This window comes from Pelmatolapia mariae, linkage group LG17, assembly GCF_036321145.2.
Source record: "Pelmatolapia mariae isolate MD_Pm_ZW linkage group LG17, Pm_UMD_F_2, whole genome shotgun sequence".
Classification (NCBI taxonomy): Eukaryota; Metazoa; Chordata; class Actinopteri; order Cichliformes; family Cichlidae; genus Pelmatolapia; species Pelmatolapia mariae.
This window is the reverse complement of record NC_086242.1, coordinates 23,108,251-23,180,339: the sequence shown is the minus strand read 5'-3', so window position 1 is coordinate 23,180,339 and position 72,089 is coordinate 23,108,251. Positions and strand designations below refer to the sequence as shown.

At 39.3% G+C, this 72,089-nt stretch overlaps 4 protein-coding genes, 1 long non-coding RNA gene and 2 pseudogenes across 5 annotated transcripts; 2 read left to right on the top strand and 5 right to left on the bottom strand.

The window, feature by feature from the left end:
• Positions 1–172, bottom strand: part of LOC134615960 (NACHT, LRR and PYD domains-containing protein 3-like) — a 14,076-nt pseudogene extending 13,904 nt beyond the window's left edge.
• Positions 173–7,921: 7,749 nt separating this feature from the next.
• Positions 7,922–23,104, bottom strand: LOC134615959 (NLR family CARD domain-containing protein 3-like; annotated as a pseudogene).
• Positions 23,105–26,528: 3,424 nt separating this feature from the next.
• On the bottom strand, positions 26,529–28,965 carry LOC134615676 (histone H1-like). The gene is made up of 2 exons (XM_063460263.1): positions 28,733–28,965; positions 26,529–26,610 (listed from the first exon to the last, which is right to left on the bottom strand). Exons 1-2 carry the CDS (start codon positions 28,958–28,960, stop codon positions 26,548–26,550), a joined length of 291 nt encoding a protein of 96 aa, XP_063316333.1. The 5' UTR covers positions 28,961–28,965; the 3' UTR covers positions 26,529–26,547.
• A 4,166-nt stretch (positions 28,966–33,131) lies between these two features.
• LOC134615661 (histone H1-like) lies at positions 33,132–35,379 on the top strand. Its single transcript, XM_063460243.1, has 2 exons — positions 33,132–33,785; positions 35,089–35,379. Exons 1-2 carry the CDS (start codon positions 33,153–33,155, stop codon positions 35,377–35,379), a joined length of 924 nt encoding a protein of 307 aa, XP_063316313.1. The 5' UTR covers positions 33,132–33,152.
• Positions 35,380–36,208: 829 nt separating this feature from the next.
• LOC134615673 (histone H4) lies at positions 36,209–36,823 on the bottom strand. The gene has a single exon (XM_063460261.1). It carries the CDS (start codon positions 36,821–36,823, stop codon positions 36,512–36,514), a length of 312 nt encoding a protein of 103 aa, XP_063316331.1. The 3' UTR covers positions 36,209–36,511.
• A 222-nt stretch (positions 36,824–37,045) lies between these two features.
• On the top strand, positions 37,046–37,960 carry LOC134615679 (uncharacterized). The gene is made up of 3 exons (XR_010091316.1): positions 37,046–37,138; positions 37,330–37,442; positions 37,773–37,960. It is a non-coding gene; the product is annotated as an uncharacterized LOC134615679 (long non-coding RNA).
• An 8,292-nt stretch (positions 37,961–46,252) lies between these two features.
• Positions 46,253–47,866, bottom strand: LOC134615958 (uncharacterized). The gene is made up of 4 exons (XM_063460643.1): positions 47,534–47,866; positions 47,244–47,411; positions 46,914–47,009; positions 46,253–46,465 (listed from the first exon to the last, which is right to left on the bottom strand). Exons 1-4 carry the CDS (start codon positions 47,864–47,866, stop codon positions 46,253–46,255), a joined length of 810 nt encoding a protein of 269 aa, XP_063316713.1.
• Positions 47,867–72,089: the final 24,223 nt, after the last annotated feature.

Genomic DNA, 72,089 nt, shown 5'->3' with positions numbered 1-72,089 from the left:
CAAAATCAACTTTAGTTCATTTTACAACAGAAACGGTCTCTTACTTTGTCCTTGATGGTCCAGGTTCATGACCAGAGACTGGAGGATAATCCCTGGAGTGATCTCTCTTCAGAGACAGACAGTTTGATCTTGGAGACTCGGCTCGGTCCTCCTCTGACCCCAAACCACTCATCTTCAGTCAGCCTGAGAACGAAACCAGCAAACTGACTGTGAGAGCAAAACAAGAATCATGACAATGACGTTAATGCAAGAGCCAAACTGGCAGAACAGGAAATGCAGTGGTCCCTCGTTTATGCGGGAGTTACGTTCCAAAAATAAAACGCGATAGGTAAAATCCGCGAAGTAGCCAACTTTTTTACAATTATTATAGATGTTTTAAGGCTTTAAAATCCCCTCACCACACACTTTATACACTTTTCTCAGACAGACATGAACATTTTTACATTTCTCTCTTGTTTAAACACCCTCAAAGTTAAAAAAAAAAACTTCGTAGAAATAAAGGCCAGTATTACAGAATTAAACCAAAGGCAAGTTGCCTTTGACGGTGCAAAACGTTTCGTCGACACTGTTTTGTTTGTCGGGGAGAAAACCTACAAAAATACAGTACAGCACTTCAGAGTCACACTGCTAGCGATCGAAGATTTGTGTAAATTTGACAAGCTGAACGCATCTTGTACTGTACAGCAGACAAGGCACGAGATTGATTGACACTGGTGTACAGCCAATCAGGGCGCAGAACACAATGCGCCGTAAAAACAAAAACAAAACAAAAAAACCAACATGCAAAATTGCGCAAAAATAAATAAATAAATAAATCTGCGAAACAGCGAAACTAAAAGTGAGGGCGAGGGACAACTGTACAACTGCATGTAATAAAAGACCCTCCATCTCAGAAATTCAGTCCATAGAGAACCTGTTAATTCAGCACAAGAAAAATGTTTGACTGACTATCAACCAAACACTTACTTTCTGCCACCATATATTGTTTTGTATGACGTCACAAACTCGGGTATCAAAATGTGCCAAAACAACTTTTGGAGTTTTTGTTCCAACCTGTCAGAAACAGTCATGTTACTTTTTCCAGCCAAAAACGAACTTTTCTGATTATTCTGACGATACTTACATGCACATTAACACTCACCTTGTTTTCCTCCTTCTGCTCTGTGACTGTAAAATGGAGTCTGAATTCACTTTATGCTTCCTCCGCACCTGAGAAGAGTAGCCCCTCCTCTCTCCAGTCACAGAAAGTTGCATGACCTCATTCCAGGTGTCTTAGACAGTAATCAGAATCTTTCTGAATACTGTACTCATATAGGACACAATTAAAATCCCCATTAACAAGTCTGACATTACCAGTTCATGCAGAAACCAATCAACAAGGAACAGCGTGAACCATCATCAATGGAGAATGTTTACCATGATTCAGAGCAGGGCCTGCTTTTTAATCCAGTAGAGCAAGGAATATGAATGCATGTCAGTGCAAACTGTGTCGTTTATCTTAAATAGCAGGAGGAGAGCAAAGAGTCATTTAATCAGCTTGGTCCATTTTATCATTGTCACCATAGACATAAAGTTTATTTTAAAATATATATAATCAAAGGTTTTTATACTTTCAGTCATAACCATTTACTCAACTTTCCCCCCAGTTTATGTTTGACATTTAAATCAAATTATTCAATTAAATTCAAATGAAGATGGAAACCTGGAAAAACAGATCAGACAGCTCCACCCTCAAGTCAGTTGATCAAATAAAATAAAGAAACATTTAATGCTAATTGAATTAAATGAAATGGAAGTGAACATCTAATGTACTGATGGGTTATAAAAACCTCATTTTTAAATTTTAGGATTAGAAAATGAGGTTTTGAATTCTAAAATTCTAAATGAATCTTTGATTTTTATTTGAATTCTTTAATTTTCCCCAATCTAACATCTATAATTTGATCTAATATCAGTCTTCGCTGGAGGGTCTTTTACAGCCACAGGGGAGATGTTTTACCGAGTTACTGTTAGTAGTCTCGTAGAGTTCAGCCAAGGAAACTGTTTCACATGGATGTGAAAAAAATGCAGCGCAGCTTTCCAAGTCTTTAATAAATGGGTAAGTTTGAAAATGTCTCAATTTTTATAGAACTGTCTATATGCTGGTTAGGTAGATTTTAGATATTTCCATATAGTTTTGAAAGGAATAGCCATTTTAAATAAGGGATTGTAAGGATTTGCATTCACAGTGTGATCAATGATCCATCATTTGTCAGTGTGTTTTGTGCCTAAATTTTTATACGTATCAATGTGATGTAAACAGTGAAATGCAGTAAAGCTTAAGGGGAACTGACTGGCGAAAGCTACATTACTATCCACAAAGTCTCCTGGTTACAATGATGGAGACAAGATTCGATTCTGTGCTGATAATATGTGATGTAATCGCTGTTTCCATCCTTATAAATGATGACTGAATGACTGTAAAAGCTCTCACTTTCAACTACAAAAAATAGCAAACAAATGTCTAACTGGGATTTCAGCGTTTGTAAAAATGTAAACTTCCACATATTAATTTGATACCCAATGAGCTTTGACAACAACTTTTGTGAATGAGAAAATTAATTGGGGTATTACACAACTGTTACAGGTGAAGCAGGAGGGGAGATGTCAGAGGGAAACTTAAGCTGTGTCCCAAAAGTAGGCTGCATCCTTTGGAGGACCCGGCCTTCGCGGTCTATGTGGGCCGGGTCCTTCGAAGTCCGAGAAGGCCGGAAGTGCGAGGCTGTGAAATGGGACGGTCTAGCCTTCAGATTTGCTTCACCGCTGTGTCGGTGGAGTTTAATAAACTCAGCCGTCTGCTCCTTGCTGTCTAAAATATAACAGGACACTGCCGTAAATCCGACTGTCTCACACTTCTGTTTAATCATTTTCTGTTTGACGTTTATTCAGCTGTGTGAAAATTCCGGAGGAACCCACCCGATGGATTAATAAAGTTTTATTTAATCTAATAATCTAATAACTTTGATCTCAGCCAAACCGATTTACTCCAGAACAAATAAAACACCGAAAAAAGCCAAACAATTACATTTTTAAGTTATCTGAGTGACTTATATATCATGTTTAACCTGAGTAGCAAAAGACAGTGGGGTCTGAAAACGATGAAGCCGGGAGTCCGCTGCTCTCGCCGGCTCGAGTGACCATTGAACCCCCCGGCTAGCTATCGAGCGGGTGGGTAACAGACGTCTCTGAAAACGTCGGCGCACTTTTGCAAATATGCGATGTCTTGATAAACCAAGCAGATATTTGAAGTTTACACAGCTACTTTCTCTGAAAATGTGTTAAAAGTTTATTTTGTGACCCAGAAATAGTAATAAGAGTAATTTTAAAACTTAGTAGCGGCCACCATTGTTGGCAGCTGAAATTTGGCTGGGCCGCACTATGAATTCTGGGATAAGGTGGGCCACGAAGGACACACCCGACCCATCCTTCAAATTCGGGGAAATGAAGGACGCATTTGTCGACTGCATTTGAAGTAGTCGACGAATTGGGACAGCCTTCGTCGCCTGGCTGTGACGTAGTGATGGTAAATTCGATTCTTTTTACTGAATCGAGTTTTAATGAGTCACTCACCAAAGTGAATCGGGTTTTTTGAGTCACTGAGTCAGTTGACCAGAGAGTGCAAAAAATGTACATTTTCACTCAGACTTAATTTGTTTCTCTTTTCATGTATATCCTACTGCTAAGATGAGTGATTGTAAAAGAAAAAAACTATTTTATAGAGCAAAAAAGAGCAAAAAAATTTCTAAAAGGAACATTTATTTTATTTATTTTTATTTTATATTATCAGTATTTTCCTTAAATGTGTCAAATATATATTTTCTCATCTAAATGTCCACTGAGCTGTGAGCCAGGGGGCGGTAATGCTCCTTAACATTGGTTGCCAACCAAGAAGAAGAAGAAGAAGCTGAGAGCCAGGACGGAGGGGGTGAGTGAGTCCTGAGTGATGTGCTGGTGGTGTGCATCCTGCCCAGAATGTGCCCCAAGACCTCCACAGGATTTTGTCCCTTTGAACTGCGCTGGGGGGTGTTAAAGCTAATTAAATCCAACTGTAAGGAAGGTCCAAGCATGAGTAAACATGAGATTCACTATCCACTGGACTTGAGAGCAAAACTACACATGCTGGGTCAGGTGTCAGGGAAAAATTTACTCCAGTTCCATAAGCATCAGTTGTACAACTGGGGGCAAGACTTAGACAATTTACACCGGGAGGACTCATAATATTTCTGTGTTCCAGCAAAGTTACTCGCCAAGTGGCAAGGACCTTTCATGCTCACACGGCGAGTGTGGGACGTATACTATGAAGTGATGCATTCAGGCAGGTGTGAAGCCACACAAATGCACAGAGAGAGGTGGAATCTCTCAGTCTGGTGAACCTGGTTAAAGAGAGAGATGAGTTGAGATCTGGTCCAGTGGATGAAACAGTTCCTGGTGGCTGGGTAAAAGAGGGTCTCTGTGGGGAACCCCTGTTCCACTCTTCTAACTTCTCCCTTCCAACTCCAAACACACCTCCAAAAAGACCAGTGCCTTGCTAAATAAACTGAGGGTAAAGGTACTTGACTGGTCAAGCATGTCTCCAGGCTTAAACCCTATTTGAGGATGCCCCAGCATCTGTGGAGCATACTCAAATGGAAGGTGGAGGAGCCCAAGGTCTCTAACATCTACCAGCTCCATTATGTCATTATGGAGGAGTGGAAGAGGATTGCAGTGGCACCCTGTGAAGCTCTAGTGAACTCCATGCCCAACAGAGATGAGGCAGTGTTGGAAAATAATGGTTGCCACACAAAATATTGACACTTTGGGCACAGTTTGGACATTTTCACCTAGGGGTGTACTTTTGTTGCCAGGGGTTTAGACGTTAATGGCTGTGTGTTGAGTTATTTTGAGGTGACAGCAAATTTACACTGTTATACAAGCTGTACACTGACTACTTTACATTGTATCTATGTGTCATATCTTCAGTGTTGTCCCGTGAAAAGATATAATAAAATATTTACACAAATGTGAGGGGTGTACTCACTTTTGTGAGATACTGTATGTATAAAAACAAAGCTGACACTTGTGAGACTTCATCAAAGGTGTAAGTATCACGGCAGATGCATTTAGTGTCAAAGTAGCAAAGGACAAAACAGAAAAAGATGAAGGAGATTTTCCTGTTCTGGCTTTTTATAGCAGATAATCACCTTAAAAATATTCCTCAGTAGTTAAAAAAACTGAAGAAAACAATGAATCAGCATATGAACATTACCTGATGCTGCTGAAGTGAAGCAGAGCAAAGTTACAGAGGTTTTATTAGAGACATAGCAAAGCGTTTTGCAATTTGGCAGAAGTTTAAATTGCTTCAGTACTGAACAGCAGAAATGAGGCTTTCTTTCTTGGAGGTCATTTAAAAAAATAACAGCGTCTGACAACACTGAACACAATGGTAGACTGGTGCAGAACAAGCATGAAAGCACAATAAGCAAGTGAAAAATGCAGAAAATAGAAATTTTTGAAGTAAAAGAAAAAGTGGGAATACTTAACGATGTTTTTCAAAGATGAAGTGTAATTTTGATCTTACTTGCTGCTGGTTCAGGGAATTTTGGTCCGAAACCTGCAGCTTCAGAATCTGTGAGATGTTGGCTTTCAGCACCTGTCGGCATGTCCACATATACATACATATTTGTGCGGAATACGTTTACCTGCTCTCATTTGCTGGGTGTGTGGTTGATGGAAGCAGGCTGGCAGTGAAAAGAGTGTAGCAGGAGGCCTCACAACAGAACTGCACTGGGAAGCAAAAGCAAGAGCTGCAGAAGCAGCATGTGTGACACAAAACACTGAGAATAAAGTCTGTCTGAATGAATAACAGGTGACAATGTGCGTGCTAGGTCCTTTAGTAACAGCAAGCGTTACAAGCCTAAAGAAAGCTCCAGGTGATTCAGGGGAGAAGGGCAACTGCTGCTTAAGCAAAAACCCTTAGTGATTCCTTATGTGTCAGGAGTATTGAAAAAACTGAGACACATTTTCTCAAAACACTGCGTCTTTATGTATCATGTGATGTGTGCAGCAGGAGAGGAGGACCCAATGTGCAGACTCCAGGAGGCGAAACGTGCATTCCAAAAACAGCTTTATTGCTGAGACCCAGTTTAACTAAACTGAAAATACAAAGAACTAAACTGGCAGGCATGGCTGGCACACAGTGTAAAGTGAGAACAAACATGAGGGTAGATCGCAATGCCAAGCAAAGGAACACTAAATACGAGAGGTAAACTAGGGAATTAGGACCAGGAGGGAAACACAGCTGGCCATAATCAGGCGAGAATGGGTAAAAAGCAAAACAGAACATGATGCACGCAGACAGGAAACTACCAATGTAAAACAGGAAGTGACAGGAACACACACGGAGACCAGACCCATACAGATGAGAGACAAGAATACAGAAGGGAACTGTAACCAAACTAAGAACTAAACAATAGTACCTAATAAATAAATTAGAAGTACGAGAAAACTAGACTACAAAACAAAGACACAGAACATAAAGAAACCAAAAAACACAAAACTCTGGGTCAACAACCCAGGCCTCCTAACGCTATGGCTTTTAAAGACCAAAACACACTGCTTCAACAATTGGTCCACCCCAAGGATCGGATCCTCTGGCACAAACAGATTAATATAGTGTACGTTGTTAAGTGCCAGGAGGATTGTCATGAGTTATACATCGGGGAAACCAAACAACCTCTGGTACAACACAGAAGAGTTAACTCATCAGGCCAGGACTCAGCAGGACATAACAGACACAGGGCTCACAAAAGGGAAATAAGATTAACTGAAGTAAGGGCTGAGGGCATGAATAACAAAAAGGAGCCAGAAATTCCTGACTTTAGTGCAGTGCTAGGTAACACTGTCAGTAGTGGAGTCAGTGTGGAGACAATGCGTCTACATATCAAACCCTCTAAATCCTATTTTGTGCAACTTTACACCTAAGTATATAAGTGTTGAGTTTGTTCTTTTATTTTTACTGAAATTCTAATTATATATTTCATTAAAAAATCTAATTATTGGCACAATATTACTCACTTATTTTAAGAAGAATTAGCAACTCTTTATAAACAAAATGATCCTGAGCAGTCTTTTGAAAAAATAATGTTTGTGTAGAACTATAGCTATAGAAGTATGGCTTCTTGCTGCAACAATACATAGTTTAAAAAAGTAGATAAACACTTCACTTGTCGGAGCCCATTTAAATCTTCAAGAGGGTCAAATTGTGCATTTTTGAGAAGAATTCAGAAATTACTGCGAAGTTTCTTTTTTGTTTGCTAACAGCCTGAGGGCCCAATTACATGAAGCACATGGTACGTGTGACAAAACTGACATTAAATTGACATTGCATGCACTGTTCTAAGTTGCTGTTCCTGCTGTTTGTGCACCTCTAAATTTATGTCTTGGCGTATTGTGCTGCTGCCGTCGCAGCTGGATTTGAGACATGAGTATACAATTGTACTGGTTTTTACCAACATTTTAATTATACACCAGTAAAGAAGCTCATACAGAGAGGGATCTTGCAAAAGTTTGACAACTGAGACTTTGGGGAAAAAACTGAAAAAAATCTCAGATAGGTGAGGTGAGTGGGCAGGGTGGGCTATGGGGGGATGGTGTTTGTTAACAGTCCAAATGGCCCAGAGGAAAAAGCTGTTGTTAAGTCTGGAGGTGTGGGACCTGATTGACCTTGGGCGCTAATTAGAGGAGAGCTGGTCAAACAGGTGGTGGGTGGGGTGCATGGGGTCACCTGTGATACCCCTGGATTTCTTGACACAGGAAGATCTGATGATGCCCTCCACGGGTGGCAGAGGGCAGCCAGTGATTTTTTTGGCCGGTGTTATTTACCCTCTATGCAGCCTGCCTGTTCTCAGTGCCAAACACCCAGGCAGGAGGAGGGCACGCTCTCCACTGAGGAGCAGTAGAAGGCCAACAGCAGCTTCTGCTCCAGGTTATTCTTCCTTAGGACACAGAGGAAATGCAACCGCTGCTGGGCCTACTTTTCCACGGCGATGGTGTTGTGAGTCCAGGTGAGATAAGCGGAGATGTGAGTGCCCAGATGATGATGTCACTGATGGCATGCAAAGTGACCTGTGTGGCTTTAATTGTAAGTAGTAGTAAAGAGAACACCTATCATTGGTTAATGTGATTAACCAATGAGGAGTGGCTGCTGGCACTTCAGAGAAACCTGTCAGTCAAAGACAATGAAGCAAGAAGAACATGATGATTTTAGAATTATTCTTTATTTTCCTGCTGCAGTCTCACATCAACCTCTGAGGTATGAAGTCAACTTTAACTGCAGTTCTTTGTCATTCCACAAAGTGGAGCTACAACAGAAAACAACACATAACCTCCGACTTTGCACTTTTTCACAGTCATTGAAACACTATGTTTTTTTACTCTAAATATGACTCTAAATATTGTTGTATCATAAACAGAAATAATCTGCATAGTCTTTCTGTCTTCAGAATATGTGCATGAATAAAAAGATTAAATACAATTCAGAACATCTCTACACATAAGCTGCTGCTTCTTCAGCCTCTCTGGATCACCAGGACACAGCCCATGCTCTTTCAGCACATACTATCCTGTTTACCATCATTCCCACCTGGAGAGAAAGGATGAAAGAATAGAAGTCACAGCTGAGTTTTTACAGAAATTCTCTTCAGTGGCTGTCAAGAAGTGATTCAATATGAAGAGCAGAAGGAACTTAAGCCATTTTTCAGGGCATTGGTTGAGAAGCTGTGTAGTGTGTAGCGGTAGTGGTCGGGCCACCCATAGCGGCAACGACTGCAATCAAGCATTTGTGATAACTGGCAGCGAGTCTTTCACAGCACTGTATACGAGTTCCTGCGGAGGCTCGCTCACCTTTGCAGAATTGTTGTAATTCAGCAACACTAGAGGGTTTTTGAGCATGAACCGTCTTTTTAAGGTCATGTCACAGCATCTCAATTGGATTCAGGTCAGATATTTGACTAGACCCCTCCAAAGTCTTCATTTTGTTTTTCTTAAGTCATTCAGGTGGACTTGCTGGTGTGTTTTCGCTCATTGTTCTTCTGCAGAACCCAAATACACTTTAGTTTGAAGTCAGAAACAAGTGGCCGGACCTGGACCTGGATGACTTGCTGTGGTAAATGGAACCATGAATTCTCCTTCAGGATGTTTTGGTAGACAGCAAAATTCATGGTTCCATTTACTACAGCAAGTCTTCCAGGTCCTGAGGCAGCAAAAGAGCCTCAGACCATCACACCACCACCATATTTTACTGTGCGTAATGATGTTCCTTTTCTGAAATACTGTGTTTGTTTTATGCCAGATTCTAACATTCCAAAACGTTCAGCTTTTGTCTCACAGAATATTTTCACAGATGCCTTGAGGGTCATCAAGGTGTGAGAGGAGCCTTTGTGATCTTTTTGATCAGCTGTGATTTTCTCCTTGAACTCTCCCATGGATGCCATTTTTGCTCAGTCACTTTCTTATTGTTGAATCATGACTCTGACCTTAACTGAGACATGTGAAGCCTATGGTTCTTTAATGTTTTATGGATTCTCCTGTCCTCCTGGATGAGTCTTTCATGTGCTCTTAGGATAATTTTGGGAAGGCCGTTAACCCCTGTTTTCTCCATTTATGTACAATGTTTCTCACTGTGGTTCACTGGAGTCCCAAACTCTTAGAAATAGTTTGGTAGCCCTTTCCAGACTGATAGATGTCAGTGACTGTATTGGTCAGGTGTTTCTTTAGATTGTGGCATGTTGTGTTTCGTTTTGAGATCTTTTAGGCTGTTTCACTTTGTCATACAGGCTCTATTTTAGTGATTTCTTGATTCAAAAGGTGTTCCAGTAAACAGGCCTGAGTGTATTTAGTGAAACTGAACTCAGCTTTCCAAAAAATGTGGTTAATCAAAGTTAATTCATGATTTAACAAGAGAGGTGGTTACTTTTTCACACAGGACCAGGTAGATTTAGTTAGCTTTTCTCCCTTAATTAATGAAATTATCATTTAAAAAATGTCAAGGTACTAGGTCACAGACCCAGTGTTTTGTGTTTATTGGTTAACTTATATTCTTGGATTATTGTCATTCATCGTTCTCTGCTTGTGTTTAATTCTTAGTCCTCAGTTTTTAGGTTCCTGTTTCTTTGCATTCCCTGTGTTCCACATTTCATGTCTTGTCTCCATGTTCCCTCTGTCTCCCCTGTCAGTCATGTCTCTGTCTCAGTGTCAAGTCTGCGTCTTTGTGAATGTCTCATGTTTCCTGTTTTACTCTTACGGTCCCATGTCCTGTATTCAGTGTTTTGAGTTTTGCTTCTCCCTTTGTCTCGTCATGTTTGATTGCTCCAGCTGTGCTCTGTGTGTCACTCCCTCGTTACTCCCTGTGTATTTAAGCCCTGTGTTTTCCTTTGCCCTTTGTTGCATTGTACACCCTCACTGCTGTGTGTTTCCCTTGTGCTCCTGTTTAGATTCCTAGCTTTTCAGTTCCAGGTTTGTTTTTTGTGTGATCTAGCTTAAGTTCTAGTTTTTCAGTGTTTCAGTCCTTAGTTCCCAAGTTCATGGTTTTTGTTTGTTTTTTGTGAGTTTACGTTATGGTGGATTTCCCAACAATAAAGCTGCTTTTTCAAGTTAACCTCCCATGTTGTGAGTCCTGCGTTTGGGTCCTACATCCTTCCCACCACAGCACCAAACTCTGACAAAAACTGTATTTTGTAGTTACCCGGGTTATCTTTCTCTGATATCAAAATCTGTTTGATGATTTCAAACATGTAACATTTAGTATTGAGATTTAATTAAACTTCTTCACTTTTCAAAACAATTTTAAAAAAACCATGATTGCCTCATTGCAGATTAACTAAAAGAGGGTTCAGCAATTCCTGATACAGCCCTACCTACAAGCTTAAGTCAGTCACTGATGTTTTAAACCTAATATTAAAAGTAAAGAGTGTTTTTGAAAACAAACTGGGAGTTGGTTCCACAGTAGAGGGTCCTGATAGCTGAAGGCTTTCTCTCCCATTCTCCCATTTTGCAATTCTAGCAACCAAAAGTGAGTCTGCAACCTCAGAGCAAGGTGCTGTTATGATAATGATGTACTATGAGTTCCTTAAAATCTGATAGGTCCAAGTTATTCAAGATTTTATATGTGAGGAGAAGGATTTTAAATTAAATTTTGAATTTAAAAAGGAACCAATGAACAGACACTAATATGGAAGAAATATGGGCTCTCACCCTAGAACCTGTCAGTAATCTTAGAAGTAAAAAAGGCATTAACTAAATTTTCAGCATCACTCATTGCTGTGTTTCAAATTTTAAAGGTATTGCAGAAATGAACGAAGGCACTAATACATATTTGCTATATGTGCTCACTGAAGTACAGATTCTGGTGAAAAATTACTCCAAGATTCCTTGTAGTGTTATTGGACGCTAAGGTAATACCATCTAAAGTAAGTATCTGGTAAGATATTATGTTTCTAAATTTATGCCAGAGTATAATTGCCTAAGTTTTGTTAGGATTTACAAATAGGAAAATAGAGGTCATTCAAGTATTCAAGTCCCAACCCAAACACATAATCACAACAAGCTTCTGGATGATCCAATTGACTGCCTGTCACCATTCTCCTCTCTCAGCTTCATTAAGAAAAGCAGCCACCAGGAAGGATGCAGGTTAACAGGAAACACTGAATCTTTGCTCTCATTCCAAATTCATTTAATACAGGACTTCTGAAAGCAACACAGATTGATTCCAACCTTCTACTGACCTCAGGTCCTCCAGTCTGCAATTTGGACTCTTCACAAGAGTAGACAGATGGTTCACATCTGAAACCTCCAGGTTGTTTCCTCTCAGGTCTAAATATTTCAGATAGGATGGGTTGGACTTTAGTGTAGAGAACAGAGCAGTACAGCTGGTTGTTGATAAATTGCAGTCCTCCAATCTGAAATGACAATAATTCATAGATAAAATAACTAATAATTCAATCAAGTGTCTTCAGCTTGTAAATGTGCAACTTGCCATCACACTGTCCTAATTAATAAGCTTTTTTTAATCTTCTGTTACTGTGGACCATCATGATGTCTGCTATTCCCGTCAGTGGCCTCATTTAATAATATTTGGTTGGAAATGTTGGAAATGTTTTAACCTGCTGAAAAATTTTGTTACCATGCAAAATTACTGTTGGATCATTGAAACCTGTGTATTGGCCTGTTTTGTTCTTGCCACATTTGTATATTGGGAAATCAGAATTGTTTGATTTCATTCAATTCAATTTTATTCATTTTTTTCCTTTGAAGAGTGGTCATTCCTTTAGTGATTGTATGGAGGCATGTGACACACGACACAGGAGCTCTGGTTTTACATTCCAACTTTTTTCACCTCCAAACATGAACTGAGCATATTGCGCCCAAAAACAGCAGAACCCTTCCTCTCAGCTTGGGTGTGAGTGGAGCCCTCTAGTGGGTCGCCACACATGCACCACAGGAGAATCCTGCAGAACGTGTGCAGGCTTAAGGCGGTCCACTGAAACTACCTCCTGCCGGCCCCCAAAATCCAAAGCAAAATGCTTGGGACCTGGTGCAATAACCCAAAACGGGCCGTCATAAAGCGGACGCAAGGGGGGTTGATGGGCGTCATGCCGAACAAAAACGAAAGGAGAAAATTCCAACGACCGCGGAACAAAAACATCTGGCAGGCAGTAGTGCACGGGGCCAGGGACAGAAAAGGGGCCTCCAGGGGAGCGGAGAGCCAGCACTGAGACATCAAAACACGGGAGGGGGCTCTCAGGCAAAAATTCCCTGGGGACGCGGAGGGGTTGCCCAAGGACTAGTTCAGCAGGAGAAACCCCGAGGTCCTCCTTAACCGCGCTGCTGAACCCCAACAAAACCCAAGGCAGACGTGCGACCCAGTTACCACTCGTTAAGGAAGCACGGAGCGCGGCCTTGAGCAACCGGTGAAACCGCGCGCACATCCCGTTAGCCTGTGGGTGGTATGCTGTGGTGCGGTGGACCTTGACCCCCAGGCCGTCAAGCCATGGCGGACCAAAGTTCCGACACGAGGTAATGTCAGCGGGGGGACCAAAACGCAAAACGCACGTGGACATGAATGCCCTGGCCACTACCTCAGCCGTCGTGGAAGCCAGGGGAACCGCCTCCGTCCACCTGGTGGTGCGATCCACCACAGTCAAAAGGTGTGTGAAACCCTGCGACTGTGGGTGCCGCTGTGTAGCGGTTCCTGCCATCAGCACCAGCTCGTCCGCTCCAGAGAAGGCTGCTGGGGGTGCCGCCGGCGGATCCACGGCCAGTTTGTGCACTCCGAACGTGCGAGAGACCAGCAGGATGCGATTTGCCTCTTTAGCCAGGGAGCGGTACTCCTGCGCCTCTAGAAAAGGGGAGTTGGCGAGGCCGGTTCTCACAGCGACAGGCAGTTGTCTGAGAAAGAGATGGACGAAAAGGAATCCCCCGTTGTCCGAACCGAGCAAGGACAACATGTTTTCCATGAGATCAAGAGCTGTGCCTCCACCCAGCCCGGAGAGGGAGAGAAGTTTCTCGGCTCGCTCCGCACTGGAGAGGGTGTATCGCCGCAGTAGTAGGTCCTTAAGGGCGACGTATTTCCCTTGCACAGGCGGGTTTCGGAGGAGCGCCATCGCATGGCGGGTGGCTAGCAGGTCGAGCGATGCCACCCCATGATGAAATTTTGTGTCGTCAGCCAAGATGCTGTGGAGAGCAAACTGAGCCTCCACGTGGACGAACCATGACGAGGGGTCATGGAGCCAGAAGTCTGGCAACTGGAGCGCCACAGCAAACGTAGCCGCAGCAGGAGGCAGAGGGCCGGCGGTAGCTGGCGCGTCCAGGGCGAACTCCATGGTTCGCTGCATGTTCAAGGTAGGGTCACCAATATGGAGGCATGTGACACACGACACAGGAGCTCTGGTTTTACACTCCAACTTTATTCACCTCCAAACTTGAACTGAGCATATTGCGCCCAAACACAGCAGAACCCTTCCTCTCAGCTTGGGTGTAAGTGGAGCCCTCTAGTGGGTCGCCACAATTGCATTTTATTTTCTTTACATTCCTTTTATTTTTCATTTGATGGCATATGGTGTTTTGGAAAACAGTAAACAATGACCAAAGGGAATAAAAATAATAATTGTAATCATTGTTGTTATTATTAGTAACAGTAGTGATAGGCTCGTTCATTTTAAAGACTCATGTTTAAATTGAAAAAGCAGTAAGGCTGTCATTTGTTCATATGCAAGGTCAGAGGGACTATTTTCCTAAAGAACAAACCAATTAAACTTTGAAAATATTGATAAATTACAGATTTGTGCATGAAACATTCGTATCCATGTTTGTTCACTTTGTGGCAGGGAGATTTAGGTCCCAATATGCAAGACTCCAGAGACAACAAGCAAACTCAAAAGACAGGTCAATTGCTGGAACTCATAGAAAACCAAAACTAGAGACTAAAGGGACCCAACAGAAAACAGGAATACACAGCATGTGGGAGAATGAAACAAGGATCTGAGGAAAACTAGGTGTTTAAATAAACACAAGACATAGTTAGCGAGAAAGGACACAGCTGGGGAAAATAAGACACAGGTGAACAGAATCTAAATGATGAGACAAGGGGAAGCAAAACTGAACACAAAGCACATGAGATGAGGGACTCACAAAATAAGACAAGAAATAAGAAAACACAGGAACAGAAAGAGAAAGACAGAAAGGGAAAACAAATATGGAGACAAAACTGACTTCACACAGAAGATGCTAAGGACAAAACACAAAGATAAAACTAGGAGAGATTACACATGAAAGGAAACTATTATAATCATACAAGGAAATAAGAGCTAGAAACATGGAAAACAAAATTCAGAAGGAGTGGAAAATAATACTATACCCAAAAGACTAAACGATATACTCCTAGAATAGAAACAACTTCATATTAATCATAAATTATAAGAGAATGCTAACAGGCAACTGACCTCAGAGTCTCCAGTTTACAGTGTGGACTCTCCAAAAAACCACAAATGTGTTTCACTCCTAAATCCTGCACATCATTTTTGCTCAGGTCCAGATTTCTCAGATGGGATGGGTTGGACTTTAGAGCAGAGACCAGAGCAGCACATGCAGTCTCTGTCAACCTGCAGCACTTCAGTCTGAATAAAGAATAACAAAATTTCCTTAATCACAAGACTTTGCAATAATTTGAGACAAATCACTTTTAGCACTAGGTAAAAGAACCAGCAATAATAACAGAGTTACTGGGGGATGTGAAAGCTTTTAAAGTCGTATCTGGCTTCAATCAGTGCCTCTTGTCACCAAAAAGCACTGATTGGGTGCCTCTCACTGCAGTAGAATAAATGCATGTGTTCATAGCAGAAACTAGATATGCTCCAGGAGAAGGAGTTGGGACTCCCAGTGGTTGAGATCTGGCTAGTGGCTGCGCATTATGTGTGGCAATACCTGCAGCAGCTATATGATTGTTTTGAAAGTCTGAGGACCAGCAGTATCAATATCTATAATCCTTTTTTCTAAGATCTACACGGTTAATGTGCACAGAGGCCGACTCTCTCCAAAATACAAAAGCTGTGGGTCTCTCTCTCTGTGTTATTAATAATAATTCTATAACCAGTACATGCAGTAGCAGCAGGATATAATTCACTACAAAAATAAAACAGACGAAATAAAAGTTTTCTCAGTAAAGGTCAATGTAAGTAGCTCATTCAACACAGTTCTACTATAAAACTACAGAAGAATAGTAGCAGTAAAAGTTTTACCAATATATATCTAATAAAATTGTTACTTGTGTTTAGTTCCTCTACAGCGAAGGATTCAAGTACAGCAAAATATAAAGATTTAGCAAAGGTAAGAACAGTTTTAACTGACCAAAACATGTCAGTGATGCTTTAGAAATGCATTAAACAAGTTAGCGTCTACCTAAACACGACTGCACACTGTGACAAAGTGTTCTCCTTCTTTGGACTATTGCTTAACCTTAAAGGGCACTGAAACACTACACATATATAGGCTAGTTTACACCATTGAGCCCTGCTCTCAAAAGCTGACATAGATGTTACACTGTCTGTGAAGCTGGATTTAAGAGTGCTTAAAGTTAAAGTGCTCGAAACATATTTAGCGCCATCTTCAGTCAGTACAGAATGTTACATCACTGGGTTGGTTGGTTGGTTGAGGCTAACAGACTTAGACTAATTTATGTTATAATGGGATTATTTAATAGTTCCAGCAACTTTAATATCCTAGAAAGAAAAGTCTAACTGAACAGACCTCAAAGTCTCCAGTCTACAGTGTGGACTCTCAGACCAGCAAGCAATGGTTTCACTGCTGAATACTGCAAAGAGTTGTTTCCACTCAAAATATGCAGGGGGGTGAAGCTCAGGTCCAGCTCTGTCAGATGGGAGGGGTTGGACATCAGAGCTGAGCCCAAAATTTCAAAGTGAGTCTCTGAGAGCCAAGCTTTACAAAGTCTGTGATGTAGAGGAGAAAACACGTTATTATAAAGAAGACACTTTAGATTACTCCCTAAATTTAATAAGAAGCAGTTTCTGTTTGGCATTTTGCTTATGACACCAGCGGTTCAGCTAACCTGATCTGACTGACATTAAACTATAGTTAGCCAGATGTTTCTTGGGCAGCCTCTCTTTTGCTTGCCTTGGGGGTTCCACCTGAGAGCCTGCTTTATGATGTTGGTTGGAGGTTTGCGTAGAGTGTGCCCTACCCAGCCAAGCCAGAGATTTCCCATTCATTCATAATCTGCATATGAATGGGATAAGCACTCACCCACTGCTTCAGCTTCAAATCCACAATTGAAACATTTAGAATCTGTTGTCGCGTGGTATAGGAATAAAACTAATAACTCAGCAGTATCAGACCTGAACTTCATTAAATATAAACATAATGAAATATTTGGAAGTGGATGACATATGACTGTGCTTACTTCCTTAAATAATGCTTCCCAGCATTATTTTTAACTTCTGAAAAATTTGTTCAGCACAAACACAATTAATAATTTAGTAGGGCTGAATATTTTTCAACATAATGTAATCAGAAAGATGTTGTTAGATCATGAACTACTGATCTCACATGATCAGTAGTTCATGTGAGATCAGTAGATAGATGCTGGTTTTAACAAGTTTTATAAAAATATTGCTCTTGAGCTGATTTTACTGAATAACTTCACTGATTTCATTTATATTACTGAGACCAAATAACTGTGACACTCAGTAGCGGCTTCAAAAATTTTAAGCTACTGACAAAATGAAATAATTAGAATAATCTCTCATTAGAAATAAACATTTTCACAGTTTTTGAATCAGCTCCAGATGTGTGAGAAGATAAAACTGAAATGTAATGTATGGAAAGTAAGAAGAAAAGTATAAAAGTATAAGAATAACATTGGGAATATTGTAGTGAGAATATCTGATAAACTATACTACTAATGTAAACTGATTTACAATCACATCTGGACTCACAGAGCCTTTCTGCAGTTTCTCACAGCTGGAACCAGTCTTAAATGTCCCTCCTTTGTTGTGTTGTACTTCTCCAGGTCCAACTCATCCAGAACCTCATCTGACATCTGCAGCATGTAGGCCAGAGCTGAGCAGTGAATCTCAGAGAGGTTCTCTGATCTGTTCTCAGACCTCAGGAACTTTTGGATTTCTTGATATACTAAGACATCATTCATCTCTATCAGACAGTGGAAGATGTTGATGCTTCTGTCAGGAGAGACATTAAGTATGTTCATCTTCTTCAAGTTAATGATGATTAGCTCAATGTGTTCTGGAATATTGTCTGTCTGACCCATTAGACCTTTTAAAAGTTGTTGGTTGGACTCCAAACACAGGCCATGAAGGAAGCGAACAAACAGGTCCAGGTGGCCAGTTTCACTTTTAAGAGATTTCTCCATGATTCTATTCAAAAAGACATCCAAAGATGAGATGTCTTTTTCCAGGAAGTCCTGCAGCACCTCTGTCTTTTTGTTGTTGTAACAGTGGAACATGTAGACAGCAGCCAGAAACTCCTGAATGCTCAGATGAACAAAGCAAAAGACTGGTTTCTGGAGGATCACACACTCTCTTTTGAAGATCTCTGTACAAACTCCTGAGTACACTGAGGCCTCTGTGACATTCAGACCACACTGCTCCAGGTCTTCTTGGTAGAACATGATGTTTCCTTTCTCCATTTGTTCAAAGGCCAGCCTCCCCAGCTTCAGGAGAACTTCCCTGTCAGCCTCCATCAGCTCCTGTAGACTTGTCTCATGTCCATCGAGGTACTTGTTCTTCTTCCTCTTTGTCTGGACCAGCAGGAAATGTGAGTACATGTCAGTCAGGGTCTTGGGCAGCTCTCCTCTCTGCTCTGTAGTCAACATGTGCTCCAGAACCGTAGCAGTGATCCAGCAGAAGACTGGGATTCTACACATGATGTGGAGGCTCCTGGATGTTTTCATGTGGGAGATGATTCTGCTGGACAGCTCTTCATCACTGAATCTCCTCCTGAAGTACTCCTCCTTCTGGGCGTCAGTGAAGCCTCGTACTTCTGTCATCCTGTTAATATATGCAGGAGGGATCTGACTGGCTGCTGCAGGTCGGGAAGTTATCCAGATGAGAGCAGAGGGAAGCAGATTCCCCTCTATGAGATTTGTCAGCAGGAAACTGACTGATGACTTCTGTGTGACATCAGACACAAGCTTTCTGTTGATGAAATCAAATGAAAGTCTGCTTTCATCCAGGCCATCAAAGATGAACAAAAGTTTACAGACAGCGAGCTTCTCTGCTGTGACCTTCTGTAATGTTGGATGGAAAACATGGAGCAGCTCTAGAAGACTGTACTGCTCATCTCTGATCAGGTTCAGCTCCCTGAATGAAAGTAGAATCGCCACACTGATGTCTTGGTTTTCCAAACCCTCTGCCCAGTCCAGAGTGAACTTCTGCACTAAGAAGGTTTTTCCAGTGCCAGCTACGCCATTTGTCAGAACCACTCTAATTGGTCTCTGTTGGTCAGATACGGCTTCAAAAATGTCTTGGCACCTGATTGGAGTGTCATCAAGAGTCTTCTTTTTGGAAGCTATCTCCAGCTGCCTCTCCTCGTGTTGGTTATGAATCTCTTCACACTGTCCTTCTGTGATGTAGAGCTCAGTGTAGATGTTGTTGAGAAGAATTCCATTTCGTTTTTCATCAGTTCCTTCACTCACATGTTCATATCTCCTCTTCAAACTGATCTTATGTTCATCTAAAACCTCCTGCAAACCTGCAATTGCTGGAAAAAAGAAAAAACTGTGAAACTAAAGAGAATAAAAATATCTCTAATACTTAAACAAATCAACAAGAAATCCAGTTTTCAGAAATTAGTCCAACAGCACACAGAGGTTCAGTCTTACTTTGTTCACAGCTACTCTGACTGGTAGTCTGGAGTCGAGCTCTGATACTGGATTTTTATCCACAATGGGGACAGGGGGAGTCTCCTGATGAAGCAGCCTGGTCCCAGTATGAGGTGAAGCACTGTCTGCAGAACCAGTGTCCACAGCTGGTAGAGACTGGATCCTTCAGGACATCCTGACACAAAACACAGCAGCACAGCTGCTCCTCCACACAAGCATGACTCCCCTTCTCTCTGTGAATGACAATGAAAAATTATTCTGACCAATACAAACCACTGTCATGAAAGAAATACTAAGGTTTAAAATCAGCACTGGCTTCTAGAAAAATATCTCTGGCATGTTTGTAGTTCTGAGCACCTAGTAGTCTCTCCTTCAGCATCTTTTATTTCTGGTCTTTTTTGACTCCAAACAAAATTACTTTGTTGTATTTTATTTTCTTGAAATCATTTTTGTACCAAAAAAAAGAAATTCCAGAATCTGAGAGGGCTTAACATCTTAAAGATTTTAAACTGTAACCAGTAACACCACTGTTTCATGGGTGTATTCATTGAAAATTTCTGTCAGGGTTAATGATGTGGCAGGCAGGATGTGGACCCAAGTGTAGGACTCAAGACACACATGAGGATAAACTCAAACAGGCTGTTTTATTTGCTGTAAACATCCAAGCGACGAAAATACAAAACATAACCTAAATGGGAAACAAAAACTAGGGAGCTAGAAAAACAATAAACAGAGAAATTTGGAGCCGGTTAACTAGAATGATTAACACGGGAGTGAAACAGAGCAACATGAGGGTACAATACAACAACGAACAGAGCAAAACACAGGGCTTAAATACACAAGGTCGAAATGAGGGAATGGGAAACAGGAGGGAAACACAGCTGGGCTAATCTGAAATAACGAGTTACGGAGGAAGCAAAACTGAATACACTGAACACAGGACAAGGAACTATCAAAATAAAAAGAGAACCACACAGACCAAAACTCAGACTTAAGACCGAAGCTTAACAAAGTGACTGGGGAGACAGGGAATATAGAGACAAGAGTGACTAGACATGAAACACGGGACACAGGAAAGGCACAGAGTAGACACAGGAACAGAGACTATACACAGGTGAGATAAACACTAAGGGACGGAAAACTAAGATCACGGAGAACTTAAGAAATAAAGAAAACCAAAATCATGAATAACAATAATCAAAGAATACTAAACCAAAAACACAAACACTGGGTCACCAGACCCAGGATTGTGACAGTTACACCTGACAATTTCTGAATTTATGGAATCGACCATCATCTGTCCACTAATAGTTGCCCTTCATGAAAACATTGGTATTTCTTTTTGAGTGTTTGAAGCTAAAATTAAGCGTTACAATGACCATCACTGGTGCAGCTGACAGTTATCAAGTGGTGGGTATATCACTATTCACTATCCTTTTTTTTTTTTTTTTTTTTTTTAAAGCGTGTGTGTGGGAGAAATTTTAATATTGTATGCCTGGAGTAGATTTTAGTAGTTTTTGCTGTATGACTGTGAGCATTGAGCCTAGTGCCAAGTGTCCTATTATTCTTTCGTGATTTTTTTTATTTTCTTGTTTTGTTTTTATTTTTGTGTTTTTTTTCACGCTACTTTTGTTTTACAGCACCTTGGGCGTATTTTCAAACTTTTGCCGCCTTTTGGTAAGTTTGTTTAAACACATAATTATATTTCATAATTATATTTCCTCGAGGTTAAACTCCTCTGGGTGTCATTGTCTCAAATTTAATCATAACTCCTCTGACCACCACACCACAAGTGAGACATTTCTTCTTTTGCATGTTACCGTTTTTGGGCACTGACCTGTAACTCTGTCAGGGTTGGTTTTATGGGGCTGAATGCTGTTATTCTGGCACCGGGAACACACTGTGGCACAATGTTTAGGTCTGTTGCCTCACAGCAAGAAGGTACTGTGTTCAATTCCACCATCAGGCTGGGATGTATGGAGTTTGCATGCTCTCCCAAAGACACACAGTTAGTCTTGTTTTCATGATAGAGCTTTAACCTAAATTTGTAGAGACCCGCTGCCGTCTGGTCAGCGCCTCAGGTCAATCAGGTACCACACCTCCAGACTCACAAACAGTTTCTTCCCCTGAAACAATGTTAAGACTGAGTGTTGAAGAGAGAGGTGAGGCCCTACTTTCACACTCTGTGGGTAGTATCTGAGGAAGTCCTTAAACCACATACGATGTGGATTAATATGTGGGAGGCCGAGGTTAATTAGTTCTGCTATCAGTCTTTTACTGATGATTGTTTTGAATGCCGAGCTGAAGTGTATAAAAAGAAACTTGGTATAACTGTGCTTGAAGCCAATATAGGAGAAATATGTTCTCTCTTTCTAGTCCGTGCCAGTACTTTCACTACAGCCTTTTGGATTAACCGAAGACTTTTCCTGGAGTTTTTAGGACAGCCCAGTAATAATGAGTTACAATAGTCCAGCCTACATGTAATAAATGCATAAACTAGTTTTTCACCATCACTCTGAGACAGGATGTTTCTAATTTTAGAGATATTGTGCAAATGGAAGAAAGCAGTCCTACAAATTTGTAAACTGAAAGACATATTTTGAGCAAAAATGACTTTGTTCAGATTTTCCACAGTGTTAGGGAAGCCCAAGGCAATGACATTAAAAGAAGATATCATTACCTGTTTCTAAAGCTTTTAGGGCCAGGTACAGTAACCCTAGTTTAGTCTGAATTTAGAAACATGAAATTAGAGGTGATCCAAATTTTTATGTCTGCATCTGGATCGATGTATTGGCGTGGAGAACAACTCAGTATTAGTATCTTGCCCAAGGATATTTGGCATCCAGACTGAAGCAGCAGAGATTGATCCACCAACCTTCCAAAGGTGGTGGATCAAGGTGACTTCTGCTACCTTCTGAGCTATAGCTGCCACCGTGTTATAGCTCAGTGGCAAGTCCTAAGTATTTACCTCTAAAGTTGTGTTGATTTCATGTTAAACAATTAAGTTTTTCCTGTCAAAAGTGATTGTTCCATTACGTTTCCTCAAAAAATGTAACAATAGATATATTTAATTACTTGTGTAAGATTTTTATATCAACTTTACTTCTTCTGAACATTACAATTTTTGAATATCTGTTTGTTACATGATTTTATCTGATGAAACAAAGTATTCTGTTTATCACAGGCTACTTTAGGTCAGAGTTCACAAGAACATTTATTTTGAAACATCTAAAATTTTATAGAGTCACACAAAGTAACACCTTGCTTCTGACACAGCTCAGCTTTTGCTTCTGAGACCTTTTTTGGACTTGTTATTCATTCATCAGAATTATGAGATACTTATGTTCATGTAATGTTCAGGTTTTGAGAGCCTCCGAGTTTTGTTGCTTATGTTTCCAGGTTTTGGTTCTTGTTTGTTTTCATGTCTGTTCCCTTTTTTTGCTGTCCACTCTGTCTCTGTGTTTTGTCCTTTTGTTGTCTCAGTCTCTAATGTCTCCATCTCTGTTTACTGTCCCATCCCAGTGTCAAGCTTATGTCTGCTTCTTAGTTTGCATTACTTCCTGTTTTATTTTGTTCAACGCCTGTCTCATGTATGTTCAGATTTGCTTCCACTGTCTCATAACCCCGATTAGTTCCTGTGTTCCCTGGTGTATTCCATCACATCACTTATTACCTCATGTGTATTTAAGCCCTTGGTTTTCTTCAATTGGTGATCCCCCCTCATATTACTGTATGTGTTCTCTCATCTATCTGGCAGTGTTAGTTTTCAGTCAGTTTGCTCCAGTTTAAATGCCTTATGTGTTGTCATATTTGCCTTGGCCAGCTAATAAAGCTGCGTATTGATTTTGCTTTGTCTGAGTCCTGCGTTTGGGTTCACTCTGCCTTCCATACAACCATCCCATGACAAGTTTTTTTTATTTCAACTGCAAAACAGCTAAAAACAGTTTTGTATGTACATTTATCCTACGTATGAATTTTACATCCCCAAGCATAAATAGATTTCTTGTTTTAGGATGAGCTACTAATGCTTATACAGCAATCCTAAACTTGTTTGTATGCAAAAAACAGTGAAGGAATAAAATTACATGCTAATATCTATCACTAATGCATTTGAAGACTTTAGACACTCTTAAAAAACTTCAGACACTCATTCGATCTGCAGACAGAGGTCTGATTGATCTTCCAGGAATGTTGATTCAACTTTCTGCAGAACTGATTGATCCATAGATGGTTATATCATACCTGTTGACCTATATTATGGAAAATAACCTTCTCCAGAGTAGATTCAGCCCAATTAACTTACTCAATTCTTACAAATGCTTCTGAAATAATATAAAAAGACTGAAACAACCAAAATCATATTCAGCTCAATCCACAGCAGAAGCAGTCTCTTACATTGTGTCTGAGGGTCCAGGTTCATGACTGAAGACTGGAGGAAAATTTTTGGAATGGTCACTCTTCATAGACAGACAGCTGGGTGCTGGAGACTCTGCTCTGATCTCCTTTTCCTCCAAACCACTTATCTTCAGTCAGCCTGAGAGCAAAACCAGCAACACTGACTGCAATGGAAATAAAAGAATCATAGCAATCGTGTTTACACAACAGCCAAAGTGGCAGAACAGGAAATATAACAAACTCTCTCCCTCCCTTCTCAGTCACTCTCTCACAAACACACTCCAGCCTGTAGTGATCCTAGATGATCCTCTATCTCACTAATTCATAAATCCTTATTTTCTCTAACAGCTGACTCAGCAGAAGAAGACTGTTGAACTGATCATCAACCAAACTTTCATCCTCCATCTTTATGTCCATATGACACCAGAACCTTCATTAAAAAATTTAACATAATGACTTTCAGAGTTGCTGTTCGATCTTGAGGAAGAGCCACATGACTTTTTGAGACAGAAATTAGTTTTCCTGATTATTCTGACAGCACATAAATGCACAATAACACTCACCTTGTTTTCTTTCTTGCACTCTGTGACTGCAAAACTGAGTCTGAACTCACTGATTATTTTCTGCTTCCTTCTCACCTGAATAGAACAGCTCCTCCCCTTCTGTCGTGTTTATATTGCATGACTACATTTCAAGTGTGTGACAGAGCTGATGATCCTGATATACCACATTTTTGCACTTCTCTGGTGTTTGTTCTATATGTGAATGTGTAGGTGAGTCGAGTTGGTTTCACATTTTTAGTTTCACTTCTGCACAGTGATCAGCACATAATGAACACAAGGGCAAATACTTTAGAGATGAAATGTTCTAATGTGATACAGAACACACTGAAATGTAAAAAGGAGCATTTGATGGGACTCAGACATGTGTAAAATAAGATCAAAATCATATGAATTCACCTTCAGCTGTATCTCATTAATCTGAGCTTTACTAAATCCCGAAAACAGCAGCAACCCCAAAAAGGGTTTTTCTCAGGTTCAGCTCCCTGAATGAAAGTAGAATCACCACACTGACATGTTGGTTCTCCAAGCCCTCTGCCCAGTCCAGAGTGAACTTCTGCACTTAGAATGCTTTTCCAGTGCCAGAAGCATCATTTGTCAAAACTATTTTAATATGTTGGTCTGTTGAGGCTTTAGAAATGTCGTGTAAAGTGGAGCGTCATAGTCAAATTACAAATGTCAAATGAAAAAGAAACAACACAGACAGAAGTCCAGTTTTCAGAAATTATTTCATCAGCAGACACATGTTTAGTCTTACTTTCCACACATGTAACTCCCTCCAAGTTGAAAAACGGACATGAGGCGTTCTTGATTTTTACTGGCATGTATTGGACACAGGTGCCACAACCAATGCTGTGAGAACTGTACAAACAACATAAAATAATCAGTTTTCAAAGTAAGTCGTTCTCATAGACAGTAAACAATAAAGTATATTATTCAACAACACAAAAACATTCACAATTTGACCTTTACAAAATGTTGACACATTCTGTATTACACGTGACTAACATAAAGTCAACAGTTCTGTGACACATAAGCATCTTATTTTTCTACCAACACATAAAATACAAATTGCATATTTCATTGGCCGGATTAACTTGAAGGGGTTAACGAAAACATAGCTTGCAGCGCACACTCTGTACCCACAGCTGAAAAACTTCACTTCACTGCTTCTCCAAATCCTTCCACCTACTGAGAAAGGAAAGCATGCTGCCCTCTACCGAGTGTGGCGTGTAACTGGAATTATCATCAACCCTGAACAACAGACTGAACATTGGTTCCACCCTGGAAACATTTTGTAGAACCTTTAAATGTGTTGTTTAAGACCAACAATGTATACATTACAATTGATTTATTAAAAATAAAATATTTTTAATGTATTTATTGTAACTTAAAACCATGAAATTACCTTAAACTGAATAACAGCTGCTGATGGCAGCCACAACACAGCTACTAAGTCTCCTGATGAAGTGCACTGTATGAGGAGATGCACTGTTTGCAGAACCAGTGTCCACAAATGGCAGAGACCGGATCCTTTAAGACATCCTAAAACAAAGGCCACCTGCTTCTCCAGACAAACATTACTCCTCTTCGTATCTCTATGGGTATCAACCAAAAACATTTCAGATTATTACAAACACGCTAATGTCCCAAATCAAAATGTTTAATACCAGTTCTGACCTCCAGAAAAATCTATATTTCTGTGCTATGTTTGTGGTTCTGAGTTCTTAGTAGTTTGTGTTCTGTCTTTCATTTCTGGTCTTCTTTGAGCTACAGCAGCAAATTCCCTTTGTGACAGTTTATTTTCTGAAAATAGGTTTTGTGCCAAATACAAAACTTCCAACATCTAGAAGGTGCTAACATTATTATAATCTATAATTACAATTATATTATATTATATTATATTATATTATATTATATTATATTATATTATATTATATTATATTATATTATAATTAATATAATCACATATTAATCAGTGAAATAGAAACACCCATGTTCATGTTGGCAAGTCAGGATGAATTAATTTATTTATCCTGAGAATCTATAAACCCAAAAACCCTAAATCTCCATCTTCAGCTCAATTTACAGTAAAAAACAATCTCTTACCTCGTGTCTGAGGATCCAAATATATACCTGAAGACTGGGGGATAATGTCTGGAGTGATCACTTTTTATAGACAGAAAGCTGGATCCTGCAGACTGTGCTCTGTCTGTGTGCTGCTGACCTCTGAAAACAAAATGATATACATATTCCACAATGTTCCTGTTGTTGGAAGCTGGGTTTCTTATCTCTCACAGTCGAAGTCCCAGAGCTAAAGATCTGAACGTGTTTACAGCAGGAATCTTGCAACTATTTTGTATAAAAGATTGATTGACTGACTGATCATTTATTTCAAGCACAAAAAATCTTTCCTAGTAGTTCTCACCACATGCACTTGAAAATTTTCATTCCCCCTCAAACTGTAGCCCCCATCTCTCTGGTTGAAAAGATTTTGAATATTGACAGGTAAATTATTATTTCTAGCTCTAAAAATGATCTGTGCTGTATTGTAACTAACTAAGTCATGAAGTCACCATGGTTTCCTCTTTTACCACAGTTGTTCACATTAGCAATCAAATCATGGCCAAATATTTATAGAATAACAATAAGAAGACTGAGATAATGCATTTCATATCCTACTGTATTATATGGATGTGAAAAGATAAGAAATATGTCTCTGGCCCCTCATTATATATTTAATCTGAATAAAAGATATAAGATATTAAGTATGTTGTAGTTTTTAAAACAGAATCATAATTTATATGTGATTTTGCCAATGGTTAATTATGCTTAAATGCTTAATACTGATCAGAATATAATCAGGTATAGGTTTAATCAATATAAATTTGTTTTATAACTTTGGACTTTTTCTCTGCTCATTTTTAACATGTTAGACTATAAATTTAATCAAATTTATGTGATATGATTATTTGATTAGTAATATTATTCTTTGATTTGACTTTTGCTTAAAAAGTCAAATCAAGTAGTGATATAGTGGGATGCCTGACAGCTACATGCCATGTCAGGAGAATACAGAATACACTACCTCAGGACAATCCAGTCTCTCCCACAGTTTTACATAATTCAATATCAGCATTATCCACGAGTGACCTTTAATGAACTGCAGTGGTCACTCCCATCATAAAAACTCTGCCTTTATATTATCACTAAGTTATTATTTTTATTAAAGAAATAAATGCAAAAAAACATGAATGAGACAACAAGATCATATTTGTCTACTAAATTTAAAATAATCCTTGTTGAGGAAAATGCTGCATCTCTTGCATTTATAGGCAAATAGGACGCTTATTGTTTATTTTATTATCATTTATGTAGGTTTCAATTTCTTGTGTTAACCCCAGATCTTTAATTTAAATCTTAGATTCATGAATTTAACCCATTTTCTTCTTAAACCGTAACAGACTGACATGCCGCCACGGATCATCTAAAAAGTGTGAACTTCTACCCCATTATAGTTTTATAAAATATTACCCCAGAGAAATCTTCAATAAGCACCCAAAAATGGCTTTAATGTGCACTTTTCTAGATGTCATGGTGTTACAGTGCACTTACACAGAGGCACTGTGTGCTTTAACTGCACAGTGATTTAATATTATCCCTTATTAATAAATCAGACGTGTTGCTGCAGCAGAAATAAGATTAAGAGGTAATTTCATGAAACAAATGAGTGGTACAGATCCAAAATGCACTCTGCCTAAAATGTTAGCAATCAAAAGTTCCAATTCTTCTGATAATGCAGGGTCATTAATTTGACTAAAGTGTCCACTTATGTACATTTTCTCTCTGAACAGCATCAAATAGATAACATTAGTGTTATGATTTGAGGGCTGAACTCCTGTAAAGTTTTGATCCTAGATTCACCCCTAGGAGTGAATAATAGCACAGCTTCTCAAAAATCTGACACCTGACCTGTGGCTTAAATCAAGTGTGCTACACTGACAGTAAATGGTATCTGGAAGCAAAACAGCCATTTATATTAAGTTGATGAGGTCTGAAAGTGTGATATGTGTATTAATTTTATTCATTCTTCATTGAAAATGAAATCAGCCCTGTAGTGTACAGTTTGGTGGCTCTTAAAAGAGCCTTTTGAGCTTCTTAAGCATCTTCTCCGAGCTAACGCTTTCTTCTTGAACGCTGATTCAGAGGAACCAGCGGCCTACTTGGCTTAGCGGAGGGCACTTCTTCCAGTGCAGTTTCCCTTAACACCTACTTGGGCTTTTTTTTTGGGCACCTTAAATGACCCAGAAACCCCAGATCCTTTGGTCTGGATCAGAGCCCCTTTCTTTACCAGCATATTAATGGCGCGTTTGATGAGGAAGCCGTGCTGATCCACATCGTAGCCCTGGAAGCTCAGCGCCTGCTTTATGGCGTAGTAGGAAAGACCTTTGCGGTCCTGGGAGGCGGCCACGGTTCTGTACACCAGTTCGCTCACAACGGGTCCTCCTTTCTTCTTCTTCCCTGAAGCTTTGGCCTGGGCGGCAGAGTCACTGGGCGCTTGTGAAGCTCCCCCTGTCATCGTGTTGTCACCCCACTGACTTAGTAATAATGACAATAATATAATTACACAGTCAAAGTGGAATTTCCGAAAGAAACAGGAACCTAAACGCATCATGAGAACCATGGAGACTCAACCCAGCCTGCTGCTCGTGTCCGCGGCGGGAGGGCGCAGATAGTTGTGTTTTTTCGTCACCAAAAACGGCTTTAAAATCACATTTAAATGAGAAACTGAAGCATGAACTTAAACCGATCCGATAGCGGAGAACTTGCTCTTTACAAAGAAGCTTTGTAGGAGTTTACTGTTCATCTACAGTTTGCTTGAGGCGGACTTAAACCTCTCTTCGAGGCACTGCTCCGTCTGTTTGCCCTGCAATTTCTTATTGTAAATGCTTTAAAAATACACAAACACCACAAACAATGAGGTTAAACAGCGAGATAACATGTTTCTGCAGACATCTCATGCATAAACACCTAGTTTCTGCGGATATGTTTTCATTAGCCCGAGGTTTTCTCAGTGTCTGCAAACACACTAGAGCTGATGGAAGAAACTGTCCAGGCACGAAGTCCCACAGGGTTTTCCTAAATTTAGTACAGTTTAACTTCTTAGTTACTGATTCAGATACTCCTGTATTATAAATATTACTATGTGAAATAGAAAGAAAGCTATGACTTCAACTAGTTGTTTTAAACTAAGCTCTACATTGCTTTAATAAACTGCATCCTTGTTCACTGACCTTTATCGAACATTAGTTGAATCAAAATAATAATTATTCAACTTACCTTCACTGTTTCAGTACTTAAAATAAAAATATTTAACAATTAAACATGTGAGCTACAGATATATACATTTTAGTATGAAATATAGGTTAGACACGCCCAGTATAAAAGGGCTCAATACTTTGAATGTTAGTACAATACTTGAGCGGTTTTTTTTGTGTTTGAAGCACAAAAAACTGCACCTAATAAAATCTGATGCAGTATGATTGAACAGGCCTGAAGTAAATCTACCTTATACAGGTTTTTTGTTTTGTGCTGGACAACAGTGGCTTATACAAAAAGGCACATTATAAACACCCCTGGCCTTACTTTCACGGATATAACAGAAGAATCTCATAAATTTTTGATTAAATATTTTAATAATAACTATTTGTTTGAAGTTTCTCAGGGTCACATATTTTAGAATACGAAACATGGAAGCAGCTCAGGGACCTGGAAGGCCGGTGACTTTCACCCGTTTAGAAAAGAGAAATGCTCTCTCCCCTCTCTCTGTAACCTAGTTGACAATTTTAGGTATATGTAATACAATATATACATAATGGTCACTTTTTAAACTATGCATATTATTAGAGCCACTAGATATGGCTATTATTCAGCACAGGCTCTATAGCTAAAACCTTGTGATTGGCAAGTTTTGAATTATTTGAACTCGTAGTCAAAGATAATGCTGTTTTTCCAGTTTCAAGTCAGATCCCTGCCCTGCTAATTAAGCATCTGCTAGCTGATAAAGTGAAAATGTATAGCTAACTTTTCTTTTTCAGCTTACTAAGATTAGCTAGATAGCTGTACATTAGTAGCACTGCGCAATTCTGGCTTGGATAGTTTGTAATATGGCCAGCCGATAGCTAATATATATATATATATATATATATATATATATATATATAAAAAAGACCAGCCAGCTTGTTTTACCAACCACTGTTTGAATGGCTTAGATGCTTATCTACTCAGTGCACTATGGAAATGTTACATAGCAGTAATTTTTAAGCTAATGTAGACCCAACAGACATACTGACTCAGATACATATATAGTACGATAACAACAGGTTAGCCATAATTTAGCAGCATAAATTTTACTTACATTATTTGTAATTAGTTTAATAATTATGCAGAATTTTATCACTCAAATTGTCATAATTTAAAATATTTATATATTTGTGTCAGATAAGGGGTAATAGATCAATAGCTTTACTCCATGAGGACTGATTGTGCTTTTATGTTACTCCTAAAGGCCAATTCTGAAACAGAAAAACAGCATTTAGACAGTTTTTGAGCTAAAATTAACAAGAGGAAAGAAAGCAAAGGTTTGGGTCTAATCCCCAAAACAAATAAAGTCCCCATATGCACTGAATTCCCTGCTCATATTTATCTCCATTACCACTACAACCATCTTAGGCTTTTTCATTCCACACAAAACAGGAAGTGTGATTTTTTTTTTCCTGAAATTTTTACAAACCTACAGAAGATGGTTACCTAAACTGGTAAAGAGAGTAGCTCAGTCCTGGATAGTCCCCTAGATAGATCCCACAGAGAAGGCAGTTGTTGGCTAAGCTAATGTCGATTATGGACAACACCTGCTACCCGCTGCATGAGACTGTGGAGGACCTGAGTCCTTCAACAGCAGGACGGAGTGCTATTGCAGGTCGTTATCTTTAGCAGTCAAACTGTACAATATCCAAACAGGATAAACACTGTCTAAAAATACATGTTCATCACTTCCACTGTTTGTTCTGTAGATAATCAAATATTATTGTTAACAATTATAATTCTACTCAACATTTTAACCATTCGTATATAGCATATTATTGTGGATTTAAAAAAAATTCTAATGATTTTATTAATCTATTTTTTCTTTCTACTTTTATTTTTCCAACATATCTCTAGTTTCACTATTCTTCCTTCGTAAAAACATATCCGACGGAGATCTGTTCCTGTTGTACCAGTGTGGGATTAAATAAAGTTTAATGATGTAATCTAATTTTAAACTGATGAAATGATCAATACACAAATTCAAAGTAACTTAATTATAAAACGTATAGTAGAAATGTAGTAGAAATGAGTAGAAATGTATATTTAATTGTATTGTTTAACAAGAAAATGTCAGTTTAAAACATTTAAAAAAATCCAACTAAAATCAGTAACTAAATATAAACTTTTACTTTGTTTTCAGTATTTAAGTTTGGCTGAGCATTTCTAACTTTGAACCACCAATACTGAGTCAAATTGGTGAGTTCAAACTCAGAGAAGGTACCCACACCCACAAAAGGCTTAATATTCAAATGAACTAACTGCTTGCCAACCATGAGTCATCATTCAAAGCAAATCAAGAATATATATATATATATATATATATATATATATATATATATATATATATATATATATATATATATATATATATATATATATATATACACACACACATACATATACACACACACATCATCCACAACACTAGAGTCAAGCAGTGAAAGTACTGAAACACTTAATTTTAGGAGTTCCAGCTTACAGCCACTGACATTTGGCCAAAAAGCAGCTATGGTTAAGGAAGTGGAGAGAGTTTCCTGCCAGAACTTTCCAGACTAACTGTTTAATCTATTCCTGTTTATATGAACATTATCAGCTCTGGATATTTACTTGTAATTTTCTTTTGATGGGTGTTATTAGCGATGATTAGCGTTTTGGCTGCACTGGGATGCAGTAGCCAGTGAACTGGGATGCAATATGATGAGCTGATGCTAAGCCTGGTGGAGCTTTAGTCTGTTTGCCTGTCTAAGAGCTGTAGTGCTGTTAAACTGTTAGATTTATCCATATTACACATTTCACGGGGCCATAGCTATCATTCGTGTATCATTAATTAATGAAAATCTACAGTAAATTGAGGGCACAGAGTGTGTGGAGTTAACGAGTCACACTGTTTCCTCCACCAACTCATGTGTGTTTGCAGGCACCGAAATAACCTCAGTTTTATGAAAAGGTATCCGACGGGGATCATTGTTTTGACATAGCATGTGTGGACAAACATGTTGCCTCGCTGTTTACCTCGTTTTTGAGGGGTTATTTTAGATTTTAACGCATTTAGAAGAAAAATGTCGGAGAAAAGACAGGAATCGGTGCCTCACGCCGCGGCGGACAGGGCAGGTTTAAAGGCTTCCAAAACAAATTGCAGAAAACTAATAAAGTTTATAAAGCTTCCCTATAAAGAGAAAGTTCTTCCCTGTCGATTCGAATTGAAATTTTTATCTACTTTTACCTTCAGATGTTGTTTTAACGTAGTTTATGAAGAGGAGAAAACACAAGAGCCAAGGTCTTCTCGCTGCAGCTGTGAGCTGCAGGCAGGGTTGAGTCTCCACGGTTCTCATGTTGTATTTAAGTTCCAGTCACTGTGCGGAGATTTCTATCGTCTCATCGACAAACACCACTCTGTTAACGCCATGGCAGAAGTCGCTCCCGCAGCAGCCCCAGCCCCGGCCGCCGAGGCGGCTCCAGCAAAGGCCCCTGCCAAGAAGAAGAAGGCAGCAGCGAGCAAGACTACCAAGAAGTCTGGCCCGTCCGCTAGCGAGCTCATCGTGAAAGCTGTGAAAGAGTCCAAAGAACGTAAAGGACTCTCTCTGGCCGCCATTAAGAAGGATCTCGTCGCTCGCGGTTACGACGTTGAGCACAACTCTGCTCACGTCAGACGCGCTTTAAAAAGCCTGGTGCAGAAAGGCGCTCTGGTCCACACCACCGGAACCGGGGCATCCGGTTCTTTCAAGGCAGCCAAGCCAGCCGAGAAGCCCAAAAAGGCAGCCAAAAAGCCCGCTGCTAAAGTAAAGAAGCCGGCGGCAAAGAAGGCACCTGCAGCTAAGAAACCAGCCACCGCCAAGAAGCCCAAAGCAGCAAAAGCCACCCCGAAGAAGGCAAAGAAGCCCGCGGCAGCTGCAAAGAAGGCTGTGGCCAAGAAGGCAAAGAGCCCCAAGGCGAAGAAGACAGCAGCGCCCAAGAAAGCAGCGACCCCCAAAAAGCCTGCGAAGAAGGCTGCAAAGCCCAAAGCTGCCAAGGCCAAGAAGGCTACACCAAAGAAGAAGTAAACCCTTTGCTTTTTCACAACAAAAGGCTCTTTTCAGAGCCACCAGCTGTTTCTCTGAGAGCTCCTCCGGTTGCTCATCGGACTCCTTTGTGCTTCATGTTGGCTTTATTACAGACTGTAATTGGACTGGTTCCTGTCCCACCCGCCTCCGGACTGTAAATATCCACGAAGAGTTTCCCTTTTAAAATTAAAAAAAAAAAAAAAAAATCTTGTAAATATGCTTTCTGATGTGCTGTGAACGTGTAGTGTTTGCACTTTTTATTCGAAAGTCTGTTCATGAATAAAACTTATTTTTACATCAATATTGCTATTGTTCCTGTCATGGCACAGCCTTAGAAGTCTGTTTAACTCAGGTTGAGCGTGATGAACATGATGTAAATTATTTATACCAAGTTTCCTTGTCGCAGGCGAAATTTTAAAGGGTTTAATGTTAAAAACCGGGTACTAATAATGCAAGGAGAAATGACGTTAAACCAATCAGCTCAGCAAAGCCAGAAATAATTAACTGGAGCAGCACTATGAGCTGTCAGGAGGTTTTTTTTTTTTTTTTTTTTTTTTAATCTTTTTTTCTTTTAATTAGTCGGTGTCCAATTTCACAGCCGCTCACTTCCGGCCTTTGAAGGACCCGGCCCATGTAGACCAATGCAATCTCTGAATTTGTGACTGGTTTTACACGTCCATAAGTCTCTTTATATCAGCCAAAAACATTAAACAAAAATTAAAACGGGGCTTAAACAAGTAAAAGACATAAAATACCTGGTGAGTTCAGTTAAATTGAAAATAAAATATCCTCTAAAATCTTCGATCTTAGATAGTCTGAGTAAAATATAGATGTTTTATTTGGTTATATTTTTTAATGTGTTCACCAACTCGTGTTTACAGGCTGTAGTAGCTTTTTTGTCTGCAGACAATTTAATGGTGTCGGAAAAATAAATGTTTTTGATAAAAGTTGTTTTCCATTAAGCTCTGCGTTTTGGGGTGTGTTTCGTTCAGCTCTGGTTTGAATCACTGCTCCTAATCTATCGCTTCACTTCCTTATCGGGACTTTTGATTTTCCCGCTTCAACAGACGAGCCGTTGATCACGCGTACAGATTGGACCAATTAGCGCTGCCCACACGCCGGCCCTGGCTTTATAAGAGTGGTGACGGCACTGAAGAAAGGAAGCCGATAGTCACTAAACATGGCTAGAACGAAGCAGACAGCACGTAAATCCACCGGAGGAAAGGCTCCCAGAAAGCAGCTAGCTACCAAGGCTGCCCGTAAGAGTGCCCCGGCCACCGGTGGCGTGAAAAAGCCTCACCGCTACAGGCCCGGTACCGTGGCTCTGAGGGAGATCCGCCGTTACCAAAAATCTACTGAGTTGCTGATCCGCAAGCTGCCCTTCCAGCGCCTGGTCCGGGAGATCGCTCAGGACTTTAAAACCGACCTGCGCTTCCAGAGCTCTGCCGTTATGGCTTTGCAGGAGGCAAGCGAGGCGTACCTGGTCGGCTTATTCGAGGACACCAACCTGTGCGCCATTCACGCCAAGAGGGTCACTATCATGCCCAAAGATATCCAGTTAGCCCGCCGCATCCGCGGAGAGAGGGCTTAAGCTGATCTGAGACCAGTTTATACACAACAACGGCTCTTTTAAGAGCCACACAAGTACATCTGAAGAGCTAAACCTCTGTCACATTTCACAAGTCAATAGTCACTGATTATGAAAATCTTAAATTCTGTGTTACAAACTGTTCGTGAGAGAGCACGGGAAAATGCTGTCTGCTGCAAATGCAGACAGGAGCTCTAAGGCAAATACTACAGGTTATTAGTTTAATAAAGTTATAGGGGTTATACTTTAACTATGAACATTTTTTTTTAGCTACTCTGCCATATTTTTCTTATATTTGGCTCTGTGGTGAAAGAACATTACAGTTGCGTTGTACTGTAAATAACTTCACACTAAATTTTATGTTAAATTACAGTAAACTTTTTTTTTTTAAATTAAACCCAGAATGGTTATTTCAGATGTTGAAGGGTTCCATCCTCACTGTAAAACACTGCTTTGTGATAGGAGACTGAAAAAATTAAATTAGAAACATCAAAACTGTGCAGTAAAGTATGTCATCTTAGACAATGTTTCACAGGAGATTAAAAACTGTCACTGTGTCTGTGAAGTTGCATTTTTTTTTTGTACTTTTCTGATATCACTCTAAATAGAAAATGTTCACCGTCAAGCACAAACACAGCGCAGCTCTGTGGAGCTACCGGTGTAGAAGCCATTTCTAGAAACTTTACATGGCATCCTCCATTTTGTTTAAAAAAAAAAAAAAAAAAGGTTATGTCCTAAGACAACTAATCAGTAGAATGTTAGGTTTTACAGGGAAATGGAGTTTCACTGAGAAAAGAACAAGAGTCATTTTAAAGGTTAGGAATGGTGGATATTGGTTTCTATGAAAGCTAGGTGAAATGAGTTAACATTGTTAACTTCGCATCAGCGGCGCCGCCATTTTGGTTTGGGGCACGAAGCCAGCCCGACGATTTACTTACAGCCACAACGGCCGTTTCATTAAGAAGCCCACAAGACTTATGTATCACGTTGCAAGGTTTAAGAGTCTCATTAGCACTCTAACAGCTTCACAAAGTTCTGTGTACCCAAGCCACTAACTAAAGTTGGAACACTTATTTCTTAGGACGAGTTGTGTGGCTCTTAAAAGAGCCGTTGTGTTGGAATCAAGACAGTAGAGTTAACCTCCGAAACCGTATAGAGTACGGCCCTGCCTTTTGAGAGCATACACCACATCCATTGCGGTCACAGTCTTTCTCTTGGCGTGCTCAGTGTAGGTGACTGCGTCACGGATCACATTCTCCAGGAACACCTTAAGTACACCGCGGGTCTCTTCGTAAATCAGGCCGGAGATACGCTTCACACCGCCGCGACGAGCCAGGCGGCGAATGGCGGGCTTAGTAATGCCTTGGATGTTATCACGAAGAACTTTACGGTGACGCTTAGCGCCTCCTTTCCCAAGTCCCTTTCCTCCTTTTCCGCGTCCACTCATTTTGCCAGCTTAAGTGATACTGATGAAAAGTCACCGCACGGGTGCGACTTTAAGTCAGTACAACGGACGTAATTGAAAACTCCCAGCGCCAACATGATTTGAGGACGTAATAGGAAACAGGGACCTGCCCCTTCGAGTATGGTTGTTCTCGTTGTGTCTGAAGATGAACTGTAACATGAATTAAAACATTTAAAACAGTTTTTAATATCAGCGACATATTTACAAATAATCAAATTTGAATCAAAGAGGCACATGCTTTTCAATTTTAACAATTTATTGGCATTTAAACGTCTTGATGCATGCTCAATCATCCAGGTAAGTAAATCTCCAAAAGTTCATTCTGTTTTTATCTGGACGTAGCGTTTTCCAGATGAACAGAATCAACTTTTGGAGATTATTGGCGTTTAATTTTATTTAAACGTTTAATTTTATTTTGATGGTTTGATGGTTATCTGATGATGTTGGACTAGAAATATTTACTCCCATTATTTTTTATTCTATCACAGACTACTAGCAACCATCGTGATGCCCCGGCCAGCTACCGGCTCCTTTCGCCAACCTACACAGCTATGCAACCTCCCCATCAAATAGTCTGTGTTCAGTGCCTTCTCTCACGACGGTATGCTTTGAAACAATGAGCTGCATCACAATTTCATTGTAATCTTAACTTCAAAACACTAATTTATGCTGCTGAATATCATCATATTTTGCTTTTTTAGATTCCAGAGACTCTGAGGCAAGTTCTAAAATGTTGTGCTTTGACATTTTACATAGGATTTCATTTATATGTTAAAAGGCTAAAATGTAACCAGTTTTAACAGATTCAACTACTTAAACCTGAATGCAAAATGTGAAGCCATCACTTATGGATATCGTTGTTTTTCTCATCACAATGCTTATCCAGTTTATCACAAGCCAGTATTCTTTGTGTTATTGTTCTTTTCAACAGATGTGGCCTTCCAAAAACTTATAACCATGGCGACAGAGCCGATCAGAGAAGTCGGGGACCTCCGTGAGGAGTTTGGAGCCTTCCGTTAATCCTGCAGCACTGAACCTGTTGATGCTGGGGTATTGCCTCTGGATTAGCCGTTTAATAACATAGATGAGATGAACAACTCTGCAATGACCGGAGGCAAATGAAGCAATGGTAAGTTCTTAAAGGTTATATGACTTTTGTAACCCAGAACTTTAAAAATTGTCAAATTCGGTTAAACTGCTTAAAAATGGTAAATGGCCTGTATTTGTATAGCGCTTTACTTAGTCCCTAAGGACCCCAAAGTGCTTTACACTACATTCAGTCATCCACCCATTCACACACTGGTGATGGCAAGCTACATTGTAGCCACAGCTGCCCTGGGGCGCACTGACAGAGGTGAGGCTGCCGGACACTGGCGCCATCGGGCCCTCTGACCACCACCAGAAGGCAACGGGTGAAGTGTCTTCCCCAAGGACACAACCACTGAGTCTGTTGGAGCCGGGGCTCGAACCGGCAACCTTCCGATTACAAGACTTTCATATTAATCAGCCTAGTTAGATGCTTTTTCCCTGCTGAAGACAATTGACAAGAGGTTATTCATATTTAAGCTCTAATTTGGCCTTTTTTCTCCTTTTTGTGTTTGTTTGTGTCCTAGATGGCCTGACTAGAGGTTAGAGGTTTTCCAATCTGGTTTTAAACCCTTTCATAGCACTGAATCAGCCCTTTTAAAAGTTTTTAATGACATATTTTTAGCAACTGATGCTGGGGACTGTGTTGTTCTTGTGCTTTTAGATTTGACAGCTGCGTTTGATACTGTGGATCATGCCATTTTATTCTCTCATTTGGAGCACTGGGTGGGCATTAGGGGCACAGCACTGGAGTGGTTCAGGTCCTACTTGGCGGGGCGGACTTTTTGTGTCAGTCTCGGTGACTATGTGTCGTCCTCCGCTCCCCTCTTGTGTGGTGTCCCACAGGGCTCAGTTCTAGGCCCCCTCGTCTTCTCTTTATATCTGCTTCCTCTTGGTTCTGTACTGAGAAAGCACGGCATTGCTTTCCACTTTTATGCTGATGACTGTCAGATCTATGTCCCTCTAAAGAAAAAAGGCAGATACCTTACACAGCCATTACTTCAGTGTCTCGACGACATTAAGGCTTGGATGTCTGTTAACTTTTTAAAATTCAATGATAAAAAGACAGAGGTAATGGCTTTTGGTAGCCCCACTGAGACCCCCAATGTGTATGTAGATTCCTTGGCCCAGTATGTTAAGCCAACTGTCACAAACCTGGGGGTCAAAGTGGACTGTGATCTGAGGTTTGTCAGATTAAGGCAGTGGTAAAATCTAGCTTCTTTCACCTCAGGCAGCTGGCAAAAATAAAGCCAATTCTTTCACGGCAGCACTTTGAGACAGTGATCCACGCCTTTGTTAGCACTCGGCTGGATTACTGTAATGCACTTTATATTGGGGTCAGTGCATCATATATTAGTCATCTACAGAGGGTGCAAAATGCCGCAGCTCGTCTTTTAACTGGCACTCGAAAGTTTGAGCACATTTCCCCTGTTTTAGCTTCACTTCACTGGCTGCCTATTTCTTTTAGGATTCATTTTAAAATTCTTTTATTTGCTTTTGAGGCTCTCCATGGCCTCGCCCCATCTTATCTCTCTGAGCTGCTACAGCCTTATACACCCACCCGCTCTCTCAGGTCAGCTGATCAGCTGCTCCTGAATGTACCCAGGACTGGGCGTAAACTTAGAGGAGATCGTGCTTTTGCTGTAGCAGCTCCAAAACTGTGGAACGAGCTTCCTTTAGAGTATTTTTATTTCAGTTGTTTTTAGGTGATTCTATGCTGTTTTATCTTGTTTTTGTTTTAATATAGGGCTGTTTTAATTTTATGTATTATGTGTTTTATTTATTTATCTTTGCTGTTTTCTGTTATTCTATTGTTTTAATGTATTTTCTGTACAGCACTTTGTTCCTGTGCTGGGTATTTTAAAGTGCTTTATAAATAAAACTGGATTGGATTGGATTGGACTCAGCAGGTGGGGGTAAACGCTGTTACTGAGTTTCTCTATGCCCAAGCAGTGCAGAAATGTCTCCGCTACGCTACAGGATTGGGGCACAAGAGACCGAACCACATGTTCGCACTTTTCTGTACACTTCTTTATTGAGGCTGTCGACTTTTCTGCTACAGCCTACGCACATCAACTTCAACAACATGACCCAGTTCATTCTGTTTTAAGCCAGGAAGACGTAATTGGGAAAACAGGCTCACTGCAGCCACTAAGAGTGAATAGTATTAAACTCTCACTAAATTATATATTTTTCATCTCTGTTCACAAGTTTCTGTATTTCTTTTTCTTTCTTTTTTTCTTTTTTTACAATACTAGGACTGAATTTTATTTTTCAATGTCTGGTAATGTTTACATTCTCTTTAACTTGTTGCTTTATTGAAGAAGTGCTGCAGCCTAGTGAAGCAGTCTATTGTCAAAGGTTATCAATAGTTGTTTGAAATGAAAATGGTTTGTTTAAAACAAAAAATACTGAAGGATTCATTGTGAATGAGTTTATTTTCTAAATAAAGCAGCTAGGCTTTTCTGTCATTGTTTTGTTTAGATGGGGCGTTGACAGGGGATTTCTTTAAATCACCCTGCCGTTCTTCAGCTGAGACGTCTGAGTCAGAAAACACAACTCTGCAGAAGTTTTTCACTCGCGAGGGGCAGTCATGGAACGCACGAATCTGTGCCCCACGACTGTCTGCGACCTTTATTTATACAAGATTGATCTGTGTGTGTGTGTGTGTGTGTTACATAGATAACAACATCACTCCAGTAGCGGGACTTCCCCTTTTCTATATCTGTATGTTCTTTTCTCTAAATGTTCAGAACGACAGGAAATTGTTAGTTTCTGCATAAGTTCAGTACACAAGTTACTAGGTAAAAAGTCATGTAGAAATATGCTTAATGATAACTGAAAGAATACATTTCATGTAGCTGATCACATATATATAATTTTCTCTTGACAGGCGTGAAAATATTTCTTCCTGCCATGTGGGCAATGATGTAAAAAGTTTGAGAACCACTGGTTTACAGCGTCCTGTCATGCGATTGCATTTGAGTTTGCAACTCAGATTCAGCAAAGAAGTCACTTCTGTCTTTACTCTACTATTTTTCACTTTTGGGGCACATTTCATAACTTCCACATCCTCAGTGAGTTTGTTTTTCAGTTGCACAAATGACTAAAGCAGAGACAACAGATTGTTGTCCACACACAGGAAGAGTCTGTTAGTACAATAAATTCACAGCAGCCATATTATTGGTCAGATAATGTCATTAAAAATGCTCCACAAGATTCCAACAGCACGAACATGGTCCAGAGGTCCAGTTCAGGGACTCCAGTTAGCTGAGGTGAAGCCTAGCAAACAGTTAGCAGCCACAGCCACCTGTGTCGCCATCCACCTGCCAGTCAAAGAGGCCACGTCTATGGGCAGAAATCTGTGCCATCAGAAACTGAATATGAATAAGTTAAATTTGAATTTGAATTGCTCGGATTGAATCTGAATTGTAACTTGAATAAATGCTTTTAAAAACTGAATATGAATTAGCCTAATTTGAAATTCAATTTATTGGTTTGAAAATGATCATCACTAAATTGAAATTGAATTTTATATTTTGAAAATGAATTCATTTGCTTTGAAACCGTATTTTATCCTTTAAAAATTTAGCTCTCGAATAATTTCAGTTTCACTTCTCACCATTCAGTTTCAGTTCTACAATTTAATTTCAGTTCCAAAATTCAGTTTTTTGGGACTTACATCCGGTTCCGGTTCAAGAGTAATCAAGCGCAGATTAATAGAACAATGTTTTACTAGCGGACCGAAAGTGTTACTGACGGGAATCTACAGCATCTTGAGCTGAATTAAGACTTCAGAAGTCATTCGTCATGTCGAATGACCAGCGGATAAACTCTCAGGTTGGTAATAAATGTATTACATGTATAAGATCAAGCGTCATGTTAACAAATGATAGCCGTACAGTAAGTTTTATGCTTATTGTAGCTGTTAGCTAAAAACGCTAATTTAGCGTAGTTTGCCCTGAATTCAGCTTTGACAAACAAATATGATCGACTGTTTCTAGTAGAATTCCAAAGTTGTCATCTTGTACCCCGTCAGAGCCCTGTATGCTTGCAGACACCTCTACAGTAGGGAAACATGCAAAACTGTGTCCAAACCTTTGTATTTTAGCTTTATCTATGTCTTACACAGCATCACAACTCTTTAGCTAACTTAATAACTTTAGCTAAAGTGAATAGTTAGTCTAATTCATTAGTGCAGCATTACTGGATCACCTCTGTTTGAAGTGATATAATATGATATACAACTATCACTGAAGCAGCAAACTTTGTAAATAAACAAACAACACTTCTCATTCTCTAAATGTTTGGCCACAGCTGTAGACTACACTATCAGTGCTTGTTCACTCTTGACAAGAATTATTTTCTAAATTTACTTTGTGCATTTACAGGTAAACAATATCTAATATTTTATCTAAATGACTGCTTTGTCTTTGAAAAGGTGAAGAGCCTGAGGCCGGTGACGGTCCAGTTCTACTCCAAGTACATCCTTACGGTGGCTCACAGGACAAGGCCACATTCTTGTCCTGCCAGAAGAGAAGAGAAACTTCAGAGTCTTCACGCAGTTCAACCACACCTGTCATATTCTGTATGACAGGGGTCTCAAACTCCAGTCCTCGAGGGCCGGTGTCATGAAACTTTTCCATGTGTCCCTGGTGCAACACACCTGAATACAATTAGTAGGTTATTAGCAAGAGCATAGAACTTGACTGCATGCTAACCCTACTCAAGTAAATTTAACCTCTTAAGCCCCAAGCCTAACTGATCTCCTGCCTTTTGCCCCCGTATCAGGGGGCGTTGGGGCTTAAGAGGTTAAGTAAATGTATGTATTTGGAAACATATACTTCTAAAAATACTTTTATTGCACCATGTTCATTCACTCATGAGCTGCTGTAACATGAATCAAATGGCTGAATTGCCAACTCAGCATGCAGTCAAGTTCTATAGTCTTGCTAATGACCTACTAGGTGTGTTGCAACAGGGACACATGGAAAAGTTGCAGGACAGCGGCCCTCGAGGACTGGCGTTTGAGACCCCTGCCGTATGGTGTTCATGCAGTTTGCCTCCGTTTGCGAGGTGCGCCTGCTGCTTGCCGCACAGGGAGGAGAGGGCGGGGCGGCGGGGGATTCTCTTTCTGGCTGGAGCAGCGTCTAATAACTAACTCGCAAAACAAAACAAAATAAAAACAAACCAACAAACACGAAAACACCAGACATCATGATACAGACTTATAATTTGCACCGATGTTTTTTCAAACGTCTATACGCGAAAAGTGAGCGCGAGAGCCCTCGGTGCACCTGCTCGCTGCTGAAGTCAAAGTAAACTTTATTGTCATCTCCGCTACATACAGTCCAGTACACAGAGAGACGAGACGACGAGGCTCCAGTTACAGCAGTGCAAGTAAACAAACAATAAATATAAGAAGAGTAAGAAAATACATATACACTTTAGGACCAGGAGTAAAGGGATCAATAACAATTTAAAATGTATATTTTATATTTTGTTGCTTTAAAGTCTCACACACAACCCGTTTTTAAAGTTTAAAAAAAAGAGAAAAGAAGAGGAGGAGTGTAGCGACTTCCACAGTTGCTAGAGGCCGGGGATTGAGCCTGCCTATTTGCCTGACGCGCTGTCAACTTTACGCAATAATGCGAGAGGTGGAATTGCTTGCTTGTTTATTAAAGTGCTTGAAAAGTTTACAGAGCAATGTGATCGGCTCGCGATTCAAACTCTTAAAACATCACAGGCTCTAATGCAACAAGGAGAAACTCGTTGTGCTGCGGTCAACAAAAACTACGGCTACCCAGCCCTCCTCTCTGTCAAAATCAAACCAGTGAAAGACAGACTGACAACGGCCTCTTAATGTCACCGCTAGCACCCACGTGACTCCCGTTACACATCACCATAGCAACCAAACAAATGAAAACCCAGTGATCATTAAAATTCAATACATTTAATTCTGGCTCCTACAAGGAGAAACGAGCAAAAGATACAGGTAAGCAGATGTGTCATTGGATAATGGCAGGTCATGTATCCTAAAACATTAAGAATCAGAATACTTTCTTAATCCCTAAGGAAATTATGTTGGTTACAGTTCCTCCAAGAAGAAATGGTAAAAATAGTAACAGTAAGAGACTAAACTCCAAACAATATATACAATAATATAATATTAATTAGTCAGTTTGTTGATTGTTGATTTGTCCTGTTCTCATTGTATGACGAATTATGATGTCTGTTTAGTAGCCGTTTGCATACTATGCATACTCTCTCTCTCTCTCTTTATATGTGTGTGTTTGTGTGGGGGGGGTGTTCGCCCAGGGCGCCAAACAGGCTAGGACCGCCACTGAGTTTAAGCATGTGATGAGGAAGGTCTTCCATTATGGTGTTTGTCATCACATGTCACAGACATCTGGATGATCATCTGGAATAAACAAGAAACTAAAAACTTGTTACTTCATCTTTTATCTTTATTATTATTATTGTTCTTATTTTACATTTTTCATTGTTAGGCATTAGGTTTATTTGTAGTAGTCCTTTCCAACTTCTTTCCCTTTTCCATGTTACTGTGTCAGCATGTCAGCATCTATTAGGGGTTGGGAGTGGAACAGAAAGTAAGGAAATCCAAAGTGCCATTAAAACCAGGAGAGGTTCTTATATTTCAGAAGAAGGGATTAATTCAAAAGAAATGACCTCAATGCCATATTTTATTTAGGAACCTTAGAGAGCACTTTGCAAAATAACACATTCTTATAATTTCACCCTCAGATGAGCCAAGCTACGACTGTCAGGGAAGGTGATGTACACTGTAAAAACTGTGATTTGGGTTCATTAATATCTAATAGGAAAGTAATAGTAAGTATTACTCAGTAAAAAACATGTATGTGTTGTTTTAATTAAATCTAAACAAAATTAAACATTTTTGAGATGTTCAGTTATTTAAATTTACACAATTTTGTTTGGGGTAAATTAAGCAATAGTTTGTTGAGCAGATTTAACAAAAATGTATGAGTACCATGAAAAATTAAGAAATCTAATAGATTTAACTATTGAAAGCATTTTCATTTCAATCATTCTACACTTCCACCCGTAGTCCATTGTGCCATGTGCAGGACACACACGGTTCAGCAGTGGATGATCTCCATTTTGTCCGAGGTAAGATTATCTTAATTTGTTCGAATATACAACACGTTTTAAACAATAACGTATAGCAGTTTTAAGTAAAAGTTCTAAACAGTACACTGTAAACCCGAATAAGTTACCAGAACTCAAAAAAATTGAGCCAATCGATTGCCTCAATTTTTTAAAGTTGATCAACTTAAAAGTCAAATTTTTCCAGAACATAAAAGTTTGGATTACATGGTACTTGTATCTTTTGAGAACGGTCAACTCAAATATTTGCCGTTAATATGACTTAAAGTTTCAAGTTTACAAATTTCAAAGGAATAAGTTCACAGAACTTATAAAAAATAAGTACACAACCACAACATTTTTATGTTAACAAAACTCAAATGTTTATTAGTTTGTGTTGTCATTATTTTAAGTACACGTTAGTCAAATATGTTGAATACTTGATACTTAAAAACGTGACTCAAAACTTAAAATTTTTGAGGCAATTGATTGCCTCAATTACACTGAGTATCGGTAACTTAATATGCAAAAGTCATAAAGATCTGCCATTGAACAGTATCTTGCCTGCTCCCTTTTAGCACATTATGTTGAAATTAAATACATTTTTTTTTAAAAAATTAAATAAATTAAAAATAATTAACAAAAACATTTATAAATTAAAATAAGTAGACCAAAAATTGTTTAGTCAGGAAAACTGTCAGAGTAATAAAAAATAATGCCAAATAATAATAAATAATATCAAAATGTGCTTTTGGCTCTCTGGCTAATATCTGAATAAGGCAACAGGGCAGCAATTTGAGTGAATTACAATGCTATTTGTTTTACATTAACCAGTATCAAACAGTGAAATTTAGGTCATCTTGCGCAGCCCACAATGTTTTAGAAATAGTATTACGAAAAACATTAAAACATACAAAACATTAGTGTTGCTTTGCATTATGTTAATGAGAACAAAGGCACGTTGTATAGTTTGGACCTATTGGCTGAACACCTGTAGAGTAATGCAATAACGTTTTGAGGCATTATTTAGATAAAAGGAGAGAACTTTGAACTAGCCTTTTATAATGCTTTACCCTGCATCCTTCTTTCAGATGAGTTCCTACATAACCAAGTCATTCTTGAGGGTCTGTAACCTGGGTGACAGTTTACCACTTTGTAGACCAAGTAAAATCTTTTGAGTAAATTCTAAAGTGTTGGTCAGGGCTTTGGGGTAGCTGAGGTGAAGTGCATCAGTCCAAACATTACCAGGAAGGCTTCACCAAATCTGGGGAGACTGACCACGGCATCACTTTCAATGACGACAGAGATTTTCACAGGTTGGTAGTGAACTGGACTTGTCGTGTCATGGTCACTGATGACAGTGAAGAGGGCCACTTCAACACCATCAAGCTCCAACTCATCAGATTCGTCCTGAATGAATGAAAAAGAGATACTAATCACAATCTAACCCAAGAAATACAACAGACGACATATAATTTCTCATTTTACCAACTCCCGTTGAGATCCAATACCTCTTTTACAAGGGAGACCTGGGTCTCACTGTAAGAGGTGAAAAACAGAAGATCCATGTTCTGCACACATAAATCAGCTAATTCACCAGAGAATCAAGTGGTGTGAGATAGACTGAAACTAAGCTAAAGGAAATACACAGGAAAATGTTTTACTAAACATCTTATCACTTTCAACAAAACACCAATTCAGTTCATTCGTAGTGAGGAGACAGAAAAGACCATACATGGAAACCGTATGGGTAGACTAAACAAAGGTAAGTCCAAACAGTGCATCAAAATACATGTTTGTACTTTGATGCACTGTTTATATACACAGTAGTATCTGTTAGATACTTAAGGACACTCACAGTGCAGGTTCTGAAAAATCCAGAGACATCCTCACGCAGATAGACAGGAAGGGCGTGGAGAACGGTAGTGCGCTTGGTGTGGATATCATGGATTTCCTATTGCCAGATAAAAACAGAATTGTATATACTGGTGAGTTTACTGAACAACAACAACAACAGTCAAATCAGAACATATGTCCACAAATAACCTGTTCACATCTTTAATACAGTCAGACAAATAGCAAACACAAAGTGGACTAATAGCAAAATTCAAAAAGCTCATTTAAATCATTGAACCTGTCCAATGTTCCACTGGTTCAACCTATGAAATGTGTAACAATCTATTATTACCTGTTCATCGTGAATTCTTAGAATTTCAGCCAGGGCATCTGCTGTCTTCCCAGTTTTTGATGCCTTCTGTCTGAATAAGGTCATCAGTCGAGGAAGATGGCGGTCAAGTTCAGCGTAGAATGTATTGGGCAGGTTCTGATTTGTAATCCGCTGAAACTCTGCATACAACTACAGCAAAAGGACAATACAGTTCAATTTGAAGAATCTCGCACACCTTTATAAAGCAGCAAAAAGCTGCCACATGAGTAAGAATTACAATTTTCATTTTAAAGAGAGCTGATCCACATTACCTCAGACTCCATTTTTAGAGCAGGCCAGAGGTCCAAGAGCTCCTTCACTGGTGGGCAGGACATCACTATGGTTTGTCTGTGCAGGGGAAATGTGGTCTCCATCAACTTTCTAATGAGGGGCAGGTTCTTCTCAGCCTTCTTGACTTCTTCAACAATTGCTTGCCTCAACTGGTCAAGGCTTGAAGGATCCTTTCCTTGGGGAAAGTTTGGTAGGAAGTTGACTTCTGCTCGCTTGGGTCTTTTAATGTTGGAATGTGAAGGTTCATTATCAGGATTACTTCTACTTCTTTTTCCAGCATTAACAGTGACCTCCTGACATCCAGCCCGTCTCATCTTGGTCCTATAATTGCCCATCTTAAACTTGATGCTATTTTTCCATCCATTCCAGCCAGTCTCAGATCCTGCTTCCTTCAAGCAGGGATGTTTGGCTACAAGAGCCTCAGCAGCTTTTGCAATCTCTTTATCACTTGGGTAAGCCTTAAAACTATACATAGTAGATGCAAGCTTTTCTAAAATGTCGTGCTTGAGGTCTCTAGTCAGCTTAAGGTGTCTGTTGCTCCTCTCATATTCGGCATTTCCATGTTGAAGTTTCAGTTCAACATCAAATGCAAATGTGGGAACTGGAAAAGGACCTTGAGGCCACCTACTGAGACGTTCTGGAGATGACACATCTGAAAGTAGATCAGTAGATGCAGTAGAGCTGGAGTCTTCTGAAAGTGAGATGTGCACAACAGCTTTTTCTGGCAATTCCTCAATGTCTGCAAGGGAAGTAAGTTTCCCGTCAAAGTCTGGATCTTCATAAAGCAAACTGAAGTCAAGGTCGATTTCCAGCTGTTCTTTTCATCTGATTGGTCAATGTCATGTCAATCACAAATGTAATAATCCAATCAGAGAACAGATGGGTTTGGCTGTCGGAGGGGCGCTTTTTTGAACTGCAGGTCCTTGAAGGGTAATACAGCTTGAAGCTGGAGGATCTCTATATAAATATCCGATAGCAGCTAGGTCCGCTAACTTTCAGCAGCTGTTGAAAGGATAAAGTTGTGGTATATCAGTGGTTAGAAATACCATTATTACTTTAGGATTAGTTTAACACAAAGTCAGGGCTGACCCGGGACCATTGCTGTGAGTCACAGTGCGCAGCATAAAAGTCCTTTCACATCAGACGCAGGATGTGCTACTAATGCTAACTAAAAGCTAAGGATCCAGAATTTGTTGCGCTGGCTGCTGAGCTCTGTGGGTTTTTGCAGCAGCTCTACCTGTACTAGATGCACCTGCTCCTTGTCGTTTCTATATCTGACTTTATGTCCTCTACAAGAGTTTCTGGGTTTTTTTGCTAGTTCTTCAAATGTTCAATAAAAACCTGTATGCTAATTCATAACGAAGAAAGCTTTGTAATGAAGACTGTCATTTCCAAAACACTGCCCGCCCCCCCGCGGTCCGCAGCGCTGTTGAAAAGGCTGTGGAAGTCCCTGTATTAAACACGTAGACCTGTGACACAAAAATCACCAAACTCAGACGACCACAGACTGTTTTCCTTCGTGGTGATGAAGGGAAACGCTGGGTTGGCATGTAAAAGGGCATTTATTCCCTTCAAAGACCTGCAGTTCAAAAAAAAAGCACCCCTCCGACAGGCAAACCCATCTGTTCTCTGATTGGATTGTTACATTTGTGATTGACATGACATTGACCAATCAGATGAAAGGAAGAAAAATAGGGTCAAAATTCGTACGTGTAACTTGCAGGGTTTTTTTGGCTAAGTCCACACACAAATCTTTTTTACACATACAAATCTTTTTTACGCACACACAAATTCTTTTTACACATACAAATCCTGATTTACAAGCACAAAACTGATTTACAAGTACAAAATATTTATGACCACATTTTGAACCCATACTGAGGTCTATCCAATTTATCGGTGTGCTGATATGGGAATGATGTAATCTTGTGATTCAAATACTCCAAAGTGAAGTACTTCAGCCGGATCATCTCTTTAACACAAAGAGAAAGCTCCATGGGAACAATACCTTCCAGAAGATCATGGAGTATATCTGGAGGAAACCCCGTGATTGTGTGGAAGTAATTCAGGGACTCACGCAAAACACAGCCACCTTTAACACCAAAGTGGCTGCTCAAAGTGTCACTTTCTTGAACGGTTTGTACATGTAGGTCATGGCTGGCTTCGGTTCTCTAAGGAAACCTTCTCTCTCTGACTTCAATTACTTGAAACTGTTCAATTGAGCCCATACATAATCTGCAAACATGGCCTGCTCTAAATGACTCTACAAAGCCACCTAATCCATGAGCAGCCAAATTGTCAGCAGAAACACAAAAGATGGTGCCTCTGACATTCTGGCCAACTCTTTCAATGAAGACACCGTCTTGTTCCAGAGTACGAACATCACGCAGCAATGGAGCAAGTACAGCTGCATATCCATACTTACGGAGGTCTGTCACTTTTACCAGTATTGCTAGCTGTATAGCATGTAATGCTGATCGGTATTTTGGTGGTACATTAGCGAGGACCCAATATACAGCGCAAAGTTTGTGAATTTTGCGTGATGTGCCAAGTGGATTGGCAATTTCAAGCTCATCAATATATAGCTGGAGTGGTAGGATGAGATCCCCTGTTGACAGTAAGTCATTTTCAAGGAAATGAGAGCCATCAGAGCATGATGCATATTGATCAGATGCAGTATTTGGTTCAGTAATCTTCTTAAGAATGTCTGTGTTTTTAAACAACTCTTGAATCATTGAAAGGATAGGAACATACATGCTGGTATGTCCAGGTTGATCCAGCTGATACTCCACTGGCATTACACAAGGGTAGTTGCACTCAATAAAGGTTTTTCTGCACTTGGTTGAACTCAACTCAGCACCTTTAGAGGTTGATGTAGACAGAACATTGCAGTCCATGACAGTGGCAACAACTTCACTCAGTGTAGGTTCTGCAATACTGTGACCGTTTCTCTGCAATATGTCACTAACTGCCTCTTTGATCAACGGCTCAGATAAGGAGAAGATCTGATTCAAGTGTTCTACTATTTCTTGAGTAGCCGTGTTTGAGACATGGAGGATAGCCTGCATCTTTAGGAATAAGGAAGACACATTTTTTTTAAGTTGATTTCTTAGACTGTCAGTGTCACACTGATCATCATTCCCCACTTCCGTGCTCTGGCCTGGGCATTCTTCATGCAAGTCACTAGCTACTTCAGAAATACTGGCTTGGAGATTATGGGGATCCTCACTGACAATATCACTTTGAAAGTCTGTTACAAGACTTGCTTGGTGTGCTCTACTTTTATGGGAATTGAATGAAGAGTACACATTTGTGCTATACCTACAATCCTTATATGGGCATGTCACTGTTTCATGATTTTTCAAATGCTTTCTGAGATGACTGAAAAGGCCTGTTTCAGAAAAGGGTTGCTGAAATGTGCATAAAGGGCATTTAAATAACACAGGCCTCTGACTCTGCTCTGCACAACTGCTAAGTTGTGCTGTATGATATCTTGACAAATGAGTACTCAGTGCATTAAGTGTCTGAAATGTACAAATGCAATCAGTGTAGAGGCATGGAAGAGGGCTGATTCGGGAATAGTGGCTGTGCTGCAGCCTGTAGTGTCTAAATAACTGTATTCTGGAGGTGAAGGAAGCTGCGCACAACTTACACTGCCAGATCATGTTGGAAACAAAACAGAACTCCTTATACTTACAACTTAATATAACAGTTAAGTTATATTAATAAGTGATAAATAATAACAATAAGTGAATTACTATTAGCTCACAAAAACATGGTCATGGACTACAGCTAACACTGCTTTAAAATGGCAACCTGTTTTCCTCAAAACAATTTGTTTTATATAAGAATCTATAGGTGGAAAATAGCATAAGTAAAGTTGGTTTAGTAGTTAGTTTAACATATTTTTAAGACAACTCGAGAGCGAGAGCGAGAGAGGTAATTGGTAGAAGAATTCACAAACAAAATGAATTACCTGGTATCTTTATCACATCTCCAGTTCTCTTCCTTGACTCTGTCTTAATTCTTGAAGCTGGAACAGAGAGATCCAAAGGCATAAACTGATGAACAATTAAAAAGCATCCAAACGGTGACAAATTATAAATACTTCCATTTATAATTTTTCCCTGTTAATGATCTTTTCATTTAATCCCCAAAGTGTGAATGCATCTCTAGTCAAGATACTAAAGCCATCGAGCAAATATTACAATACTGAAGAAAAGCAGCAGCACTTGAACTTTAACGGCATGGTTAAATCAACAACAACGCCATTTCTACAAACTAAAGCCTTACTGATGAGAGGTTCCCCCAAACATATGTTATTTGAAATTATTTAATGTGCATACACAGTTAATGTCAAAAATGTCAGGCTCCTCATCACTGCTTCTCTCTCCGAACGATTCTGGTTGTTTTGATTGACAGGTTTGTTTTTTAGGACCTTAGTGATCCAAGAGTGCCAATTGGTTGGCAGAAGTTGATTGACAAGTGATTCCACTAATTAGGCAAAGTGAGAGGAGACGATGCGTGCGCCGTGCTCTTTCATTGGCCCTCTAACTCTGGCTTGTGAACAACGTGGCTCGTCAGAGCAGGTGTATTAGAAGGATGAGTTTCCCGATCATTCTACGGCGTAAAGTGACTGATATATATAAAAAACACCTATCGAGACCGTCGCTCAAACGCCTAATACACCTGCACCACTTATTCGCACATATAGTTTAAAATATAGCGTTTCTAACAAGAAAACGGCTTGAAAGCACTCTCACTGCAGACAGGTATCTCCGCTGTGTAACTGCAGGGACAACGGGCTTGTTTGGACCCAACTATTCTGAGTCCTGAGAGGGGGTTTCAAAATTTAGAGAGATTAAAACACTTTGTTTCATACTAGGCGACCGGGCGCCACCTCTAGAACAAGTAGTGTCTAACTTTTTAAACAGCCTGCGACCCTCATTACAACAACTTAATGCTAGCTCTGCAAGCACAAAGTTTCCTTCGGGGAGAGCAGCAAAGCACATAAAAAACACGGACCCGACATTTCTGCTATTCTTTTCGACACGCACCCAAAATACAACTAAATATTCGTATTTTAACAATAAACTAATATCAACATTGAAAACTTACTGTAAGTCCAGTGATGCTAGTTGCTGCCGTTAGGTCCAACTTTCTCCAGTCGTCCGTGTTGCCTCTTTGGTGCTGTTTCCCGCCCATATACCTTTACTTCTTCTGTGTTTCGTATTTTTTTCCAAATAGCGGTAAACGATCAGTGTATAATGCTCATTAGCGCCGCCTTCCGCTTCGGAGGGTGAATCAGAGATTAACTCGGAATAAAAATTGATTCCTGCAGCTGCTCAACACTTACGGAAAAAATTAAAAAAAGATATATAGGATACATTGATAAGACAATGAATATTAAAATAAATACATTTTGTCTTCCACTAATGCATTTAAGACAATTTGATTTTACTTATTTGGTGAAACACTTTGAGATTTTATTGTATTTTAGCATGTGCTACATAAATTAAGTTTATTATTAAATCCTACCTACTTGAAACAACAAAAATAACAGGACTTATCATTCTTATATGTCCTAACTTAACTGTGTTACGTTGTGCTTAAGTTATGATTTTAAGTGATGCTTACTTAATATAGAAATAGTTCAATTCAATCAAAAATTATTAGTTTCATTTACTCAAAAAGGAAGAACATGTTACACGAACTTGACATATTTAAGTTAACAGAACTTTTTAAAGACTTTGAGTATACACTACTTAATCTATTTAATTACTTTGAACATTCGGGTTTACAGTGTATGATACGTCAAAATTAGATTAATAATGACCACTGTAATGACAGTATCGTATTTTTACGCAAAATGGCATGAAGTGGATTGCTAGCATAAGGTCACTTTCCAAGCCTTCACATCTTTGTTACTTCACAGCTTTCACTAACCACATGTTTTACCATATAAAAAAATATATATCAATGATATATTTCGATGGGCTGTAACCTCCCTCATTTACTTTTAAAATTTTATGAAAAAGTTTCGCACTCAGTGGTGAGTGATGTAGTTAAAATCATTTGTGCGGGATTTTGTCAGTCACAGTTTTTCGAAGCTTTTGTCTCCACGCAGTTTTTCAGTTGTGGTAATTAAGCTAAAGTGGCTCAGTCCAGCGACATAACTGGTTTTCATTTTCATGCTGTCAGAGCCCTGTGACTTTAGTGCAGGCACAGCTCACATAGAGGGATGATGCGAGTTTTCAGTTAAACTTGGTCGTGTATCAGTGAGACCCATGCTCAGTCACGATGTTTATGTTTCTGTAGAACGATCTTCAAGACAAAGGTACATTCAGGAAATAATATAGTAATGCGTGTTTAATCTGACATAAGTCTTTCATAATTTCTATGTTTAACACCCAATGGTGTTTGGATACAGAGATGACATTGTGTAGATTAAAGGACCTCTTTTCAAGTATGGGAAGATATATACAGTATATAAATACATAAATAGTGTTATTTCATGTCATGATCTGTCACCAAATTGGTACAGAAAATAGGGTCTATCCCCTTTTTAATCTAATAAAGAGTTTCATTGTTTTATATGTGAGCCTCACCTTTAAAAATGTTAGTATTAATTCAAATTTGTCTTTAACAATTTGTGTTTGTAAAATTTTTACTTCGGAGAGTGCGATTGTTATTAATGTTGTGTTCTTTTCAGTTGTTTACGGTGGCTGGGAAGTGCAAATCACATTTACAACATCAACAACAAAATAACATTTCCGAAAACACTTTTACATAAAAAAAAAACAAATTAAAAAAATTGACAACAAAATAACATTTCCGAAAACACTTTTACATTAAAAAAAAAAAACAAATAAAAAAATTGACAACAAAATAACATTTCCGAAAACACTTTTACATTAAAAAAAAAACCAAATAAAAAAATTGACAACAAAATAACATTTCCGAAAACACTTTTACATAAAAAAAAACAAATAAAAAAATTGACAACAAAATAACATTTCCGAAAACACTTTTACATTAAAAAAAAACCAAATAAAAAAATTGACAACAAAATAACATTTCCGAAAACACTTTTACATTAAAAAAAAACCAAATAAAAAATTGACAACAAAATAACATTTCCGAAAACACTTTTACATAAAAAAAAACAAATTAAAAAAATTGACAACAAAATAACATTTCCGAAAAGACTTTTACTTTAAAAAAAAACAAATAAAAAAATTGACAACAAAATAACATTTCAGAAAACACTGAAAACACAAGTCCGCAACAAATTAACAAGTCCGCAACAAATTAACAAATCCACAACAAATTAACAAGTGGCTCTTGACGGAACTGATTGTCTGAAATACCGGAAGTGACTCAACGATTAGGCTTACTCCATATTTGTAGCACAGAAAAGTGATTTGTAGTCAGCTAAACGCGGGATGTCAACAAACGTCGAGAAACTAACTCCTCACAGCGCTTCCTTATTACCCTGACGGTGCTCGCTGCACTACATAAGAACTGGAAAATGTTTTGCCCGTTTTGTGGCGTTAGCTTCAGCCTCTTCACTCCTTTTTGTGCTTCCTGTGGACGGTCTCTGGAGCTTTTGCGGGACACAGACCAGGCTGAAGGATCAGACAACCTACAGTACTGCATTCAATATTTCAACGAAGGTCACTCATATAGTGTTATCATGGACATGATGTTAAGTTTGCATGGTGTAAAGATGAGTTTAAGGAGTCTTAAAAGTAAACTCAATAATGCTGGACTTTACCGAAGAAAACATTTTCACTCCAGAACAACGATCATTAACACAATCAGAGCGGAGCTTCAAGGACCTGGGCGATTGTTTGGGTATCGAACAATGTGGCAGGTACTTAAACAAAAGCATCATCTTAAAGTGAAGAGGGATGATGTGATGAAAATACTCCAGGAGCTTAATCCTCATGGATGCCAGATGAGAACACGCAGAAGATTCATTAGGAGAACCTATCATTCGCTGGGACCCAACTACATGTGGCATGCTGATGGTTATGACAAGCTGAAACTAGAGCTGGGCGATATAAGATTTTTTCATATCACGATATGTTTTTTTCATTTCTGGCGATAACGATATATATCACGATATAAGCCAAATAACTATATTTGTAAGATTTAAATGTGCCGTTGCTCACAAGTAAAATGTGAAATAATTAGCAGCTTGTTTTAATTTAAATATTTATTTCCCATAATAAGTTTAACAGGGTAGATGTACTTAAGGAACATGAGACTTCAGTTTCAGATAAATAAAGGCAAATATTGCAAACTACACAAAACACAGCTGCTAAAGCGTTTAAGTTTCAAAATAGAACAAACAAAACAGACTACTAAATTGTCAATTCCACTTAGAAACAAAATTTTAATTCTAAAAATAAATCTTAGTTCGTTTTACAGAAGAACAGACAAAATTGACTAACTTTTGTCAATATCAAATAAACTGAGAACTAAAAGGAAATTCTCAATCTCTCCTTGTTGTATAGCTTAGCTTTTCAAACAGTTTTAACAGTTACTTTAGTCTGACAAAAGCCGAATGACGAATTAACGCTTTCAGTCAGAGATTGAGCATGCACCGGTTTATTGTATTTCCAGACCTGCTTTCGGCACAATTTACAGTGCGCGCTACTCTGTTTTTTGTCAGATTTGAAATAGCCGAAATACCTTCACACTACGGAACTTCTATGGCCCTTCCGTTCGACAATCTCTCCGGCATTGGAACCATCATTGTTTTTTTCTCCGATAACCTTCGCTCACGCTCTCGGTTGATTTTTCTCTAGTCAGCAAACTCATTTCTTTCATTACCCGGGCGGCCCGGCCGCAAAAACAAATACACATGTGCGCCTTGGCACTTGTGCTGTACGTAACAAGTCATGTGACGTTGCGGCTGTGATTGGTTAGGCTCTGCGCTACTTAATTTGGATTGGCTGTTCTTTTTTTTTTTTTTAAGAGGACAAGAGAGATGAGGCCTATCGCAATAGTTACATTTTTCTATCGAGAAAAAGGTATTTTGCAATACATATCGTTATCGTTCTATCGCCCAGCTCTAGCTGAAACCATTCGGTTTGGCCATTTCAGGGTGCATTGATGGATTTTCACGCAAGGTTTGGTGGCTAGAATGTGGACCAACAAATAATAATCCAGCGGTTATAGTTTACTATTACTTGTCATGTGTTGAGAACCTTGGTGTTGTACCGATGAGACTGAGAACTGACTGTGGGACAGAAAACGGCATTATGGCTGCAGTTCAGTGCGCACTACGTCACCATCATGATGACCACTTCAGCGGAGAGTCCAGTCACATGTTTGGTTCATCAACGAATAACCAGCGAAGTTAGAGTCCTGGTGGTCCATATATAGAAAAGGAAGGTAAATATAACATTTGATTTGCCTGATATTTAAAGGTGTAACAAATTTGAATGTTGTGCAAAAGGGCAGCTGTGGCTACAACTGTAGCTTGCCTCCACCAGTGTGTGAATGTGAGAGTGAGTGAATAGTGGAATTGTAAAGCGCTTTGAGGGCCTCGAAAAGCGCTATATAAATGCAATCCATTATTATTATTATTATTATTATAATTACTATTATTATTTCAGTAATTCAACTTAAAAAGTAAAACCGATATTAAATACTCATTACATGCCAAACTAGACATTTTTAGCCCATTTAGTAATTATGATGATTATGATTTGGAACTTAAGAAAAACCCAACTTCAAAATTAGAATATTGTGAAAAGGTTCAATATTTTAGACTCAAAGTGCCACTCTACTATGAGCTAATTAATTCAAATCATCTGCAAAGGGTTCCTGAGCCTTTAAATGGTCTTTCTAATTCAGGAGGACTCACAGGATGGACATGACTGCTGACAGCTATGGGAAAAAAAACATAATTGACACCCTCCATAAGGAGCACCTTAAAAGAAGTTGGATGTTCCCAGAGACTGTCAAAGCACATTAATAGAAAGTTTTGTCTAATGTAAGTGTGGATGAAAGGGGTGTCACATAGTGTAGTGGCTAAGAGCTGAAGGCTGCTACTGAAGCATCCTGGTCTTCCATAAAACCTCAACAGAGCCACAGACTGATAGCATCCACACTGTAAAATCTAATATTGTGTTTAATTAAAAATATTAAGTAGGCTGAACTCAATTTTGATCAATTTGTTATTAGAACTCAATTTAAATAAGTTACCAGTACTTTTTATGCAAAAACGCTGATCAACTCAATTTATTTGAGTTGTCTTAACTTAGAAAAACTAAGTAAGTGGGGAATTTTGCTTCTCAGTGCGGAAGGATGAAAGATGTTTTGAAAATGCCACATCACTACTAGCATGGATCAGTCCGCATGTTCACGGTGCCAGCATTTTTTTCTGTAATATGTTGAGCAAACCTGGAGAAGCTTCAGCTCAAGATATTATTGTTGTCATTGCTGTGGATCTTTACCTGATACACTGGCTTGGTGAGTAAATGTTTACTCTTATTCAAATTGATTTTGTGGCTTCTCTTAGTTTAGCACCAGGTTTATAATCTTGCTAGCTAGTTAGTGTTAGCCTAGCGTTGCTGCTGCCGCTGGGCTCATGTTACTTAAAAATTAACACCACAGCCTTAAAAACCTTATATAAAAATATGTCTGTGAAATTTTCTGTTGATTGTTTGAAATAAAAAAGTGAGATAAGAGCCCAGACAAATTTTTTCGGGAGGTGCAGCTGTTAGGGGTGGGGGTGTGGGGGGTATTTTCAATCCATAGCCCTAACTAACTGTCACGGTATGGCATGGCGGACCGTGGGGGTGTAGGGAATGAGGAGGACCCAGGCGCGGTGCTCTGTGTATAAACAGTGCGTTTATTTACAGTGGTGGAAATAACAACAATAAATCCCCGTGTTTTCCCCGGACTCCCGTGTCGTGTTCTCCTAGTGCTCTCTGCTCCCGTGTCTGCACTCCCAGTGCTCGCTGCTCCTCAGACCTTCCACGCTCCTCCTGCGGGAAACAATAGTGGCAGCTGTCAGGACACTCAACAATGGCAGGCATGCACTTAACAACTGGACCTAAACTGGGTGACTAACATGGAGTCTCACGAAATGATCCCGCGTCGGTGGGAGCTCCAAGACTCTCTTAAGTAGCTCCCCCGACGAGGCCTGATCAGCAGCAGGTGTGTGGCTTTGGGTGTGGCCAGTCCGCCAGCAGGGCCACACCCACCTGGCCTGAAGGCGCCCACAGAGACACATACACACACAGACACATATGCACAAACAGAGAAGGGGGAGCAACACCAAAAATACATAATAATATAATAGGTCCATGACTGCCCAGGGGTCCTGGGTCGCCCAGTCCCAGGACCCTGACACTAACTAACTAACTATATATATCATGTTTAACCTGAGTAGCAAAAGACCGCAGGAGGGTTGAAAACGATACGCCAGGAATTAGCTGTGCTCGCCGGCTCTATCGAGTGTTGACCTCCCGGTCAGCTATCGCGCTGGCGGATAACAAAGCTCTCCAAAAACATCGAAGCACTTTTGCAAATATGTGATATTTTGATACATTAAGTAGATATTTGAGCATTGCACAGCTACATTCTCAGCTGAAAATATTTTAAAAGTGTATTTTGTGACCCAGAAAGGGTAATCTGGGGAAAAGGAGGATCGCATTTGGCCACAGTTGTCGGAGCCTGTGTATGCTTACTTGTGTGTACTTGTGGTCTCGTGGACTTGTGATACGTCGAAGACCAAGTACTGTTCCAATTCAAAGTACACATGAAGCTGAGAACACGAAAAATTCCGGGATGTGTTTTCGCTCCTCCCGTTTTATCGAGCATGTGTCGGTGGTGACTTGTGTGGACTTTGAGGGACTCGGTACAGATAAATATGAAGAATGCATTTCCTCCAAAACTGAAACGCAGCAATGGCGGAGGAGCGCAGCTAGAATAAATATTAAAATATTACTTTTTCTGGGTCACAAAATAAAATTTTAAGATATTTTCAGGCGAGAATGTAGCTGTGTAAAGTTCAAATATCTGCTCGATTTATCAAGACATCACATATTTGCAAAAATGCTCTGACATTTTCGGAGACGTCTATTTTTTTAATGCTTTGTGGCAGCTTTTGAACATCTGTGGCATCTATTAATGTCAAATCTAGCCTTTCTTTAACAACATAAGCAAACTGCTTTGATATTTAACCGACTTTTCTGTTTAATTATATTTTAAATAATAATAATAACAATAGTATTTGTTTTGTTAAAAAATGTGTTTAAAAGCAAGTTTTGTTGTGAAAGCTATAATCCAGATTAGTGGCCTGTTAAATGGTTAAAGTCCATGTTGGCTTTATAATTGAGAATAAAGTAATACAGCTTGTCCTTCTAAAGAATTAAGCTAAATTCCACAGTTGAATCATAAGAAACATTATGTTACATATAAACCCTGCCATATGTTAGATCTGGTCATTTTGCTTATTAGAAAGTTTATATATTGGAAGTTAGCTTTTAACAAGCATGTAATGATTATATTTAAATTTGGTGGTCTTGTTTTAAACACATATCACTTTAGGCCTAAACTGACAGTGCCAATACCACACATTCAGACACAGTAGTAGATGATGTTTTTAATACTATATGTGTTAGTCTAATTTGGTTGTAGGGGGTCTACATTGACCTTCTGTGTTGTAAGTTATAATGATTGCACAGCCATTAAGGATCAGATCAGCTTCTAAAAAAATGTTCTGTTTTTTCTCCCTCTGCTTGCTTCTTACTGTCTTTGAGACTCGGAACCAGCACTCCTGCTGTTGGACAGAAGGACATCAACTCAGTGGTAAGTATTTTGGTTTTCCAATATATTAGCAATTGTCAGTGACATTTATATTAATCAGGCTGAACTTTAATCATACTTTAGATCAGCTTTTTTTACTTATTGTTTTATTTGTGCTTTGGTTTGGGGAAGTTGTTTCTTTACTGATCTTTTCCTGTCTTCTGTTATTAGACTTGAGATATGACTGCACTATGCTGTTGCTGATGACTCCATTTAATTCTACAAGACATGCTGTGTAAGTAAAGAAACAACAACAGTTTGGTCTGCATTTCTTGAAAGATCACATCCCCTAAACTTAGTTTAGAGGGTCTACACTGTATATAGTGAAGTCTGCAAGTTTTTGAACAGCAAAATTTGTTTTGTGCCCAAATCATTTTGCAGATCATTAGAATGAAAGTTATAGGCCATGTTTGCATATCCCTTTTTAAAATGATGCTTTCATGACAATATTGTATGTTGGGTGGTGGTCAGGGCTAACCAGACTGACAAGTGGGACATTGAATGTCACCTCTCCGGTGGGGAGGGAGTCTGAGATTGTCTAAATTGGAGTCTGTTCTATACCAAATGCAGAAAAAAATGTTTTAAGAAAGCAATTAAGTTCATGTTCCAAAAAATATGATTGTTTGCTTGCAGGACACCAGGAGAGAGGAGTCCTCCGTCACAGATGGTGTGGTCAGTGAAGATGGTCGCCTGCAGGTTCAAGCTCATTGCATCTCCAACCCACATCCACTGCCACTGTACTTAAGGGAAGTTAAAGACTTTCTTCTGCACTTACATTTGGATCACCTAAATCCATGACAGTCATTCAGGCAGTAATGCCTGAACTGGAAACAAGCCATCCTTAAAATATTACAACATTCCAGCTCCTGTGTTGGAATGAAAAACAAATGTGTTGTTTATATTAGAGACTGCACTTGTGACAGAACAATAAATATTTTATTTTGATTATATAAGTAATGTAAGTACAAAACAAAGTTGTGGTAGGCATAAACTTCGTTTCAGAATAATTAAATCTGAGACTTTGTTTCATTGTAAGATTATTACGGAGCCCCGCAAGTGACATGGGAGAAAAAAAAATTACGATGAACTTTTGTGAGATCTCGCAAAAGTTTATCGTTTTAGCCGCATTTGGAGGCCGCCAGCTCGAAGCCGACTGGGAGGTCGAGGCACGATGTGCCGGGAGAGCGGTGTTCCCCCCGGCTGTAGTAGGTCTCGACCTCCCGTTAGCTTCGAGATGGTGGGTGTCAGACATCTCCAAAAATGTCGGAGCACTTTTGCAAATATGTGATGTCTTGTAAACTGAGCAGATATTCGACGTTTACACAGCTACATTCACGCCTCAAAATATCTTAAAAGTATATTTTGTGACCCAGAAAGAGTAATATTACAAGTAGCTGCCGCCATTGTTGGAATTCAACTTTTGCGAGATCTCGCAAAAGTTTTGCGAGATCCCGAGTTTGTTTTGTGAGATCTCGAGTTTGTTTTGCGAGATCTTGCAAAAGTTTTGCGAGATCCCGAGTTAGTTTTGCGAGATCTCGCAAAAGTTCATCTTAATTTGTTTTTTTCTCCCATGTCACTTGCGGGGCTCCGTAGATTATAACAGTGATGGCAGTATAATTGTTTGTTGTTCAGCGCAACAGTGTCCAGTATGTTGGCTGTTATACTTTGTTGCGTTTGAAAATAAAAGTTGGGCTGATTTTAACATCATTACAAAAAGTGTTGTTAATTATTTTTAATCATATTCAGGTTACCACAAATTGTTTTTTCATTTAGTTGAACTTGAAATTTTTGTCAGTAGGTAAACAATTAGTATTGTACAGTCGGAAATATCAAGTTATTCTTAATACTGCATACTTGCAATGAATAAGTTGTCCTAACAGTCGTCTTAAGTAAGCTTTACTTAGTTTTTTTGAGGCAACGAGTTTGCATATTTTTTTTGAGTTCTGGAAACTAAATAGGTTTTTACTCTGTACTCATAGTGAATAAATTGCCTTAACTTAGTCATCTTAAGTAAACTTTACTCAATTTTTTTGAGGCAACGAGTTTGCATAGTTTTTTGAGTTCTGGGAACTAACGAGGTTGTACAGTGTACTCAAAATGAGTAAGTTGCCCTAACTTAATCATCTTAAGTAAAACTTAACTCAATTTTTTTGAGGTAACGAGTTTGCATAGTTTTTTTGAGTTCTGTGAACTAATTAGATTTTACAGTGCATGCCACGCTGCATGGAGGCAGTAATTTATGCAAAAAGGACCCAAACAAATAGAACATACAAATTGTTAGACTTTGAATTTGGGTTTTTCATAAGTTCTACATCTTAATCATTAACATTATAACAAATACTTGAAATACCTCACTTTGTATGTAATGAGTCAATATCGTTAATTTCACATTTAATTGGAATTACTAAAATAAATTAACTTTTGCACATTACTCAAATGTTTTAGGGTTTTGCCTGTATGCAATCCCTTTCGATAGAAAACATTTAAACTGACTGGAGTCTATATATGATTCAGTTAAAATGAACTGTAAAGTGCCATGCGATGACGTGTTGTGAAATGATGCCATGTAAACAAACAAAACTATTTCTAAACTTTTTTTTTTTTTTTACCAATTTCTGTAGGGCTCAGTTTTGGATGGAGCTGTTTGCGGATCTTAGAGACGCTGGACACTTCAATGGAAGTCACGAGCACCAGTGCCTTTTGAGATTTTACTTCACTGACATTGTTCAGAAGGATCTTGATGAATGTGTGAAGCTGTGGAACACTCATCGGATTTGTCCCTCAAGAACAGCTTCATGTCCAGGAGGTGTACCAAATGAACTGTACTACCTACCCCACAGGTAATGGATAATAATGATCAAATAATTACTTTATGTGTAAACCTATATTAATGCAATTGTCTTCCATTGACCACAGATACGGCTCCAGGGACTGTGGATTCCTGATTCAACAGTCTGAACTGGACGCTTTTCCTGAGTCTAGGCTGTCAGTAGTTGTATGTGGGGACTCAAACATACAGGAGTATCTGAATTTTGTAATGGAGCAAAATCATTTTCAAAAGCCAGTCTGCTGGGAGTCTGCCACTGAACTTTACATGAAGTTATTAGAAATTGCACATTTCTAAATAAATTGCTTTTTGTTGTTTTTACCAAAACCTAGAGCATATGCTGTATTTGTGGACTAGGCTACATGAGTTGGCTGAAGATGCCAAAAGTTTAAGTTTGTGTTTGTAAAAGCACATTCTTACTGCAATGTCTTGCTAATTCTGGTCCCTGTTTAGCTGATGGAAGTTGAGATACAGTCCTGAACATTTAGATAAATAATAAATAAAACCAAAATCAAATCTTGCACTGTATTGTGTGTTTATTACAACTTTTAAGAGTAGAACACAGTACACTGTTGGGGTGCCTGGGTCGTCGACCCAGAGTTCTGAGTGTTCATTTTTATTGTACTTTGATTTTTGCCTTTATTTATCATTTCTAGTCTTTTGGTTTCTTTGTCAGAGTTGTGCTTTCTGGTTTCTGTTCTGTTCCATAGTTGCTGTATCCCTGTGTCAGTCTACGTCTCTGTTCCCTCTGTTGCAGTGCTTGCCTGTGAGTCTGTGTCTGTAAGTTCAGTCTGTGTTATGTTTCCTGTTTTACTTTGAAAGTCCGTGTCTCATGTTAATGTGTCTGATTGTGCTTCCTTTGTCTCGTTAGGCCCGAGTTGCCCCAGCTTTGTTTCCCTTCTGTTACCCATTCCCTGATTGCTCCCCCTGTGTATTTAAGCCCTGTGTTTCTCTGTGTCCGTGTCGCAATCTACTGTCTACTATGCTGTGTGTTCTGTCTGCCAGCCTGCCAAGTTAGTTCATTTTGTATTCTAGTTCAGCCAGTTTTCTGTTTGCTGTCCAGCATTAAAGCTGTATTTAAGTTCACCTTTTGTTTCTGTGAGTCTGCATTTTGGGTCCTTTTCCTGCCTGCACACAGGCTTCCCATGACATACACCTTTAAATGCCTTTACTTTTAGCAGCACTGTCAAACCTTTGAACAAATCAAGTCAAGCCACTGTATTTTAAATCTCCTTTGAACAGATGTACCTACATTTTAGAATAAAAAACATGCTCAAATAGATAACTGATTACTGGGTAAGTCCCGTAGCAAAAAACCTACAGAATCTACAATGTAATGCCAAGAAGAAGCAGCTGTAAGTGACTGGGTTATCTAATAAAACTACAATAAACTACCGGTAAACTATAATTGATTTGTGCTGTACCACCAGCATGTGCCACCTTCTCCTATTCATAACGGGCGTTTATCAATATGCGTACTTGTGCGTACTTGCGTTCTCGTGTACTCGTGATACGTCATCAGTCGGAGACCAAGTACTGTTCCAATTCGAAGTACGCATCACGCCGAGAACGCGAAAAAGTCCCGGATGTGTTCTCGATCCGCCCATTTTATCGAGCATGCATCGGTGTAGACTTGGGACAGCTATATATCCCAGAATGCATTTCGTCCAAAACTCAACAGCGGACTCCCGGCACATCGTCCCCCCCCCGGTCTTCTCACTACTCAGGTTAAAGAAACTCCAGCAGCTGTCTATAGTATTAAGTGTCCACTAGAATAGAAATAAAAGCGTTCTAACATCTCACCTGCTTGTATATATTAAGGTATGTACACGTATGTACATGTACACTATTTTTATTAATAGAGGTTTCACTACTGAGGTTAAAAATGATATATAAGTCACTTAGATCACTTCTAAATGTTAATGTTTGGTTTATTTCAGTGTTTTATTTGTTCCTGAGTAAACCGGTTTGGCTGTGATTAAAGTTAAGCTTCATAACATGTTACTTACAGTTAAATTAAGAGGGGACGGCAGTAAAAACTCCGGACCTGTGACATCATCACGTACGCTGGTGTTCCGACTGTACAAATCACGAGTCCGTGCTCGCGTACTTGAGAATTGAGAAACGGCCCACGAGTCCGTGCTCGCGTTCTCGGCAGGTACGTACTCCCGTGCGTTCTCGGCGAGTACGTACTCACCGAGCACGCGAGTACGTACTCGCGTACTTGGGCATTGATAAACGGCCAACATCTTGGAAAAAAAAATCTTGTCTTAAAAACTTCAGAAACAAATCAAACAGCAGGTTTGAACTACAAGGCCAGACATCCTAGAAACAACCAAATCATAGGGAGTTCTGAATTCCAAAATCCATGTTGGACTTAAACACGGAATATGAGGTTATCATTGGTAGTTTCAATAAGTTTAAGCATGTATTTGCCATCGGGAACAAAGAGTCATCCAGGAACTGTAGGCTTGGTAGTGGATCTAATCCAGAAGGGGGCAGTGATGTTAGCCCAGTTGCAAACATCAGAACATCGCCCACCGACACAGCAGTTTGTGATTCTGCAAAAAAAAAAAAAATTATATATATATATATATATATATATATATATATATATATATAAAAAATTCAACACATTGTCTTGTAATGAGTACTAAAAGAAATACTGGTATAAACCTTCACAGTCAAGCAGATAGTCTGACCAGTAGCCCACAGTTTGACTCTCCAGATGTCTCCTGTTACTTCCAGATGGGCTGAAGTCAGGTTTGAAAAGTCTCTCAAGTTCAAGAGCTGTGAGTTTCTTTTTCATGTGACACAGGACCGGGGAAAGCAAAGTAGGGTGTTGCTGGAGTGCACTCAGGAAATTAAGTGCTGAAAGACCCTCTTTAAATCTTAAGAATGAGGAGAACTTTGTGTCATTTACCAGTTCATAATACATGCACAAACTCTGGAGAAACTTTGAACTTTGGAAACCTTGGAGAATGTGAAACATTTCAGTCGGAAATTATGCACAACACCGTCATAACAATAATTCTATATTCTCACCTGTCAATTACAGATGAGTTTCGAGCAATTATATACCACCGGAGATAGTCAGGCACAATGTCTTTCTTTTCCTCAACTGTGGAAACATGCCTTAGACAACCAGCCACCTGTTCATAGTACTGTGTTTTATGACAGTGTCACGCAGGACATCCACTGAACCAGCACTGTCGATCTGAAAAACCCATAAAAATGGACATACACAATGTAAGCTTACGTGTCTGATTTTCATTCCTGTTTTTTCCCTACACAAAGAAAGAATATTTTAATTTCATACAGATGAAGAAGCTATAGTTCTATCCTGCATTCAAATCCTGCGCTGTCCTCACCTCTTGTAAAGCTTTCCCTATTTCGTCATCTGTGACTGAGGCAACTGTTGCTTTTACTGAAGTCTGGCCTGCAAGATAATGTACCAGATCTTCTGACAGGAAATGGGGCCCTGGACCTCCATGCACAACTGACACGGCTATCATCTTTCCTGCTAGGTAGTATTCATCCTCCCTTACAGCTGTGAATAAATACAGTAAATGATAAAATCTCTCACACACACCTCTCTCTCTCTCTCTCTCTCTCTCTCTCTCTCTATCGATCAGATCCGATCGATGTCAGATCCGATCGATGTCAGATCGATCGAAATAATCCAAAAAATTATTATGAGTTGCTTCTGATAATAATTCAAAACAAATTGATTTACAAGTCCAAAAAAGTCTTTCAATTAAGTTTATCAAACATCTGACCATTGCATACCCTTTGCATTGTAGACGAGGAATCGATGTCCTTCTGGTCCATCAAAAATGGGACAATCTTTCAGGTGTTTCATTAGCAGACTCAAAAACTCTCGTTTTGGGCCACCTGCATCAAGTCCTTCTAGAATTCCAGCATCATCAGTAAATTTAACCAGCATGTCATTGGTTTCAGCAGTAGCGGTTTTAGATACGGGCGACACGGGCGGTTGCCCGGGGCGGCATCGTGGTGGGGGGCGGCATCACGAGCATCGGCAAAAAAAATAAATAAATAAAATTGCTGCCCCGACATCATGCCAGCGCATATTGGGGATGGCATAGGCACCGATCGGTTTTCTATCGTCCATTTGCTGGGAGTAAGGGCGCCCTCCGTTTGCGGGGTGCGCCTGCTGCTTGCGGCACAGGGAGGAGAGGGCGGGGCGGCGGGGGATTCTCTGGCTGGCTGGAGCGGCATCTAATATCCAACTCGCAAAATAAAACAAAATAAAAACAAACCAACAAACACGAAAACACCAGACATTATGATACAGACTTATAATTTGCGCCGACGTTTTTCTATACACGAAAAGTGAGCGCGAGAGCCCTCGGTGCGCCTGCTCGCTGCTGAAGTCAAAGTAAACTTTATTGTCATCTCCGCTACATACAGTCCAGTATATAAAGAGACGAGACGACGAGGCTCCAGTTACAGCAGTGCAAGTAAACGAACAATAAATATTTCAGAGTAAAAAAAATAATATACACTTTAGGACTAGGGGTAAAGGGATCAATAACAATTTAAAATGTATATTTTATATTTTGTTGATTTAAAGTCTCACACACAACCCGCTTTTTTTTAAAGTTTAAATAAAGAGAAAAAAGAGGAGGAGTGTAGCGACTTCCACAGTCGCTAGAGGCCGGGGATGGAGCCTGCCTATTTGCCTGAGCGCTGTCAACTTTACGCAATAATGCGAGAGGTGGAATTGCTTGCTTGTTTATTAAAGTGCTTGAAAAGTTTACAGAGCAATGTGATCGGCTCGCGATTCAAACTCTTAAAACATCACAGGCTCTAATGCAACAAGGGGAAACTCGTTGTGCTGCGGTCAACAAACACTACGGCTACCCAGCCCTCCTCTCTGTCAAAATCAAACCAGTGAAAGACAGACTGACAACGGCCTCTTAATGTCACCGCTAGCACCCACGTGACTCCCGTTACACATCACCATAGCAACCAAACAAATGAAAACCCAGTGATCATTAAAATTCAATACATTTAATTATGGCTCCTACAAGGAGAAACGAGCAAAAGAAACAGGTAAGCAGATGTGTCATTGGATAATGGCAGGTCATGTATCCTAAAACATTAAGAATCAGAATACTTTATTAATCCCTAAGGAAATTATGTGGGTTACAGTTCCTCCAAGAAGAAATGTTAAAAATAGTAACAGTAAGAGACTAAACTCCAAACAATATATACAATAATATAATATTAATTAGTCAGTGTCAATTGTTGATTTGTCCTGTTCTCATTGTATGACGAATTATGATGTCTGTTTAGTAGCCGTTTGCATACTATGCATACTCTCTCTCTCTCTTCATATGTGTGTGTGTGTGTGTGTGTCTGTGGGGGGGGGCGCGCCAGAGGGAGTGTTCGCCCAGGGCGCCAAACAGGCTAGGACCGCCACTGGGTTTCAGAGTATGACAACCGCCTGAAACCCCTGACTGCTCCATCCCAGGCATTTGCTCTTGAGATGTTGAATCTGCTGACACTTCCATGATGAATAGCACAGGATAAGTTTGCAATGATGTCAGGTAGAGTAATGTTAACGTCTTCCCTGTAATCTCAAAAATGAAAGACAGAATGCAGGACTACACAATTTAGCGTTGTTATTTTAAGTAGTATTTGATATTTTACATTGCTCTGTAATCAATCGGTGAAGCAACTTCAACCAGCTCTTCATCCTCGTCCTCAATGCAGGGGGCACACAGGTCTGCATATTTACTGTGGAGAAATTATAATTCCAACATTAGAACAACTTCTATTCACCCTTTGATTATCTTCACCCATTTCACAAACCCAAACGTGTACTGTAGTTACAGGTTTAAAATTACATATAAGACACAATTTTATTTACCTATAGAGACTCATGACTGGATTTGTTTCTTTTTGGTGATCAAGATCCTCTGTATCAGATATTACAATCTGAAAAACACAACAACAACAAAAATTGCATACTGTACATAAACATACATAGCATTGTATTAGTTCAACAATAGCAAAAACCTCATGCTGACATAAATTGCCCAAGTACCTGACATGGCTGTATGGTAGATGAAGGTCCTGGAGCATGTCTGAAACAGAATACAAGTATTGGAATTAAAATGTCCAGATAAGTAGCTCATACAGTTTAATATTATTTATGATACCAACATTATAAAAAGGCTATGAAACCAATAAATATTTATATTAGGGCGGGGCAATAAAACAACAACAATATGTATTGCAATATACATTTTTCTCAATAGAAACATGAGACTATTGCAATAGAGCTATCCATCCATCCATCCATTTTATATGCCGCTTATTCCTCTAATCCCTCTTTTTTTCATAGACATCAGAATAGTCAATCCTTATCAAGTAGCGCAGTGCCGACCCAATCGCTCTGGGAACAGCGTCATGTCCAGTTACCTGCAGCACAGTGAAGTAGCAGCACCACACGTGGAGATGTTCGGGCACCATTTACATCTAAACCAACCATTAAAATAAATATACAAGGAGAGATTAGGAGAATTTGCTTTTAGTTCTAAGCTTATTCATTTGATATTGACAAAAAGTTTGTCAATTTTATGTCTGTTCTCCTGTAAAACTTACTGTGAACTAAGATTTATTTTTAGAATCGTTTTTTTTTGTTTTTAAATGGAATTGACCAAGCAATTGAGTGATCTGCTGTTTGTCTTTTGAAACTAGAAAGCTTTAGCCCTGACATTTTATTTAGTTTTTAACATGTACCTTTTTTTAGTTATCTGAAACGGATGTAATATGTTAGTACATCCGTCTGTCTGAACTTATGACAGGAAATAAATATTTAAATCAAAACAAGCTTCTGAGGATTTCACATCTTACTTACGAGCAACGGCACATTTAATTTGTACAAATCTAGCGGTTTATATCGTGATGTATATCAATATCCCCTGAAATAAAATAAAAAAATATTGTGACATGAGAAAATATTATATTGCCCAACTCTAATATATAGCAGAAAAAGCTCTGAAATAACTTACTCCTTCTCTGCATGTTTATCATTAGGAGTACTCTGGTCTTGTGGTTTGAAAAACTAAGATGAAAAATATGCACTTTTCAAAGCTTTTACCAACTTCGTATCACATTTAGATAGTTCATCAATACTTTAAAAAAAAATAAAAAAATTTTTTAAAGAACATATAATCACACAATGAAAATAATCCACCCATGGAGGTTACAGAATTATGATTATTATAGAGAAAAAAAAATAGAGCACTCAGAGGCCATGCACCTCTGCCAGGGCCACTCACAGGCCTCTGGCATATGGAGGACCACAAGAGCCACGCGCATCGAAATAAAAAATTCTGTGCTTAATTTTAATAAACTGATTTTTAAAATGCTTCTCAGTCTTCATTTCAAAAAACATTTTCGAATTGCACTTTAATAAACTGCATTTCAAAATCCTTTTTCGAATTCCACTTTAATAAAAACATTTTCGAATTGCACTTTAATAAACTGCATTTCAAAATCCTTTTTCGAATTCCACTTTAATAAAAACATTTTCGAATTGCACTTTAATAAACTGCATTTCAAAAAACATTTTCGAATTCCACTTTAATAAACTGCATTTCAAAAACCTTTTTCGAATTGCACTTTAATAAACTGCATTTCAAAAAACATTTTCGAATTGCACTTTAATAAACTGCATTTCAAAAACCTTTTTCGAATTGCACTTTAATAAACTGCATTTCAAAATCCATTTCCCTTTCCTGTTCGCTCAGGGATTAACATGTGGATTAGCAGTTGGATTAGCAGTTGGATTAACAACTTCATTTTAAAAATCCTGCTGCTATTCAAATTAGCCACACCGTGGGATGTAAGGAGCTCTCTGATTGGTTGGTCAGACACAGGCTGTCTGCCAGCCTGGATTTTTCTAGCTCATAGCTTCTCCCTGCTACGAAGCGTGTGTGCTTGTACAAAGGCCGTTCAGCCTCGGGATTTACACTCGGCTCGACACGGATATGTGAAGAATGAAGGGACCCTGCAGCGAAACGGAGAGCGCAACCTCTGACTGAGTGCCTGTTTTCGCAGTCTGACCACCTGTTGAAGGTAACGTGCTAACATGGCTAACGCTAGCATCACCACACGTAGCTCCGTTATTTTAAGGTCATTTTAGCGTATGAAAGTTTTACGTCGCAGCTATATGAGCTCGCTACGTGTTTTGTAAGCTGCTGTGCTCTTCACAAATAAAGCTGGAAGCAGCTCAGACTATTAGAACCTGCTCTGAGACCTGTTACATTTATATAGTGTTAGAGCAATGGCTGCAACCTACAGCCTTTAAACTAGCGATTACAATGCTGACAGTAAACTCGTCAGTCCAGATGTTACCACATTACTTTGTGATACTTAGAGTTAAAACAACTGAGACAGGCTGATTAAAATAACAGCTGTCAGTTCTCTCATTCCTTATATCAAGACTGGAGATCACACTACTGATTTCAGTTCATTTAATATGTGAGTGCACAGATTCATTCTCAGCTGGACATAAATGATGATCAAAGGTTGTATATATGATGAATTCATCAAATCCCAGCCTCTAACACAGTGTGCTGAATCTTAGCTTTGAATGTCCAGTATATTCTAATCAGTGCAATTTAAGCATTCACTGAACCTACAGTATCTACACCTGTGTGGTACATGTTGTAAAGATACAGATAATGAAATTTAATTATTAATACAATATACATCATGAGAAACAAAAGCTGAAATTGATTCAGTTTAGTACTTTTCTCTGTATGCTCTGTGATTATAAAGGCCTTAAATTCTGTGATATATACTATAAATGATTTTCACAGAGGTCTTAAAGTACTTAAATC

Coding starts and splice junctions, on each gene's coding strand:
- LOC134615676 (XM_063460263.1), bottom strand. CDS start 28,960: ATGACAGGGGGAGCTTCACAAGCGCCCAGTGACTCTGCCGCCCAGGCC. Junction 26,611..28,732: donor AACGCGCCATTAATATGCTG/GTAAAGAAAGGG, acceptor TTTTGTTTTCAG/AGGTCAGCAGCACACAGACA.
- LOC134615958 (XM_063460643.1), bottom strand. CDS start 47,866: ATGAGACGGGCTGGATGTCAGGAGGTCACTGTTAATGCTGGAAAAAGA. Junction 47,010..47,243: donor TAAGAATTCACGATGAACAG/GTAATAATAGAT, acceptor ATCTGGCAATAG/GAAATCCATGATATCCACAC. Junction 46,466..46,913: donor GATTTTTCAGAACCTGCACT/GTGAGTGTCCTT, acceptor TCATTCATTCAG/GACGAATCTGATGAGTTGGA.
- LOC134615661 (XM_063460243.1), top strand. CDS start 33,153: ATGGCAGAAGTCGCTCCCGCAGCAGCCCCAGCCCCGGCCGCCGAGGCG. Junction 33,786..35,088: donor AGGCTACACCAAAGAAGAAG/TAAACCCTTTGC, acceptor AAAAAGCCTCAC/CGCTACAGGCCCGGTACCGT.
- LOC134615673 (XM_063460261.1), bottom strand. CDS start 36,823: ATGAGTGGACGCGGAAAAGGAGGAAAGGGACTTGGGAAAGGAGGCGCT.